Here is a 60,948-nt window from a genome sequence, read left to right on the forward strand (position 1 = left end):
ACACTGGTATTAGGTTTGTGCTATTTAAGGAAGAAGGCAGCTGAGGATATGTCAGGTGTCCATTTCTGAAACTATGGAGTCTGATGTACTTATCTCCTTGTACAGTTGCACATCTGAATCTTCCACTTCTTTTTTGTCCTGGTTAGATCCAGTTTGCCTTCCTCTCAAGACAGTAGTGAACACCTTTGTATGAAATCTTCAGGTTCTTGGCAATCGGATCCATTAAAGAGTAATAGCCTTTTGCAACGATGCGCTCACTATATTCACATTTATTCATTTAGTTGACACTTTTCTACAAAGCAACTTAAAGTGTTAAGGTACTAACCCTTATTTACCCATTTAAGATTCAAACCTCCAACCTTTCTGTTCAAAGGCAGCAGCACCAACCACTATACTAGCATCCCCATTTATTTTAAACTAATTTAATTGAACATTTCTGGGTGATGACTGGGGGGGGTGTTGCAGTGGCACAGTGGATTTGTGGGTCCAGTGGCACAGTGGGTCCTGCGCTCCGGTGGGTCTGGGGTTTGAATCCCGCTTGGGGTGCTTTGTAACGGACTGATGTCCCTTCGGCCTTGTGCCCTGTGTTGCCGAGTTAGGCTCTGGTTCACTGTGACCCTAGATGGAATGAGTGGTTTCAAACAATGTGTGGGTGTTTCCTAAGTTATATGCATTATATAACTAGAATAGTCATTAACTAGGAAAACATTTTTAAATCCAGCTTACCATGTCCCTGTTTCTTTTTTACCCAAGGTGTGCAAAATGAAGTTCCAGCAGGGAGATTTCTATATTTTGTTGCCTTTGGGAACGACCAGGCCAATGCCTCCTCAGCTGCAAGTGGTACTGTCTTAACGTTGTTTATGCAAAGGGGCCATGAAGGCTACTGAAAAAGCATTGCACTGGGTAGAGACACATATGAAATAAGGGATGTGGTAAAGAGGACTGACAGGGGAAGATCACTTCTAGGTACCACAAACAAGGAATGTGAAGCAGGTCCCTCCCTAGATCTGGGACTAACAACCTTGATGGCACAAATTAATTTCCTTCTTTCACCTTTGTGCACCCTGCTGCCTTGTCTGTTGCCCTATTGTTGCTTGTTCTTCAAAACTCCAGGTATTCTGGGAGCCCCAGACCTGAGCAAATACAGTCACATGGTATATGATTTATTTCACACACACATTTTCTGAACCGCTTGTCCCATACGGGGTTGCGGGGAACCGGAGCCTACCCGGTGACACAGGGCATAAGGGGAGGGGACACACCCAGGACGGGACGCCAGTCCATCACAAGGCACCCCAAGCAGGACTCGAACCCCAGACCCACTGGAGAGCAGGACCCGGTCCAACCCACTGTGCCACTATGCCCCCTCCTGATTTATTTCATTTACACACATATATATATATAATGGGGGGGCGCGGTGGCGCAGTGGGTTGGGCCACAGTCCTGCTCTCCGGTGGGTCTGGGGTTCGAGTCCCGCTTGGGGTGCCTTGCAGCGGACTGGCGTCCCGTCCTGGGTGTGTACCCCTCCCCCTCCGGCCTTATGCCCTGTGTTACCAGGTAGGCTCCGGTTCCCTGCGACCCTGTATGGGACAAGCGGTTCTGAAAATGTGTGTGTGTATATATATATATATACACACACACACACACACACACACACACACACACACACACACACACACACACCTTTCTCTGTACCCATGTATAGACATATGGGTAACTGGCATAACACACGCACGCTTTCTGAACCGTTTGTCCCATACAGGGTCACGGAGCCTAACCCAGCAACTCAGGGCATAAGGCTGGAGGGGGAAAGGACACACCCAGGATGGGACGTCGTCTCTTCCGTTTTTTTTCATTCAATTTTGAACCCACTACACTCTCTGCATATTTTTTTTTCATGTCCCATGTTATCTACTCTATTTAATTTGTTCAATAAGTATGGTCATGACAGTAGGAACAGCATGGATGACTGAGCATAGGGCAGTGGTGAGGGGTGTGAAGTGTGCACCAAGCTGGGATATACCACAGTGACTTCACTTTCTCTCTCCACGGTCTGTATGATGGCTGACCGAGGGAGTCATAAGCAAGTACTTCCTTCAGCCTTCCAATCCTTTGAGATCTCCTTACATTCCCTTCCGTTTCAATCTCATCCATTCCTTACTTTACATTCTCTGCCTCTTTTCTTTCATCCATCCTTTCTGTCTCTAACTCATTCTTTACAAAATATTTGATAGGGCGACATCTTGTGGTCGGAAACGTGTACAACATCTTCACAGTATCAGTTGAGTTCAGCCCCCAGATGTGTGTTAATACCTTGGAAGATCCAGTATGGGTCAAAAATTATCCTTTTTTGGGTTATGTTATAGTTATAATTACTAATATATTATAATAATAATTAGCAACCTCTCTGGTTCTACTGTTTAGCAGGCCACAGAACAGTAAACCATATAAAACAGATAGTATGGTAGCACAGCGAGTAGCACTGCAGTCGTACAGTACCTAGGTGGTGTGCGAGGACTTGGGTTTGATCCCTGCTCAGTCTGTGTGGAGTCTGTATTTTCTACCCCTGCCTGAGTGAGTTTCCTCTGGGTGCTCTGGTTTCCTCCCACAGTCAAAAGACATGCTGTTCAGGTTCACTCATAGTGTGTGAGTGACAGAGAGAGAGAGTGTGTATATTCCACTGAGGTATGGATGAGTGACCCAGTGTAAGTAGTGTATCTAGCAGTGTAAGTCACCGCGGTGAATAAGGTGTGGGCTAGTAACACTTCATAGTATCTACTGTAAGTTGCTTTGGAGAAAAGCGTCTGCTAAGTGAATTAATGTAAAATGTGTTGTTTTACAAAGAGCACATAATTTTACGTTTTTCAGAAGAATCAACACTCTATAATGCAGAGCATGGGTTAAAAATGGTCCCATATTAGTAGTGATTTTGTAACAAGACTATCAACGCAACATTACAACCTCAGAAATAATATAGACAGTTTTTCTTTTTATCCAAATTAGAATAATTACCTTTTAGAATGCAGAACATGGGTCAAAATGAGCCAAACAAGCTATATATTTCTGTATGGCAAAACATGACATTTCACATTATGACTGGTTTGAGGCTCAGCGAACAAATGAATATTCTAGTTAGCATATCACATCAAATATGGGTAATTTTAATCCATCGTCTGCATTGTAGGAAGGCTAAAAACGCAGAAATTGTGCATTTCTGTGTTGCAAAGCTGAACCTTTTACAGTTTGTGACACACGATTTTTCTTAAAGCATGGAATCTCTGTATTTCTATGTTACAAAACATAACATTTTGCATTTTGTGACTCATTCTTCCATAAAGCACGGTTCTATTTCCTGCGGTTCCTCTGTTGTGGAGCAAAAATGTCTTACATTTCAGAGTCTGCCCCTGGTCGTAAACTGCATTTCGTCATGTGGATTTCCCAGAACAATTTTATAAAATGATATTTGTTATATCTGAAAATTTTAGAGAAACTGTACAGCAGTCAAACAGAACTACACGTATTGTTATTTGTAGTGGTGTCAAAAATGAAAGTGACGAAGTGTGTGATGAATCAGTCCCTTCCTTGTGGCCAATAAAATACAGTTGGAATTCTAAGGCAAAACACTTTTTAATACTTTCCCAGCTGCTTCTTCACATCAGTGTTTCATTCTCCTGTCACACTTGAAGTGCAGAATCAATGTAGCACCATCTTCTATTTCCATTAATTTATTTAGCAGACGCTTTTCTCCAAAGCAACTTCCAGTGAACTCTGTGTAGTGTTATGAGCCCACACACCTTATTCACCGCGGTGACTTACACTGCTAGATACACTACTTACACTGGGTCACTCATCCATACATCAGTGGAACACACACACACACACACTCTCTCTCTGTCACTCACACACTGTGAGAGAACCTGAACAGTGTGTCTTTGGACTGTGGGAGGAAACCAGAGCACCCAGAGGAAACTCACACAGACACAGGGCGAACATGCAAACTCCACACAGACTGAGTGGGGATTGAACCCATATTTTCTCACACCACCCAGCTGCTGTGAGAGAGCAGCGCTGCTCGCTGTAAAACCCCACCACCCCATGTAGGTCACGTGTGAAACAGAACAAGACACTAAATGGGAGGCTGTATTCCTCAGTGTAAACTTAACTTTAATGTTCCTTCATGTTAACGAAAAATAAATAAATAAACCAGTGTCCTGTGGACGTTGCTCTCAGTTTCAAAGCTGATGTTTCCAGCAGACAGGAACACTGTACTGTAAGAGCTGTTTATGGAAATTAAATAAATTAATAACAGTCTTTGACATTTTACTTTGTTGTAGTTTAATCATATGTTTTTAAGAGAATGGAAGTAGTCAATAAATCAAGGGGTTATAGTGAAGAACAATATAATAATAATAATAATAATAATAATAATAATAGGGGGGCATGGTGGCACAGTGGGTTGGACCAGGTCCTGCTCTCCGGTGGGTCTGGGGTTCAAGTCCCCCTTGGGCTGCCTTGTGATGGACTGGCATCTTGTCCTGGGTGTGTCCCCTCCTCCTCCAGCCTTTCGCCCTGTGTTGCCGCGTTAGGCTCCGGCTCCCTGTGACCCCGTATGGGACAAGCGGTTTCAGAGGATATGTGTGTATTATAATAATAATAATAAGTAGCAGACTTGCAAAAAGCTCTGAGTTACAAACAGATTTCTGGACCCCATTTTGTTTGTACGCTGAGGTACAAGTGTTCATTGTTATTTTGTATTTTTATCCACTTTTTAACCATGTTACACAAATATCGGCAGATTTTGCACATGTGGCAGGTTTGGTTTTCTCACAGGCGAATGGCATCCTGGGAGCAGAAGTGTTTGTTTAAGCATGTGCCGATTAGATGTTTCCATGGGGAGTTGGTGGGGGGTTGGGGGGGCGTATCGCTCGGCCCGAAACACGACTCGTGTTGAGCGCGCAGAGCCTGGGAGCGGCTCTCCGTGCCCCGCGGACCCCTCTTCAGTTCAACCACGTTCAACACGGCGCACGATAATAAAGGCCGGACACGGTCGAGCTGCAAGCCACCCCTAAGGGATATAGTTCTCATACCTTTTCTTGTATATTCGTCTGTGATATTTATTCATGACGTTTGCCATAACGATAAGTTTCCATTTTATATGTCGTTCACTTTCAAATAAGCATTTAAACATATTGCTCTGTATCTGTACAATATTTCTGTCTGTTTTCTACTCTTCACATATTTAATATCTCTATTTCTTCCAATAAAGGGTAATACACTTAACTTTGCAGTGGATTACCATAATAATAATAATAATAATAATAATAATAATAATAATATCAACAGCATAGAAAAGTTTAGTTGTTTAGTTTTTTGTGTGTTAAAAAAAATCCATTCACCAGAACAACGTCCTTGGCCTTGCACCTCCATAATCTCATTGCAACACGTTGCAGGTAAATTATTTGCTGTGCACAAATTGGGTGTCAATCAGTCTGATTATAAGTGACATATTACCACCTAACACCTAAAAATAAAAGGTGCCGTGATACGGTGGCTGGGGACATTCCCATTGGTCAAGCGGAGGAATGTTAGGGTTTTAAAAAAGGGTCACAGGACGGAGGAGCTCTAACACAGGAAAAATGAAGGTCCTTCTGCTTCTTGGACTTGTGGCCGTCGCCCTTGCTGAAATAACAAGATTCGATGGGTAAATTTGTGCTTTTTTCCTATAGAAGACATGTCTGTGACCCTCTTGCTTCCATCCACACCGGGAAAAAAACGTGCCCTTGTTTCTGTCCGTCTCTCTAAGAGGGAAAGTGTACCGTCTACAGCTGAAAACGGAGGAGCAGGTGTCCATCGTAAAGGAGCTGGGAGACACCCTACAGGTACAGTGACCCCACAAAACCGTTCAACCCAGCCAGGTAATGCTGCTCGCTCTTTATCAACAGCTCATGAGTCGTCGGTACATGCGCAACACATAATAAGAGCTGATAAAATATTCCAGCGCCACCCTTTCCTGATGACGTGGCTTCTACAGCTTATTGAAAAATAAAATTAACGAATATTTCCATTAGCATTACTAATGCAAGAGACAGAAATCTCACATGTTGTGCTTTCCAGCTTTTGAAATGTACTGTATTTCTTGCAGGATTCATTTTTTAACTATGTTATTAACATATGCAGTATATACTGCATTTTGGGGCCTTGTGAAATATATTATTTTCTGTATGGGTTATAAAACGACTACAAACTTTGGGTGTAAATGTAATATATCCTGATAGGGATAGATCTCCATAAGGATATGACGCCGAAATCCAGCGAATAACCTTCTGCCTTGTGTCTCCTCATCTTCGTCGCCTTCACCAGCTCGACTTCTGGAACACCGAAAACGAGTTTTTGAGGGTCGACACGGACGTTGACGTCCGCGTGAATGCGGAGCACGTCGACCTGTTCGGCACTGCGCTGGAGCAAGGCGAGATTCAGCATGAGTACGTCAACTTGGCCCATAGGAGACAAAAAAAAAAAAAAATAAACATTTTAAAAAGATAAAAATGTTCTTAAATTTAAAATAATTGAATTGCATAGCTGATATTTTAATGCAATCAGTCGCAGTGATTTAAATGAGACCAGAAAGTAAGCATGACTATCTGAAATATTTTTTCATCATCATCATCGGCATTATTATTATTATTATTATTATTATTATTATTATTAAAATGTTAAGTTGATTTCTGCAGGACATGTGTCACATTGCACTCAATGAACCTGTTTCAGTAATTGCTGTCACGTCTCTGTCCCACTGAAAGGGTTCTGATAAACAACCTGCAGGCGGCGATCGACAACCAGATGGACAAGGACGTCTCCACCAAGTCTCACGCCTACGACAAGTACAACTCATGGGACAAAGTAGGCGCTCCGTGTTTGCTTTTCTTCAAAACGTGCAGATCACTAACAAATGGGATGTGTGTTTACCATCATGATGGGTCTCGACAAACGGTGTCAGCCGGCGCCCGTCACACACCTTTGCGTGACTGTGTTTCAGATCCAGGAATGGGTCACCTCCGTCACATCGGGGAACCCCAACCTCATCAGCAGGGAGGTGATCGGCAACACCTATGAGGGGCGACCTATGCACCTGCTCAAGGTAAACCCACTGCTAGCGCTAGACTTTGAAAAAACTAACAATTAATGTACTTAAAGATGCATTTTAATTCACCGGTGCTGATAAATAATAGACTTTACTACAGGCTGTTATGTATTTCCATTTATTCATTTAACGACACATTTATCCAAAGTGACTCACACTGATTTTTAACTAGTATTTCTCTGGCCCCTGTTTGTAAGGTGACTTGCAGTGTTAGATACATTACAGTAAACTCCACAAAGTCATTCACACATCTATACAGTACAGCCGTGTAACACACACACACACACACACACACATTACAGGCAACTTTGAGTCACCAGTCCACCTGAAACACACCCTGTGCCGGATTCAAACCCGGCTCCAAATGCACAGCCCAGGCATTGCGAGGCACAAGTGCTACCCGCTGAGCCACCGTGCTGCCCCGTTTATGGGCAAGTGGTTTTTCATCTCTCCTCAACGTAAACGTCTCACAGATCGGCAAGCAGTCCGGCTCTCCGAAGCCAGCGATCTTCATGGACTGCGGTATCCATGCACGGGAGTGGATCACACCAGCCTTCTGCCAGTGGTTTGTCAAAGAGGTACAACGACATGCAGCATGTGCATAACTCATATGCTTATTTAACTGCCTATATTGTTCAACTTTTATGATTGATCACCTTTCTGAATGATGTGCCCCATCTCAGGCTGTGTCCACCTACGGAAGTGACCCTCAGATGACCGACCTGCTGAACCAAATGGATATCTTTGTCCTGCCTGTGTTCAACATTGACGGTTATGTGTACAGCTGGACAAATGTGTGTGACAGAGCCTGACTTTCAGAACATATCTGTGTGAATTGTGTAAAAGACCCTGTTGAAGCAGGCAGCAGCATACAGGTGGACTTTAACGGGGCGGCTGGGAGCGTAGTTGTTAGAGCTGCTGCCTTTGGGTCCATGGGTCATAGGTTTGTTCCCACCTTTGGCTGTAGTACCCTTGAGCAAGGTACTTACCCTAAATGTTCCAGTAAAATTACCCAGCTGGATAAATGGGATGGGGTGGCGCAGTGGGTTGGACTGGGTCCTGCTCTCCGGTGGGTCTGGGGTTCAAGTCCTGCTTGGGGTGCCTTACAATGGACTGGTGTCCCATCCTGGGTGTGTCCTCTCCCCCTCCAGCCTTATGCCCTGAGTTGCTGGGTTAGGCTCCAGTTCCCTATGACCCCATATGGGACAAGTGGTTCAGAAAGTGTGTGTGTAAATGGGTAAATAACTGTACACAGATTAACATTGCAAGTCACTTTGGAGAAAAGTGTCAGATAAATTATGAATGTAATACATGCTACTTTCGATGGCCTGGTTTTACGTCGATCGTCGCATTAACCTTAGTACATGTACATTTACGTTTATTTATTGAGCAGACACTTTCCTCCAAAGTGACTTCCAATGAACTCTGTGTAGTGTTATAAGCCCACACACCTTATTCACCGCGGTGACTTACACTGCTAGATACACTACTTACATTGGGTCACTCATCCATACATCAGTGGAACACACTCTCTATCACTCACACACTATGGGGGAACCTGAACAGCATGTCTTTGGACTGTGGGGGGAAACCAGAGCACCCAGAGGAAACCTACACAGACATGTGGATAACATGCAAACTCCATACAGACTGAGCGAGGAACGAACCCATGTCCTCTTGCACCACCCAGGCGCTGTGAGACAGCAGCGCTCCTTGCTGCAACAGCGCAATAGAATCGGTCGACTGTGCTGCCGCAAGGCTCCGTATTTCTTATTTACAGCACGTTGCTTTCTTGATTCCATTTATATTTAAAATGGCTAAAAAGAGAAAATGTAAAAGAGTGTTCTGATAGTACCGAAAAGAAAACGCAAAAAAAAGGATATTTAGAAATGAGGGTAAAAATAATAGTGCAGAATGGGAATATAGTTATAATACTGCACGGTATTTATTATTGTTCTGAATAAGTATTATTTCAACATCAAATGTAAGAAAGCCGTACTATACAGTGCGACATTCATCCGATTTAATTTTCCATATGTCCTTATGGGTTGTATAATACAGGGCTTATAATAATATGAGGGGATTTGCGACTTACGATGAGGATATTAAAACAGAGCCCTATTGCAAGCTGAGGACCCCCTGTCTATATGTGTTAAAAATGTATTTTAGTGCTTATGACCATGTGATTGTTCTGCCACTGGGATGTGTAGAACAGAATGTGGAGGAAGACGCGCTCCACGAACTCCGGCAGCTCCTGCCTCGGCACAGATCCCAACAGGAACTTCGACGCCGGCTGGTGCAGTGAGTAGGGACGCTGACTACGGCCGTGTTATGATAAGCAATATCCTGCCATGACAGATATCCCAGTTTGGCCTCCATATCATTTTAAAATTTTTTTTAAAAATTTTTTTGCAGTTTCATCTACCCTCAATTAAGAATGCATATCCTTTTCTCCTCTTCTAGAGTGGAATGTATGCTGTGCAAACACCACTAGGAGGATGTTAACCTGAGACGTGATCAAATTATTCCTTTGCCCACAGCAATCGGAGCCTCCAGTAACCCCTGCAGCGAAACCTACTGCGGCTCCAGACCCGAGTCAGAGGCGGAGGTCAAAGTTGTGGCTGACTTCATCCGGAAGAACAAGCCTATTATCAAGGCCTATCTGACCATACACTCCTACTCCCAGCTCCTGCTCTTCCCTTACTCTTACACCACACAGCTGGCACCTGACCATAAAGAGCTGGTAAGGGTTCCAACTAATGAGGGCGCATGGATTGAAAAGGGTTGAAAGTGGCTGTGCTGTTCACCATTAGCAGGACTAGTTTACTGTACTCCAGTAGTTGAACTGGTTTAACGGAGACCAGTAGTAGGACTGAATTATTGTACGCCCGTGGTGGGACTGGATTACTATACATCAACAGCAAGACTGATTTATTGTACACCGGCAGTTGGGCCTTTTTCTGTGTAATCCTTCAGTTTTCCCACACAATAGTTTAACCCCTGTTTTGTCATGTTACCGCACGTGAAATTTCTTAAACTGTGAGATAAAGATGTATGACTGAATTTAGTGGAAAGTTCAGAAAAAGTGGTGAGGAATTGAAATGCTGAATCACACATTTGGAACAGAGACAACGAGCAGGGCAGAGAAACGCTACGAAGGGTTGAAAAAAGCTATGGCCACTGCAAGAAGGGTATTTTGAGAAGGAAAGGATCCTGCAGCTACAGAATGACAGGTATCCAGCTTACGAATTTTCAAAAAAGGGTTTTGCATTGACATGATATTTCCACTAATATTTATTTTTGATTACATTTTAGTTTTTGTCTATTTTCTAAAGTATATTGCAAAGCAAAAATGGCCTGCAGTTCTACATTCTGCCATTGGGGGCAGCAAAATGTGCTCAGATACAGATATACATCCTCCCATCAGCAGAAAGCTATATAAATAATAAATAGAAATGAAGTAAATAGAAACTCAAGATGTGGAGGGAATGGGAGAGAGGAGGTCTAGAAAGGATTGTGTTGTTTCCCCAACCTATTTAGCAAGTTTTTTTTTTTTTTTAATTATCATTGCTTTATGCAGAATCTATCCAGAAAATAGAGGTTCATTTTTATAATTACACTATTTTGGCTGCAGACTTAAGTAATAAACCTGATGCTGACAGGCTTACTGCATGTGATACATCAGCCTTTTTCCTTTGGCCAGTTTTGTTCAGTTTTACCATGAGGCATTCACATGGTATTTAAGGTGAAACACTCGTTAATGCATTCTCCCCACACAAATCTCCATCACACTGCAGCTCACTCTCCACTGTTTCATTCTTCAGTGGCACCTGATGCTCTGAAGCGACATGACATTATATTGCATGTATAACACAACACACTGATAGGAGGCTCTGGATATGCATTTATGTATTTTTTATTTCCAGTCATTTTAAAGTAGACTTTAATGTTGCTTCATGTTAAGAAAAGGTGATGAATTGCAATTCACGTCTCACACCCTGTGCTATAGTTTTACAGCGAATTTAAGCTTTATCTGATGTTTTTATAAATACCTAACCTGTGAATAAATCAAATGATTAAGCTGTTTTATTATGATACTATTGATTGTGATGTCCTGGTACGACTTTGAAACAGTTCTGAGTTACACACCGACTCCCCATCCCGATGGCATTTGTAAGCTGATGTGTAAGTGTATAGCCTCTAAACTTTTCAGTCAAACGCATGCTGAAAGTGTAACATTTACATGGTCGAAGAAAACTTTCACATCAGAACAAATCACAGAATAAAACCCTGAAGGTGCCACAAGAGAGGTATAACCTGTGGCCAGGTTTCAGAGACTCGTGTGGCTTGGAAATTTAACACAGCGCTACAGTATCTGAGTAAATATAAAATTAGCACCTGTGTTTTCAACCGTCTTAGCACTTGCAGCTCCGACCCCCACGCGCCTCCGCTTTTAAAACATTTTTTTTCTCTGTTTCTTACAGCTTTCTCAAGTCCTCCATCGTTCTGCTTCACACTATCGTTCAGCACTGCTATCACCTCCGCTCTATCGCAAGGACTCGTCATGTCTTTCCAACCCTTCTTCCTTGTGCTCCACCTACCTCTTCCGCCTCCCCTCAGCCACACCGATGTACTTGTCACACTTTTTTCATTTTGTTTATGTGAGACTTCTAGTCTGTTTGTTCATTTTTTTAACTACTTCAATTAATTTTTGTTTTATTGATTAGAATTCTATTTATTTTGGGGGCACAGTGGTGCAGCGGGTTTGGTCGGGGTCCTGCTCTCCGGTGGGTCTGGGGTTCGAGTCCCGCTTGGGGTGCCTTGCGATGGACTGGCGTCCCATCCTGGGCGTGTCCCCTCCACCTCCGGTCTTGCGCCCTGTGTTGCCGGATTAGGTTCTGGTTCGCTGCAACCCTGCTTGGGACAAGCGGTTTCAGACAGTGTGCGTGTGCATGTGTATTTATTTTACTGAATGTACTTTTTTCACCGCCAGGCCAGTCGGGCTGCATCCTGTATATGACATGTATGCTTCCATGACCCCTGTCCCAACTCTCTCTCTACAGCTCAGTGTCGCCGAGGGAGCTGCCGATGCGCTGCGCTCGCTGTACGGCACCAAGTACACCAGCGGCCCTGGAGCCGTGACCATCTGTGAGTATCGTCCCGGGCTTTAACTAACAGCTAGTGTAGTGAGAGGCACCTGGGATCGAGACCAGTAGACTTCCGGGATAAGCATCAAATTCTTGGGGTCTCTCGGTAACACACTGGAGAAAAGTGCATGACCCTGAATAAAAATAAAAAGCATAAAAGAGCTGAAATCAAAGGTGATTTTGAGTAATTAAGTAAACCCCTGTGGAGCCATTTGATAAAATCTTAAAATCGGTTAATATCAATTAAGTAATTTCAGCATTTTAACTTTTTTAACACTTTTTTTTATCTTGATCGCTAGATGAGATACTGTTTATGGCATTTTCATTCACATTATTAGGCACACTTATATAAAAAAAAATGCTTCATTCCTGCTTAATTACTCTTGTTTTCCTCTCTCAAAAATCTATCTTCCTAGAGCATTTTTTTAAACAAAATGACTGCTAACTTATTTTGCATATTCATATCTAGTGTTATACAGTGCCCAGTATACCTCGTGCTACAATATCCTTGATCAGGCTATTTACCCTGAAATGATGCAGTAAAAATTAGAGAAAACAGGTGGGAGAGCTCACAGCAGCTCAGTGAAATGAACACTAAACTGTACCTCATGGATGTTTCATAGTACGGTAAAAATTACCCAGCTTTATAAATGGGTAAATCAGTGTGAGTAGCTCAATGTTTTAAGTTACTTAAGATAAAAATGTCAGCTAAATAAATATTTATCTACTTAAATCTATATTTTTGTATTTAAATCCACTTGTTTCTGGGGAGATGCAAACGTGTGGATTGTGCGTTCCAGACCCGGCTGCCGGAGGCTCTGACGACTGGGCCTACGACCTGGGGGTGAAGTACGCCTACACGTTCGAGCTGCGGGACACTGGGCGCTATGGCTTCCTCTTGCCCGAGTCGCAGATCAAGCCCACGTGCGAGGAGACCATGCTTGCCGTCAAGTACATCGCCGCCCATGTGATCAACAGCCTCTAGAGAGTCTAGAGGCTTTGATGCCCTCAATAAAATACCTGCAGCTGCACAGCGGCCACTTTGCTGACCCTCATTCTAAGTGGATCCACTTGTGGAAACGATGCATTACGCACTCTCTGACAGTTTTCAGCGGATTCACTGACAAGCACATGGATAACACTGATTGCAGGCCAGTTTCAGAACAGTTTTAACATTAATATTTAAAGAATCTTCAAAGCAATCGAGGGGCATTTCAGTATCAAAAAACATTTTTTCTGCACTCTTATCCAAAGTCCATAATACTGTTTGACCAGTTTTTTTTTACAGCTGGTTTACATTTATTTATTTAGCAGACACTTTTCTCCGAAGCGACTTCCAATGAACTTTATTCAGTGTTATCAACTCACACACCTTATTCACCGCGGTGACTTACACTGCTAGATACACTACTTATACTAGGCCACTCATCCATACATCAGTGAAACACACACTCTTTCTGTTACTCACACACTATGGGGAACCTGAACAGCATGTCTTTGGAGTGTGGGAGGAAACCAGAGCACCCAGAGGAAACCCATTCAGACTGAGTGGGGATCAAACCCACGTCCTCTCGCACCACCCAGGTGCTGTGAAACAGCAACACTACTCACTGTGACACCCCACATTACCGGTTGTTTCTGTTGCAGTAATTCTATGCTCTAGGGTATGATGGAAGGAGCGGGACTTGAACCATCAACTTTCACATTACAAGGCCTTGTGCTTAGCTGCTATACTCCCAACTTCCTACATGAATAAAGACAAAAATCTGCTGCCAATTGCTGTCAAAATTCAATGAAGGACTTAATCAACAGCCATACACCGATAACGGTGCCCAGTTTTCTGGGACTGGGAATAGAGCCATAAAGCAACCAGGTGAAATGAAAATTATTCATTAATACACTCACACCCCATAATACTCCAGGAGTCTATATTATAAATCACAGTTGACCTTAGATAATCCTAAAGCAATGGTGTGGTGGTCCAGTGTCTATCCTTGATGCACAGGTGAGGCAGTGTAGACCCTGGACAGGACAGCAGTCACAGGGTAACCACACACACACACACACACACACACTCAGAGCCATAAATCCACCTGAAAGAGGCAGCTTTGGAGCAGCGGAGGGAAACCCATGAAAACACACCGTGGAGACATCGACCCCACGTCTGAATGCCCTGCCCAGGTGTTTTTGGGCCACCTGCGCAACCCGCAGCGCCACTGTGCAGGAAGTGGATTTATTGCAGCGGCACGTGCTCGCCAGTAGGGGGCGGAAACGGGAAAACATTGAAACGACTACGAAGCGGTGACGAGTCGGTGGCGCCGCGTCTCTTCTGCAGTCCGCGAAATTTGGCGCAGTACGGGAGCAAACACGACTGAGACACATAGTCCTTCGTTACATATTGATCGGAATATTATGTCGTGAACTGTGATAAGTTCACCCGCTTTTTAAGTACTGTGGCTTATTTGTTATTGATTGATTGATTTGTCAGTTGTCGCGTAATGTGGGCGAGAAGGAGCGGCTCTGTCGCACAGGGGACGCAGACGGCGGGACGCCGCGTGCAAGGAAGGGGGCGTGTTCGCCGCGGGACGCGCGCCGACATGTGACTCGTGGGTATTTAAAGTGGTTCCGGGCCCCGTTATAAATGCGCCACTTGTGGGCTGCCGCTTTCTTCTCCGTGGCCTCTGGTCGCCGTCGTTTGTTCACCGGGAGGCGCGCGCTTTCACGCACACCATGGCAGGTACGTGCATCTCCCTCGGAGTCATTTGCCTTTTTTTTTTTTTTTTCTTTTTTTTTTCCCCCTGCTCTCTTCCCTTTTCGTGCTTGTACGCGGACGCACCGCGTCGGTCGCGCTCCGCTTCCTGCGTGTTAACTTTTGCGCGCCAGAGATAGTGGTGTGTGGGTGTGGGTGTGGGTGTGAGTGGGATGGAGTGTGTACGGGTGGATGCGCGGGTGATGCCGCTTCTCCGCTCCGTTCGTCCATCCCGGAAAAAAGCGAAGCAGGGGGGGGGGGCGCGCTTGGCGGAACCTGCCGTTGGACCGTCGTTATGCAGCAGCATCTCTTATTAATGGGGCGACGAGCTGCGAGAGGACTCTGCTCCTCCTCCTCCCCGTGTTCTGCGTCAGCTGTAATTGTCAAGTTTGTTTTTTCACCCGCCTCCCACCTTCAACTCGATTCAACTCGCCTCCACGGTGTTTATACACCTGTCCGGTGTCCCTCGCGGTGGGTCGGTGGGTCGGTTGGGGGGGTTAAACTGGTGGCGCCTTGTTACTTTGGTGACCAAACTTCAAGTGAACGAAGCTTGTTGTAACTTTTTTTTGGAACGCTGGGAGAAGCACCTTATTTTTATTTATTTATTTTTTTCTTTTAAATTAAAATCATCATGATTCCGCACTACGGACAGTAACGGGTTATGCCAGAAATTATGGTGTCCCGAGCAGCTCGGAATCATGTGCTTATAATAGGCGGCTGTCATCCCTACATCTCTATGGTGACCCAATGCTTGATAAGCATTTGTAGTGATTCACATAATAATAATAATAATAATAATAATAATAATAATAATAATAATAATAATTAAAAATATATATTTTATGTGTGTGTTCCTACTGGAGCAGTGTACAAATACCTCTCGTATAAACGGGTGACTCGAACCCCAGACCTTCGGACTGTAATAGTCCAGCCATTACTAGTGCTGTGTCCACTCCAGTTGTGTTAAATGTGTGCTTGGTTTATATATCCAAGTTAAAAAAAAAAAAAAATCTTCCCCAGATGACAAACTTCTTCCAGCTGCATCCGTGTTCTTTCCACCGAGTCATAATCGACACCACTTTGACTTTTCAATCTCCCCTTTATAATTTCTTGTTTATATTTATGTACTAATTTATTTGAGCTGTGGAGGCGAATTTGACTTCATCTCCTGTTTCCAAGCTTAAAGGGTGGGATCTGTGTGGCTTTTTTTTTTTTTTTTTGCCTACGTCTGATTATATGCTGTCGGGACTCCTTTAGGAAAGTAAAGGTGCTGTGGATGAACGCCCTCATTTATGTGCCCACAGCTGATGCGTTTATGATTAATAGTGACGGAGCCCTTTGTGCAAAGAATGTGTTCCTGCTAATGAGCGGCCGTCACCGCTGCTTCGTTTGCTTCCCTTCGCAGGGCTTCTGGCCTCCTGTCTTGCCAAAACCCAGGGTGCAGTTGGCAATAAACCGCCTAAACTTCTGTTTTCGTATCCAAACGCACCCGCGAATGTTAAATGTTGAAATCTAGTGGCTGTTACAAGTGACATTATCAGAATCCTGATCTGTAGGTAGATTCATGCCGGAAACATTAATTTGTTTTGCTGATGCTTTTCTCCAAAACAGCTTCCGCTGTTAAACTGCTTAAAATTATTTACCCATTTATACAGCTGGGTAACTTTACTGGAGCAATTTAGCGTAAGTACCTTGTTTTTAAGGTATTACAGCAGTAGGAACTGTTCACATTTTGGGCCCTAAGGTGGTGGCACCTATAACCACTGCACTGCCAGCTGTCCCCAACATATTAAAATTATAAACATATAGGCAACATATGTGGTTTTTGTCAAAAGGAAAATGTCCTACAATAAAGTCACCTCTTAAGGACTTCTTCCGTTGGCTTCTAAAAGTTTGGGTTTCTCCGTCTGTGTGTTTTTAACACGAGTTTTTTTTTTTTTTTTTTTTTCCCGGGGACACTTGGGAATAATGGTTTATTTACGGGTGGTGCAGTTGTTGACCGCTCTTGTGGAGGGATTATGTGTTTGACCAGCTGCCTGCGTTGTGTAACAGACCAAGCGTTTGTGACGCTGGCCACAAATGACAGCTACGCAAAAGGAGCGATGGTGCTGGGAAGATCCCTGCGGAGCCACAAGACGTCCAGGAAACTTGCGGTGCTCATCGGTCCCCACGTGTCTGAGCCATTCAGGTATGTGTGCTGCACTTCGAATGGTTGAGAGAGAGAGAGAGCCTTTTGATTTACATTAGTTTAATTTTTTTAAATGTGTTCCTGAGCCTCCAAATGGTAACATTGATGCTGAAATATCGCTAGTAGTTTAGTGATCACAGCTGCTGCCTTTGGACCCAAAGATCACAGGTTCAAATCCCACCTCCAGCTGTAGTACCGCTGAGCAAGGTCCTTACCTTAAGTTACGCCACTAAAATGACCCGATTGCAGAAATGGGTGAACAATCATATCTTAACACTTAAGTTTCTTTGGAGAAAAGCATCAGCAAAATGAATAAATGTCAGTTGTGACCCCAAGTCAACATCCATTAATGTTAAAATCACTCAATTCTGTTAACTTAGCCACTGTAATTGTCCCCTTTACCATAACATAACAGTGCAGTTTCCTTCATTTATTACTATAATACTGTATGACTGTCCACCTGCACCCGTTCAGCTCTTTTGTACCCATTATCTACTGCACACTTAAATAATCACAAACAAAACATACATACTTGTGATACTGTGTTTATCTAATTGATCAGAAAAGAGATCAATGAATTTGGCGTGAATGAAGTGACACTCAGTGGACATGGTTTGGACAGTCCAAATGGGGACATGATCACTGACATAAGAGGTGAAACTAGTGAACAAGGGCTGATGGAGGGTGAGAACGTAACGCGGCACGAGACAAACTATAACTGAGAAGAGCTCGTGGTGGGGCTGGTTTCAAGTTCTCAGGAGGCACAAAGTCTAAGTTCAAACATCATAAATATGAGGAAGACTTTTTTGTAAATTAAAGTCAGGGTACTAAATGAAACCATTATGTTCCCATGGAGGGGGGGTGACCCTACCGCACAATGCATTTCCATTGGCCTGGAGGTGCTCTGCCTCCCATATGGCTTCTGTCGAAGCGGTATCATTGTATTCAGCAACACTCCGATACTTCCTCAGGGTACCGTGCTACAGGTGGGCGTGAAGATGTCACCCTTCCTGTTTGGATCTGAGCTTTCCTTTCCTACCAGGGCAGTGCTTGACAAGATCTTCGATGAAGTCAGGCTGGTGGACGTGCTGGACAGCGAGGACACGGCCCACCTGACCATGATGGAGAGACCCGACCTGGGTGTTACTTTGACCAAGCTCCACTGCTGGACCCTCACACACTACTCAAAATGTGTCTTCATGGATGCAGATACTATGGTTAGAGATATAAAGTATGTGGTGCAGTCAGTAAGTTCTAAGACCGGCCACCGTATGACGCTACTTGACTGGCTCAAAATCATAGCGGAGACACTGTGGTCTGTCTTGGAACTTATGGGCTACTGTACAATACGTTGATTTTTGAGCAAGTTTCTGTGAACTGTGCACCATCTGGCCTCTGGATCCTTTGGTTGTTCATTCTAAAGGCTCTATAGTTCCTGGGGGCAACAGGGGGCACATTAGTTTGAATCCTACTTTCTGTTGTAGTACCCTTGAGGAAGGTATTTTACCCTGAACTGGTAGTGAAACCTACCCAGCTATAAAAGTTTCACGTCAAAAAGCATCTAAATTGCAAATGTAGTTTATAGCTTGGTTGTCCTTAATAGTTAAGAATATTAACAGGCAGTGCATGTTTGAACCCCCCTCCAACCCCTTCCCAGGTCTTGACAAATGTGGACGAGTTGTTTGATAGAGAGGAGCTGTCGGCGGCGCCCGACCCCGGCTGGCCAGACTGCTTCAACTCTGGTGTGTTTGTGTTCCGGCCCTCCAACGAAACCTACGGCAAGCTCCTTCGGTACTGCTCGGAGCACGGCAGCTTTGATGGTAGGCGCTCTGTTCGTGATGGTATTTCGTTTTCCTCGACTTTTTTAAATGTCGGCGCACGTGTTAACGGTGCTGCTGCCACGGTTTTAATAAATATTAGCCACTGGTTATGACTTGTCGTCAATGTGCTGGGCAGTGTGGTGGTAATAGAGTCTATGGGTTAGGCTTCAATATTTCAAACGACAAATTACATTAAAGCAAACTGGCAGAAATATTTTTGATAAACTTGTATTGCACTAATGTAAACAAATTTGTTTATACACTTCATATAAATGCAGATAGTGAGGACAACTGATAAGTGTAGTGGCTGGAGCTGCTAGATCTGAAGGTTGCCAGTCCATATCTCACCTTGCTCAGGGGTTGTACGCCAGTAGGTTTTTACCATAAACCATTCCAGTAAAATTACCTAGCTGTATAATGGGTAAATAGTTGTAGATTGTGTAACACTAAGTTGGTTTGGATGAAGAAAAAAATCTGAGTATAATTTACCTCTACCAGCCCCTGGCTTGGCACCAATTCAGGGACTTGGAGGCATTCAGGGGATGTTTCTGCCCAGCAGTCAGTGGCAACTCTAAGGAAGCCTTGCTATGTCTGGCATGTGCGGTCTGAGAATTTAAGGCTTGGTTTTGCTCTTTGAAAGGCCTGTCCCCCCCCCCCCCCCCCCCCCCCCCCCCCCCTTTTTTTTTTTTTTTTCTCTCCTTTAAATATTTATATGGACCTTTTTGTATGCAAGTGCCAAATCTTGCTTCTCTTGTGTGCTTGACTTGTTGATGGCATTTATTGACTGGGCACAAGGGTGTTCTGTCTGAGTTATTTGTGAGAGCTGCCTTTTTTTTTTATTTTGGGGGAGTGAAGCACCAACACAAAAACTTAACATTGACACCCTCCTGGGAAGCAGGAGGGTCCCAGTAAATTGCACCTCTATTCTGCCCTGGCTTCCATCGGACAACTTGACACTGCACTAAATACCCCTCAAGACGGGTGTCTAGTTGCTTTGTTACCCACCTTAACCACACACACACCCGATGAGCCTGGCTGGTGTTGCGTAACCTGCCTGGCATCAACCGCGGCACCAAGTCCCCCAGTTATGTTGATGAACACAGAGGGTTTGGCACTCACCCGCTCCGACAACAAAAAACCCTTTCATTGCACTTTCTTGTTTATGGTGCAGCGGTTTTGGAGGGAACTCTACTGCTGGGTGACTCTGGACATAAGTTTGTGTTGCACGAACTTGCGTGTGTAGAGATGTCTCACTTAAGAACACACAATCAAAGATGATCTGAGGTGTCTGAAAAGCTTATTCATAGCAATATAGTAGTTATGAAACATTTCTTAGAAGGGATGGTTATTCCTGCTGTGTGCGATGGCATGTCCTACTCTCAGTCTGGCACGTATGACCCATACGCACGTCAGGCACGTAAGCAGATTCTCACGACCTAAGAATTTGCCAACGCGCTTTGTCCTGGAGCGCTTTGCGGAGTGAGCCGCACCTCTTCCCAACCTCCCCCCTTCCCAGTCACCCGCTCTTCTCCTTTGGATGGCATGTTAACAGTTGTCTGGAATGTAAATTGGCAGAGGAGGCGTATTTTTAGCAGTGGACAGCTTTGTGTCCACATTAGTGTGGTCTGGTAATTCCTGACCTGAACACCACCCCCACCTCTGCGTTGGGTTACGATTTATTATTTTTCATGCAAAGGGACATGAAATTTTGAACACTTAAAATGTGTTGGGCAAGAGCACCATGCAGCCTCTTGTATGGACTGGCAGCATTGACCACTATGCCTCCTAGTTGCTCAAGAATGCAAACATTTGTGGTAATCTGTACAACATGGTACAGCAATGGCAAAAATGCAACTTAATCTCTCTATGGCTTTACTGGTGTGGCTCCATCCAAGGGGTGATCTGCAGGACCCACAAGCGTCACCTACGTCCAAGATAAACTTGCAGTGGACGAAGCACATTCTTGCCGTTGACGGATCATCGTATAAATGAGGAGGCGCTCCATATAAAGCTGTAGACATGCTCACATGTAGGGGCCCCTGGGGGGGTATGTGTTTAGCAAAACAGTGAAGTCTATTTTAAACAGCAGGGCACTCTGGGGGGTCCTCAATGTGGGGCTCTACGCATGAGCACAGGGTTGGGTTTTACAAGGGCTTCCATGGGCAGGTCAGCTTCAAACAGATTATACATCTGTGTTGCAGATATTGAGCATAAGGTTTATTTTATTTTATTTTATTTATTTATTTTTTTTAACCACTCCCCCCTTCCCTTTGGAACTTTATTGCTTGTTTGTTCTCCAGTTTTTTTTTTTTTTTTTTTTGGGTATATGCTGCACTCCTTGTTAGAACTGATCTCTTTCCAATTCTTGGTTCTTCAGAGACTTGGTGAGGAGGCACAAAACTGAAATTTCTTCTCCAGATCTTAACGGCGAAGCAGCTGCAACACAACGCTGTTTGGGTGTGCAAAGTGTGCTGCGCTCTGCCACTCATCTCGTAAACCCTGAAATATAGTTTGTCTCAGATTGAGACAAAAGCCACTAGAGGCCTTTTACTTTCATATATCCACAGTTGGAGCGTCCTTTGTCCCAAAGCTTCTAGACCTTTCTACTGTAGTGTCTGTGCAACAGGTGAAATGGAGACTTTTCATTGAGTTTTGCTGACTTTCTGTAAAGCATCTTTTCCTGTTTCTTGGTGCTGGGTAACATTACTGGAGCAATTTAGGGTAAAATGCCTTGGAGCAGTGGAACAGCAGGTTTGGTGGGGGTCCTGCTCTGCGGTGGGTCTCGGGCTCGAGTTCTGCTTGGGGTGCCTTGCGGTGGACTGGTGTCCCGTCTGGGGTGTGTCCCTTCCCCCTCCAGCCCCCTGCCCTGCATTGCTGGGTTAGTCTGCGGATTGCCGCAACCCCACTGGGGGCGTGTGTGTGTGTGTGTGTGTGTGTGTGTGTGTGTGTGTGACAGATGAGCACATTGACGTGAATAGACATTCCCTGATAGTTTTGGGAGGATCTCTACTGTTCAGTGCAAAGGCCTGAAAGAATGTAGCTGCACCCTCTTGTCTTGAGCAAGATGCGTGAATCTGCACGCCCCAGTTAGCCAGCTATGCTAATTTGTCCGCAGGCCTGGGAATTCCCTGAACTGCTCATGTATTCTGTCAGACTGATGTGATGAGTGTATGTAGTATAGCTCCGGGGGGGTCTCAGAACCCAACGAAACCAGCAGTCTGCCGGCGGCGCCAAGTTAGCCAATTGGAACTGGAAACGGTTTTGATGCGCAGAGGTTGGCACAACTAGTGACAGAGTGCACAAATTTTGAGATGTGGATTGGATTTTAAGCAGTATGATTCAGCTTCATTGGGTGGGGGTTGATATGTGAACAGTTGGCTCTTGTCGCAACATGGTCCCTACAGCTGTGTCCTTTACTGCCAGCGGTTTCGTCGCTTGGGCTCGTGGATCGGACCTGGGCCCGAACGCTCCGCACGCTATTCTGGAAGCGGCACGGCCACCTGACGCTTCTGAACGGACGGCAACGGAGCAGAGCTGCCTGGTTTCGATGCGGGTTTTACTTCCTGTGTTCTCGGGACCTTTACTAGTGTCATGGCAGGTCATTGCAACAAAGTCAGGATTTACTGCTCAGTGTTTGGCACAACATGCTCACTACTGAGCAGGAAGGACGGTTAAGGGATTGCTGTGTCCTTGCAATTGTACTGCTCACACGAGCTTTGGTCAAACTGATGAAGCGGAACGACTTGAGTAATATGTGTCCCGTGTCATTACAATAGAATCCTGAACATTGGGGGGGAAAAAAAACTAAACCACTGTATTATAAATATTGTGTTGTGTGTACCCCCCCCAAGTATAATGGGCTTATTTCTTTTCCCAGCAAGGAAACTTTACAACAGCTACTTTATTTACTGCCTGCTATGTCACTCCTACAAAGCACATGGGCACTACACTTCCTCCAAAACCAACAGTATATACTTCCTGTTTCCTGTCACATGAGTCTTGACCAATCAGTGCTGAGCACTGTAAAGACCACAATTTAAAATTGAAGTAAATACAAGTTTCCAGATTAACTACATGTGAACTTCTATAACATGAACATGTACATGATTGTAAATGTTTCCACTGGAAGGTGATGCTGACAGTCACTCACTCCTGCACAATTTTGAGGTGCCAGCTACTAATATGGATAAGGTAGTACAATTTAGTAACTTTCTACAAATGCTGTAAAATTTGATTTAATTTTCATGTGCCATTGTTTCACTGTAGGTGATGTTGTCCAGGAACATGGTACTTTTACCCCCCCCCACTACATTACATTTTAAGAAAAAAAAAGGCAGTTCATCTGTCACAATGGGAATTAGCCCAACAGGGATTTTGCAAAGAATTGACCTTGTTGGGTGGGGGTTTGATGTAAATTTGGCTCCTTGGATGGAAGCGGTGCGTGATAAAGAGGGTGTGAAAGGCTTACAGCAAGAGCAGCCTCTTGGAAAACACACTGCTGATGGGACTCGCCTACCTGTGGAATACCTTCATTACTGTGATTTTCAACAGCTGAGTGAGTGTTTGGGGGAGGAACGGCAAAACCATCCGATACGTTTGAGGAACTAAAGCTGCGTTGCATCAGCTTCCTGCCTTGCCGCAAGTTTTGTTCTGTTCTTCTATTTGCTCAATTTCCTGTCGATTTCAAGGTGTTCGGTAAAGCGTGGCTCTGGGATCAGGGTGGAGTAAATCCCTCCGGGCTCTAGTATGCTGACGTGCGGAGGAGCGCAGAACTACTGTGCGCTTCCTGCCTTCGAGGCCTCGACTGAGCAAGGTCACCAACACCTCAAACCGCATGTAGCGATGCGTGTTGGTGGGCTGAGTTATGCAACCATCTGGAGGTGTCTTATCCTGTACCCGTGGAACCTTCATTCCGATTCCTAGTGAATGTATTTTAGCAATGGGGTTCAGCTTTATTTGGTGCCTTTCACATTTTTTTTTTTATTTTCACATCAGCACATTCATGTACATGTGACAGGATGCAGCATTTAGTCTATCACCTTTGCATCAGTTCATTCTTTTCGCTTCCCTCAAATTGACCGATCGGTATTGTAGAAGTCCGATCAGTTTCCAAGTCTTATGTGCAAAATCATTTCTAGTGATACTGCTTTTAAGGGTTTAAATGTTTCATGGGTGAAATCGGATCTTGATGTGGTGTTTGCACAATACTATAGTAAAAACAAATAATCTTCTACATCACCATCCTTTCTGCTCCATAGGTGGGGACCAGGGTGTCTTGAATGGCTTCTTCAGTAACTGGGCCACTGCGGACATATCGAAACACCTCCCTTTCCTTTACAACCTCAGCAGCATAGCGATCTACTCCTATCTTCCGGCCTTTAAGCAGTAAGTACCACACCAGGAGCAATGCAATTCCTCACTCTTCAGTATGCTTAGCTTACCACAGCAGTTGAAGCAATGGCTCATAGTCCTACTGGGAAAGTAAGCAGATCTGTGGTCACATGAGAACCGTGTCCCTGCCGTGATGTCTGGGTAGTGGAGATGAGAAAAAGGGGCGGTCTCTAAGCCACCTTTTGATCTTGGATGTCCATCAGGGGCTCAAGTGGGACTAGCAACCCAAAATAGAACTGGGGTAAGTCTGGATGTTGGGCCAGAGCCATTGGTACTTCTCTAGCAGGACTGTGGTGGTCTCCAATTGGTACTGGTTCACATTTGTGAATGCTGTCCATCTTTCATTCCCATTGCAACCATATTGGGAAAGTTTCCCAGCAGATTGTCACTTGTCCCAATATTAGACTCACTTGCATCAGGTGACGAATGTTGAGATCCTGATAAATCACTGCGGGTTAATGTTCAAATCCCAGAAACTCATTTTTAGCTTTGTGGATCAGCCCAGCACTGCACCAGCTGGGTTTCAAGGAGCCACAGCTTGACCCAACATTTTTACACATGAAAGGTCATTCTAATATTTGCTTCCGTAGATCAGGTGGCATCTGAAATGACTAGATTATTGGAAACTTGTTTTTAATTTTTTGAGATGAGGTCTTTAGTGCATTGAGCCTGTGGGTCACAACTGGCTCCTCTGATCACGTCCTTCCTGCTCGGTTCTAGGTATGGTGCCAATGCCAAGGTGGTCCACTTTCTGGGGAAGATGAAGCCGTGGAGCTACACGTATGACACGCGAGCAAAGCAGGTGAAGGGAGACACCCAGGAGGCGGCCACTCACCCAGGCTACCTGCTCAGATGGTGGGAGATCTTCTCCACGGCAGTGGTGCCCATGCTGGCAGAGCAGCACGGCGACCGCCACTTCCACTCGGGATGTGTGGTGGTAAGTTGGCGAAAGTGTCGTGGCGGCCGATCTTTGTGGGCTCGCTGGAGCCACTGGCTTTTGAACTTTTTGGTGTGTAAATACTTTCTATCTCCTCTCTCACACACACTACTGAAAAGGTTCAGTTCAAAGTGGTTTGAATAGGTTAAACATCCTGGTGAAGGCTGAAATTGTAGTGCAGGTTGAACCAAAAACCATGATTTCTTTTAGCACTAAACATGCAGTGTTGGTGAAAACACACCCAGCCCCAATGCAAACTGGGATATGTGATTGACTCCCATCCTCCACCCACATCATCTGTATAGTCCAGGGGTTTTATAATTGGGGGAACTAAGGCCATCTTGTAGGGGCATAAAAATTTAGGGGTCCCAGAGTGAGACATATTCTTATAGTAATTTTATGAAATTTTGAGAACTGCTACCTTATATAAATGTAAATCACTGCCACATGGTTCTGGAAATGAAGCAGTTTCATAAATGTTGGCTACAGATAGCCACTCGGCAGTGAATATTACATCTGTTCAACTTATTTTTCGTCTCCCTATATTTTGTGCAGATGTAATTGTCTAAGATCACTGATACATAAAGATCAATTTTATCCATATTAAATATAACTTATTGAGATGCCCAGCGAGGAGGCTGTACAGAAACCTTATGGCAATCGACGAATATAGTGGGGCAGCTGGTAATGTAGTTGGCACTGCTGCCTTTGGACCAGAGGTTGCAGGTTTAAATTCCACCTTCTGCTGTAGTACTCCTGAGCAAGGTACTTACCCTAAATTACTCCAGTAAAATTACCCAGCTGTATAAATGGTTAAATAAGTATCGTAATATCGTCACTTTTAGTTGACGCTTCTCCAGTGGATAAAAGGAAATGGAGCACATTTGACCAAAACTGCAGCCAGTCATAGGTGATCATCACCTTGCTGTGGGATTAATGGCTCCTCCTCCTCCAGGGTGAGCTTGAAGTCGGGATGTCGCAGCTCCAGGCGTCGGACCCGGAGCCACCGGCCCTGTCTTCGGAGGAGCGCAAGCAGAGGTGGGAGCAGGGCCAGGCCGATTACATGGGAATGGACTCTTTTGAGAATATCCAGAAGAAGCTGGACACTTTCCTCAAGTAAATGTGGACGGAGGTGGGGCTCGGGGAGGGGGGAACTGTCGCATGAATTCCACGAGTGTAAAGTGGTACACGTGCCCAGTGTCCACTTGCTGCCTCGCCTCGGTTTGACCTTCCCGCACAACTCTTCGCATCTCGAGTCTAGTTAGTATCGGCAGTGAAATTCTACACTAAACGTAGCAGAGCAATAAACCCAACCCGCTGCAGTCGATATCGACACAACTGGTGTTGCGTAGCATGGACTGGTCACCAGTTCATATGGAAGGAGGCACTTTAGGCACTTCCTGCAACCCCAACTCATTATGGTCAACCTAAGGCGCTCAAGCCCACTTTGGACGTCTTGGATTCCGACAACCAGATTGTTCCGTTGACTTGCCGTCTCATCCCTGCTGTTGAACCATTGAGGATGCGATTAAAACAGCCCCACACACCACCTGTCACAGGGCTTCCTGGAACACTTCTCCCCCACCAGACATGCCTAGCAGTCCTCCCTGGTGCTGCAGCTCCTTGGAGGCTCTTGTTGGATGTGTTTGCCGGTAGATGTGAACCCAGAGACGTACAGTCATGGTCAGGTGTGTGTGTGTGTGTGTGTGTGTGTGTGTGTGTGTGAGAGAGAGACTTGCAGTAGTTGGGTTCTTTCACCATTAGTTTCCTGCAGGATTATTATGTGGAATTGGCCAAAGCTTTAAGCTACAAAATAAAAGCTGCTGGTATTAAACTGGTCTCCTTGAATTTGTGGAATGGGCTTTAATTTTTATTTTAAATTCCATGTTTTTAGACTTTTTTTTTTTTTTTTTTTTTTTTTTTTTCCTTCTTCCCCCACTTAATTTCCTGAGAATGTGCAGTGTTGTGCAGTAATCTTCCAATATCCTCTAAATTGTACATCACCTATTTCTACACAGCCAATTTGAATATTCAAATTGTATCTAGTAGTTGGGACTTTTCAGAGCTTTGTCACCTTCTGGGTTTAATATTTTTGTACAATATGAATTTTGTCTTTGCTGTTATGAGAGTCATTTATTCACAAGTGGGTGATCAGTTAAATCTGGAGGTTCTACATACAATTTATTTTATGTTCAGACCATCTGTGGTGGGAAGTCTTGCAAGGAGGATGTATAGAATATTTACGTGTGTGTGTGTGTGTGTGTGTGTGTGTGTGTGTGTGTGTGTGTGTGTGTGTGTGTGTGTGTGTGGTGACCTGGTAGAAGGGGGATTAAAATTAAGCTTTACTGCTGGAGCAAAGCTTGCTAACATGTTCTACACCTCTAGTGCCCTTAAGGGTGTTTCATGAGGAAATGTGATTTGTGTACAGTGTTTGAGGGGTTGTGCAGCCCCATTTTGGCCCCTTGACCCATGATCCATCCAGATGCCTCCAGGACAATACTGGTGCTTTAGAAGGGGGGGGGTGAGCGAAGAGAACAGCTGATCCGAACAATATCCGGTGCCACGGATGCAGAATGAAATCAGCCCACTGCATTCCTGCCAGTTTCCCCGAAGGCTCTGCTGAGCAAAGCCCACATGTTTGTGACACAAGGCATCAAAAAACCTGTGTATAGTTTCATACCATAGTGAAACAGGCTGTTTACTCTAACCAGCTGCAGTAAGATGATTGAATGCACTAAATTGAAGGACAGTGGAATGTTGGTCCTTGTCTGGTTTCCATGGCGACATCAATCCAGCACATCCTTTAAAGGAAATGCTACTTTATCTACAGGGTGCTGAGACATTTCAGGTATAAACATGGTAAAAACAAGGGCATCCTTGTGAGTCTTTGTTGTTGGTTTGAATTCTCTGCTGGCTTTGAGGGAATTCATCTAAAAACATCTGTGAGAGATACTGCTGAGTACATGCAAAACCCTGACTCCTCACCATCCTGCCATGTTTGCATGGGTTTCTTCCAGGTGCTCTGGTTTCCACCTGCAGTCCAGAGATATGTTAGATGGATTGGTGACCAAATTATGCGTCGGTTACGATGCTCTGCTATATATATATACAAATATTTCCAGGTTGCTTCCGTAAAGCCCGTGCTACGAACTGGCTGAAGGAGGTACTGGTTTGTACATTTCATTTGGCTCTGAACTGAATGTCGGAGAATGAAAGCTGGCAATTGGGGGCTTGATAGGACCCTCTTCCTGCTCCTTTTTGCACTTAATGATCCTTGCTGCACACCATGTTTTACCAGGGAGATTAAAGCAAGACAGCGGTGGGATGAACAAACTGTGAAACTAGTTGTCTATTAACACCTAACCACAAGTATTAGTTTTGCCAACTTAGGCCTGCTTCGGGGGGGGGGGTTACCTATGCATCAATTAGTGTTAATTCCTATAGGAGGGCAGGTGTCAGATCACTACCTGCATAGATTGATTATGCTGCTATGCTCATTTTGTCAATCATACTTTGGGCCAATTAGGGGATAGTTCACATTTGTGTTTCAAAACTATGCAGCACATAGCGTTTCAAAAAAAATTTATAGTTTCAGTTCAAAGTCTAATACACATGTAAAAAGGGATATATAATAAGGTAAAGGCCCCTTGTCCAAGCAAAGGATATCTTTTCATTTTGCAGCACCAGGGCCTGGTCTGTAGGGAGCTGCTTTTATCCACAATAGATCTTTCCCTGTGAAATCTCTTAATGCCTTATGGTGGTCATGGAAAGATCACAGGTGAAGGGTTTTGCATCAGAGGGAGTTGAGAGAGAAGAGGGGAAAAAAAAAAAAAAAAAAAAAAGACTTCTGATGTGATGAACAAAATAGACAAGGCTTTATTCTTGGAGAAAGTGTTTCCAACGCCATGGCTTCATAGGAAACGTTTGGCGCCACCATATGGACAAACTGAGTAAAAACCTGGTGACATCTTTCTCCATACACTGTAAATCAGACTGAATATGGTGAAGTGGGGTCAGCTGATAAGGCTACACTGTAAAAATGATTCCATTTTGCTTCTTTTCAATTCTTCAAAGTATAATCGTCTGTCCTGCTGAGACCCCCTATTCTGCCATGGAGTGAGCCGGTGTTGGTGCACTGCCCCCTAGTGGTGAAAGCACATCACCGCCTGTCTGTTAAACGGGGCAAACGGGCGGAGCCGCATCTCGGGACCTGAAAACGACTATGTGAGCAAGAGGTCTTGTCTCACTGCTGGTAGCTGATCATGTATCTTACCATTCTTCCCTCTGCTGGCTCTTAAAGTCATGGTATTTGAAGAGAGATACATGTAATGGGAGCCAGTTTTTATTTCAAACGAATAATTCCCAGGTGACAAAATGTACTTCTCAACCCTGCCACCAAAGGGCGCACTTTACCAAATTGTTTATACACACATTCAACTATAGCTGTAAAACAAACAGAAGGCGGGGGGCAGGTCGCCACTATTTCTCAACTTCCAGGAGTATTATTACTATATACTAATGTATTATTGCTTAATTGTGTTGTATTGCTGCTGTAGTACAAATACGAATTATTGTTCCTTCATGGCCAGCCTGTGATTTAAAGTCCAGAAATTCAGGTGCCGCTTTGTAGGAATGGATATTGAAAGTTGTATTTGAATGTGTTTGTGTGGTACTTTCCTGGGTTGGGTAGATTTGGGGGGTGATTTCAAAATGCACAGTGGAAATGACTAGGAAATATTCCTGTAGCATCGGCAACAAACGTGGTTTATTTATAGGGTTTCGATTGTCACGCCGTCCTAGTGGTAGTGTAATTTGTCATTTGTAGAAACAACTTGGGTGTGTAAGGGACCTTAAGGCAACAAAAATGTACTTACCCTGAACTGATACCGTAAAAGTTACCCAGCTGTTTGGGGGAGGGGGGGGAGGGAAAAATCACAGTAAGCAGCTTAATCCAAAACTGTCAACATCTCTACAAGCCCCTGATGAAGGTGCTGGGAAATCACGCTTGAACAAGCAGGTTGCTTCATTTTTTTTTTCCCCCCCATTTAAAAAACATTACAAAAGACAGTACGTAAGGAAAAATGATTTCTCTTAAATTTCTTGTTAGGAAATTACAACAGTCCTGTGTGCAAAAGACCCAGATTTCTGCTTTAACCACATAACTCGTTACATTACTTGGAACAGCTGTAGACTAACAGTCTGTTCCAGTAACAAGTGTGGGAAGCAGAAACGATGAAATGTACTTTCATCAATACAAGTGGACTTCACACCAAAGGGTGACTTAAAAAGAAACACTGGATGTTGAGACACACAACTGACAAGTACACACAAGGAAGTGATGCAATGCACTGAAGGAGTAAACGGGTAAATTCATCAACACTGAAGACATAAAATCATCTTCATGGTTAAGATAAAGTGCATTCGGGGGGGGGGGGTGTTGGTGGGCAACAACTATTGCTGCATCTACTTTTTAGCATCTGCTCATCAAACCAGTGACTGCAAGGGTTTATCCTCTTTAGATACTAGCAGCTTACAAAGGATTCTCATTTATACAGGTGGGTCATTTTACCGGAGCAATACAGGGTGAATTCCTTGCTCAAGGCCACTTTTCAGCAAAAAGGGTTTGAACACAACCTTTGTGGTGTAAGGCAGCATCTCTAACTACTACACCACCTGCTGCCCCCAGTCAGATTTCCTTCCACACTCTGCAGTCTCTCTGCCCTTTTTCCTACTGATGGTGTAGGAGTGCTTTTGAAAAGGAAGACGATTTCCCATTTACTCCACCCAGCCAAGCCAGCGCTCATGTTCACACAGCGCGTATGAGAGAGTCTGGAAAAAAAAAAGTCATCAGTTCACGGCCGGGGCGTTGGTCCACCACACGAAAAAGAATAGCTTTGGCAAGGAACGGCATTACAACAAAATTTGGTATTAGCCGATACCTTTAGCCAAGCTAATGGAAAGCGCTAGCTGTACTACAGTGAACTCAAGCAGTAACACACGTTAATGGCAATTTGGATACGAACAGGCCATATGCACACCATGCACTGGAAGTGTGAACAGCAGTCTGTGTCCAAAGGGAAGAGTGCACGTTCTAGCACTGGCAGTGTGAACCCCAATCCCACTGAAACACTGTTGACCACCTCCACCTGCACTGTGGATGGACGCAACCCGGAATGGCTTCCTTCACAGATCTAGGCCCACGAGCAGGATCTGTCCAGGAAGTTCAACAACTGAGAATAACCTTAGTGTGTAAACATCCTGCTTGTGTTGGAACAGTGAGTTTATTTAAAAAAAAAAAAATTAAAAAACCCACACGTACTATTTTAATATCCGTTAAGTGTGCAACGACAGCTAAGAGTCCCTCACGCCCATAAAAGGAAGATTTGGCAACAACCCCAGAGACATTTGCAGTGTAACAAAGTGACACCGTGCAGCTTTCTGCCCTTTCCCCTCCAATGGGTCACTTATGGTTTGTGCACTTTGTTATGGAGGACTAACTGCCTTGTCCTGCATGCTGAAATGCTTCTGTCTGGTCCTCCTCTCCATCGTCCATCTCCTCCTCTTCTGGTAATCAGTAGCTATGATTCCAGGTTTTGTCAAAGTGCCTCATCAGTAAATATACTCCATTTATTTGTATTCATATTTTATTTCATTTTTCACAATTCTGAGAACAACATGTCCTGCAGAAATAGTTGCATGTGTGGTCGGTTATGTTGTGGTAACACTGTAGCATAAGGGTAAATGGGTCTGGTGAAACTTCAGTCTCCTTCCCCTCATCTACTCTCACAGACACTTGGCACAGCTTATGAAAAGACTTCAAGTCACTTTTCGATGTTGCAGGACATTTAAAAAAAAAAAAAAAAAAAAAAAAAAAAAAAGTCACATTAAAAAAAAGGTTTAAAAAGAATATATATTAACAAAACTAAGCAGAGCTAATAATACATAGAAGTAAATATAAATTGAAATATCTAAACATGAACTGGAAAGTCTTTTTGGGTTCTTTCCCTTCCATCAAGTCCACTGTCGTGTTCAGTCCCACTTTGGAAACAATACCTTCCGCAGCTCACAACTGTAGTTATGACATGGTCACAAAGAGCACAGGGCCTTGACCAGGTACAGTTTTTCTCCCTGCTCACTTGTGAAGATGGGTGCCTTTTTGTAGTGTTCCACCAGCTCCTCCATGGAGTTGAACTTGCGCTGGCCAATGCAGTAGAGACCCTCCTTCAGTTGCACCTTGAAGTGCTTGTTCTTGCTCTGTGCCTTCAAGGAAATGGAGAAGTCGTTGGGCTGTGGGGCATAAGGAGGCAAAGCGAGGTTTACAATATATTGGCATTAAGATAATCATCATCACGATCAAGACGAGACACAGTTATAGACATGTACAAGGGTGGGAAAGTACTCCCCAAATGAGGATTAGCAAAATGCTAAAAGCATTTAAGTGAGCTAAACCTTTAATGAGCTGAACTCCAGACAGACACTTGTCTAAAGAGTTCCCTAAATTTGCACTACATCATCTGTCAGGATAATCATTTCCTATCATTTCAACTGCGTAAATTGTTCCAGAAAAAACAGGGCTGTTGGACAGAGTGCTCTGACAATCATGTGTCTGGTGCACTTTGTTTACTCAGTTGTAAGGAGAAAAAGAAATATAAATGCAAGAATGTATAACCCTTTAGTGGTTATAATTTAAATACAATCTTGTTTGTAAAAATAAAATTTACATTGTTCCCATTATGAAAGACCTGTAATTTGTCACCTAAGGACTCATATGGTTGGAACAAGAATTTTTCAGAGCAGTACATCCGGTAGTGAATTATTATAAATGCATGTGTGTTTTGCAAAACTAACAAGCAAGGCACTTACCGAAGACTCGCTGTCCCTGATGAGGAAGTCGCCGTCTTCGCCCCTCTGATTCAAGGCCACTTCGGCTTGGTGCCGGGTCACTTTGCCGTAGTACCACTGCCGCCCAGCAAACTTCCCATTTACAGCGGGTTCAATGTAGTCGCAGTCAGGTGGGGGTGGGCCTACATTGCCCTGGCAACTGCGCAAGTCCCCTTGTAGCACCGCCACGTAGTTCTTAGGCACGAGGCCCAGTTGGCCATCGGCCTTACGGCACCTCCACCATTCTGGGTCATTTTCCGGCTTCTCCACCACGTCCATGACCTCTCCCTTCTCGAAGCTCAGTTCCTCCTCGTTGCCCGAGCTGAAGGGGTAGAGTGCCTGCACCACATCCAACATGCGGTCTGCGCTGCGCATTGCAGCTGCCAGCTTCTCTGTAAGTGAGCCAGCAGGCTCGCTGGCTGCTGTGGCATCAGGGTCCTCAGTTACGTAGTTGGAGGGAAACCAGCCGGAGCGGCCGCCATAGCTGCCCCGCCACCATCCGTCACTGCACTTCTCCATGACAATGACCTGCGTGCCTTTCACCAGCGACAGTTCATCCTCGCGTTCCGCTGTGTAGCTGAATTTGACCAAAGCTGGCAGGCTGAGCTGATAGGCTCGCTCACCATTGTCCGTGTAGAAGTCGGCATCTGCGCCTGTGGCCGTGCTGCTGCTTGTCTTCCGCTTCACCTTCCCAATTCCTGCAATCACATGTAGAAGCCAATAGTATGGGATTTGGTGGATTAAGAGAAGCTGTGAGGCAACCAAAGAAGTTTCTCTTTTACTAGAAGATGAAGCAAATCACAGAATGAGCATGAAAAGACACTGATACACATAAAAAGGCTGGAAGTTGCTCCCCCAAATTCAGATGAGCCACCTACTCATAACAAGAGTAATGAGTGAAATGTCAGTCTGACACATCAGATACATATGCAAGGAAAGGTCCTATTCTCTGTCAAAGCCAAACAGATGGTCCACAATACTCCAGGAAAGTGCTGAAGCCTTAATTCCTAACAGCTCTCTGCAGAAAAACCCTGATGGACAGAGCAGGCACTGAGCTTGAGAGGAGTGGCTGCTCACACATTTGCACAGCTCCTACACTGTCCCAGGCATCTTCTCCCATTTCAGGTTGTAGGGGCATATCATGCACCCAGGCAAATTTGATCAATTTCTTCCAAAGACACCCCACCCTTCACCATAATATAAACAAACATGTAGGCTACAAATGCAACATGCCCAAATGAGAGCAATACAGACAGGAGTATGTGTAGGGACTGGACTCTAGAGGAGGTGAGGCTCCTGGCAGAATGGTGCCAGGACAACAACCTGTCTCTCAATGTCAGTAAAACTAAGGACCTGGTGATTGATTTCAGGAAACAGCATACAGTTCGTGCACCCATCTGCATAGGAGGGGACGTTGTAGAGAGGGTCAACAGCTTCAGATTCCTAGGGGTCACCCTTACTGCCAAACTCACATGTTCTGAGCACATAGCATCAACCATGAAAAAAGGCCCATCAGCATCTCCACTTCCTCAGGTGTCTAAAAGCCAGGATGCCCACTACAGTCCTCACTACTTTCTACAGGTGTGCTGTGGAGTCCGTCCTCACAGAGTGCATTACATCCTGGTGTGGCAGCTGCTCCATACAGGACAAGAAAGCCCTACAGAGGGTGATCAAAAAAGCTCAGAAATCAGCACACAGCTACCAGCAGTCAGGACACCCACACCACATGCTGCCTCAAAGATGACGCGCATCATGAAAGATCACAGTCACCGCACACAGGCACTTTTCTTTTTTCTGCCGTCTGGAAAGCGGCTCACGTCTATTCAAACCCACGCTGCTAGGTACAGGAACAGCTTTTACCCCACTGCTGTAAGAGTATAACACTCACCAATGTGTCACCTTTTGGAAACAGAGTTGGACTGCTCCTTCCAAGCACATTACACTGTCACTTTAAGCATTCTCATGTTTTGAGTTCTCTGGCTGTGTACTGTTATTATCAGCATTACTCATTGTTATGTGCACTATTATCTATTGTTTTTGTTCATAGTCTGGAAAAGCATTCAAGAAGAATTTCATGATACTTGTACACAGTACTTGTACCTATGACGATAAACTTGAAACTTAATTGTAAGACTGGGTAACACCGTTTTCCCCCCACCACTTTTTTTTTTTTAACTGCCATATTTCTCACAGCAGTAGGAATTAGTATCGCTGTACTGGCTCAAGCAGGCAGACATCACGTCAGTTGAAGGCTGGTCCAGACACACCTCTCTTTGTGTCATGAGTATGCATAAAAATCAGCTACAGTAATGTGTCTGCACATTTTACAGCTCCCAGTCACTATACATCTCTTCACCAAACCCTTCAAATAGGCAAAGTTTATATTACCTCTGCAGCAAATGGCATCATCCCCATGTACATGGATAGTCATCCGACAAAAAGATTAAATCACAACAGCATGTAGGGGAAGACAGCGTTGATAAAACTTTACTCAAAAGAGCTAGAATAGATGAAGCACCCTCCAATACACAAATGTTTCATTATCGCAGTATTCCTACCTGTGGAATGAGCAGACAGCTGTTGGCACATGATATAAATGAAAACAATCTGGATAACGTGCATCTTCACAAAATTATGCAACTGTAAAAGAGTGAAAAACCAGGAAGTGCTTTTCCAGCTACAGGATACCATTCATTGCTCCAGATGTGTGTATCTGTGTAATCCTGCCCCAGCTCAAGTTCAGAACAGACTAACAAACAGCACAGCCTGGTCCCTCATCTTCCCATCATTCTATTTGCCCCTCTAGAGGAAAGATGAGAGGTTAAGAGCAGAGTCCAGCCACCACAGCCAAGGACTCGTCAACACTGCCCAGATCCTGATGCACTTGCAGGGATAACTGGAATATATTGAACCCCTGTTGTCAGGTCTCCTGGGTGCATGGCTTGGCAGCAGGGCAGGAATCATGCTGGCATCGGGTTTGTGCCATTTAGTTTTTGAGGGGCAGGAGGGTATGAGCTTACTCTCCTGTGAGAAAGACCATTCAAACAAAGACCATGTCCTTTGCAGAACAGGCCTCTGGTGATTGTGGGGAAACTGGGTGCTCCCTATACATTGGACACATCCTACAGATGGCACACAAGGGTCATAAGGGTAGCAAGTGGCTTGAAACTACAAGTAACTGAAGAAAAGCATCAGCTAAATAAATTGTAAAGATGGGAGCCCAGTGCTATGAGGTGCACTTGCATAGGTCACATAACTGTTGAGTCAAATTCAACATGACGGTGTGGTTTTCAGGTTAAGAGAAGGTGCTGAAGTGGCTTACCAGTGCATTCTTCCACATTTTTGGACTATGAACATGGATAAAACATGCAAATGCTACACATCCAAAGCTGGATTCCAACCTACACGCAACATGCAGCTTAATGTTTACATTTACTTATTTACCATACACTTTCCTCCAAAGCAACTTCCAATGAATACTATGTAGTGTTACCAGCCCACACATCTTATTCACCAAGGTGACTTACACTGCTGGATACACTACTTATAATAGGTCACTCATTCACACATCAGTGGAACACACACTTATCACTCGCACACTATGGGTGAACCTGAACAGCATGGCTTTGGAGCATGGGGGGAAACTGGAGCACCCGGAGGAAACCCAGATAGACATGGGGAGAACATGCAAAATCCACACAGACTGAGTGGGGATCGAATCCACATCCTCTTGCATCACCCAGGTGCTTTGAGACAGCAGTGCTACTCACTGTGCCACCATGCCACCTGTTATGTTACAGGAAGAACACACTTATGTCCAGAAGGAGGTGGTGATGGATTTCTCCTAAGTGACGTACAATGAGTAATGTAAAGTTGCCTTGGATAAAGGTGCGAGTCAAGTACTGCACAACACTAGACACGCTACACTGAACTCCCTATAACCTTTCAGCCATGTATACACCAGAACAATGTGGAAAGAAAGGAGGAGGGGGGTTTCAGTCACCAGTTCACCTGAAAAGCAAGCCATTGGACTGAGGGCAGAAACCTGTGTGAACATGGGACATATATACATACTTTACACAAAGAAGGAATCACAGACTAACTGAAGGGCCAGGCATCACTTACAGAATTTATGAAAGTTACATTCATACAACAACATGAAGAGATGAAGATAACACCTCATTCATTTATACTGTTCTAATCTGGACTCTGAAAATACAGGTTTCAGCCCTACAGTGTAAAAAGCATCTTACAAATAAAATGTATTCAGCAGTAGAGAAGAAATGCTGTAGACATGGAACCCTCCTTCTGACTTTTTCCAAGACCAGCTTTTGCAGATGTCATTTAAAGAGCAAAAGTTGAACTTAAGCTTTAAAATATTAGCATTCCTGTTCTAGTCCGATAATTCTCCAGTCCTGAAGCATTCTCAATGTGAGCTCACTTGACAGAGCTTATTTACAATTTAAAATGCCAACTTTAGAGACTTGCAGTATGAAGCTCTTTGTAGTTGCAAGTGAAGAGGAAGAACATGAGCAAAAGAAAGCCAGTACAGAATCTCTAAACCACAAAGACTCTTCATAGAAAGCACAACTGTCAATCAAGCAACCACAGCCAATTTAATGTCTTTTTCAGTTCCCACACTTGTGACTCCAGCACTATGTCACACAAAGTCAATCCATCAGTTGCCAGATCGTTTGATGTGTTTAGTTTCCACAGTGTTTTACTTAAGTTTGAGGGGGGAGAGGGGGGGAGAAAAAAAAAAAAAAAAAAAAATCACATCTTTATATTTGCATATTCTAACAAAAATGAAATGTCATCTCACGGAAATGTCATCAGGTCGGTGTTGACAGGGGAAAGGTCCCCCCCCCCTTCAAAAAACTATAAAAAGACAGATACAGATGTTACAATTTCAACATCACTTCAAATGGACAAATGAGGCTGTGGAAAAGCACTGTCCTATTTCTGCAGTGTACTGCAGTTAAAGCCATAACAGTGGTATGATTAGACAAACCTCATGAACCAGCAAACAATGGAACAGGTTGCGAAACCCCAAGGGCTGCTACAACTAGAAGCATACTTGCAATGAAGAATTTTTTTTAATTTTTAGGGTATACATTACAAAATTTCCCATAAAAATGTATGTGAGGAAATTGTGACATAATAGTCCATAAAACATTAACATTCTTTAAATATTTTATGAAATGTACATCGCTTTGGCGAAAAGCATTTGCTAAATAAATGTAAATGATATGTATTGGATGAACAGTAGAGGGTAATGTTCAAATAAGGGAAATATGTATTTTATGACATGATTATGGCCAATTTAAAGAAAAATATTGTTAAAAATACATTTCACAATTTCTCTTGCAACACTCTCTCAGAAGTTTATTTGGGTGTTTGGCTTTGTTCCACCCAGGTTTGTTTAGCCCATTTTGGCTTTTCATTTCAATGGAAATCCAAGTGGCGTTTATCTGTCCTGTCCAGACAGAAATCAGATTTAAAGAGAGAAGGGCGGGGAATCTGCATGTTTAATAATTAATGTCGCACCAGCTAACAATTCCTTCGGTTCGAAACCCTATGAAACAAACAATACCGAGAAGCAGCGTGAACCTCGCAAACTAAACAGGGAAAGTTTAGCCATGTCTACGCTACAGTGAAACCATCAAACAGGAGCACGAGGTCCAAGGCCACAGAAAAAAAAAAAAAAAAATGACAAGGCTGGATATGACTGCATGACTCCTTGATAACATGGAGTTAGTAAAATATGCATACAGGCAGGCATCAGGGTCATGTGGATGGAACATACACATAGTTCTAATGGTTTCTGTATTTATGATGAGCATGAGACTTGGGCAGTAGGTACTGTTGTGGTTAAGGGCACTGATATTTCTAGTAAACTAAGTGATTATTAACTAGTATTTACAGAAAGAATGTGTTCCACTGATGTATGGATGAGTGACCCATTGTACGGTAGTGTATCTAGCAGTGTAAGTCACCTTGGTAAATAAGGTGTGTTAGCTCACACTACATAGTATCCATTGGAAGTCGCTTTGGAGAAAAGCATCTGCTAAATAAATAAATGTAGATTCATAACTGTAAATACATCTTGGTCAAAGAAAACTTATTAGAAACAAATCCTACAATTATTCAACCATATACAGTATACAGCAGAACACTCACTCTCATGCGCACGCGCACACATACCAGGCAATTCAGAGCCACCAATGTATGTGAAACACCTTTGGAATATGGCAGGAAACTCATAAAGCATGGAAGACCATGCAGACTACACACAGACCGAGTTGGAATTGAGCACATCATGCAGCCCAGGAGCTGAGCGGTATCTGCAATACCTGCTGCACCACCATTCCACCCACCTGAATTTGACTTCCAGACTAACAGCCAGTATGTAAATCACTGAAATGTGGTTCCACAGCTTCTGAAAAAATCATGAGGAAAGCAGTACAGGGCATCACCTTTCTGCAGCTGAGGTTTTTCAGTCAGGTAGAAATCCCATCAAGTATGTTAGACATGACTCCACTGCATAATCAGCCCAGTGTCAGCAGAGAGACTGACCACAGGACAAAAGTGGCTTGGCTGACAAAAGTTGTCTTTTGGTTACTTACAACACTATGTAATTCAATAGTTCTCAAGTACAGGGTTGGCAATGAGTCATGCAAGCATGGGAGACAAACTGCCTATTTGCATGGAGGTCTGAACATAAACATTGATAAAATATCACTGAATCACCACCAATCCAGAGGCCAACACCTATGAACCTGCTTTGAGATTTTTTTTTTGGGGGGTGGGGGACTCAACCATCAAATCTATATTATATATATTACACACACACACACACACACACACACACACACACACACACACACACACACACACACACACACACACACAGTATATATGTGTGCGTCTCAAACCCCCATGGGTCAGCAGTCCATACAAAAGGTATTGAGTGCGATCTTTTCATTCAGTTTACTAGAGATTAGTTCTCATGTCTACACTGGCTGACGGAAAAATGCAATATTACAGCATGTTGCTAGAAGACAGATTAAATCTATATATCGGGGGGGGACCACTTCAAATGAAAATGGCTGTATTGCACAAGGGCTGTTCATTCACCATATTTTCCCTATATATGATCTGTAATGTGGGTGTTCAGGAAGGAAGCAATGTTGCCTCATTGTGAGGAGGAAAGAAGAAGAAAGAAGTCATTAAGTTCTCCATTTTTACTGCTCTACTTACAAAAATGATCCTGGCTGTTTGAAAGCAGGCCTAATGGTCAAACACGGGCATAACATGCCCAGTCAAGAAGTGCAGGGCAATTTCCAGTACTAAAGAAAATAAATACTAGCTGAATAGTTTTGCTACCTTTTGTGGAGAGCTCATTGTCTTGCAGAGACATGCCCTCCGCTTCCTTATCAAGCTTTTCCTTTACAACAATATGCGAGTAAGGCAGCCAGAGATTAGCCACTTCCTAAATACTAGAACATCCTACTGTTACAGAGCTGAAAAAAACAATTCAGAATTGCTAAAAATGTAACAGGAACAGAAGGCACATGCCACAGTGTACAACAAGAATCTAACAGATTGTACCATTTCAAACTGGAATATTAACATGAGTATCAGAATACTGTTCTTGACTTCAAAAATAAACAAATTGCAGATTTGATTTAACAAGAAAAATCAAAGATGAGAGCTTTTTTTTTTTTTTTTTAAAAAAAGTTGCTTAAGGAATGACCTTAAGTATACAAACTGCATATTAGTCTCATAAGTTTCTTTCAAATGAGGAATGGCCTGAAATATGCTAAAAATGCCAGTCTTGCTATACTGTATTCCAATTATAACTCTGGTGTAACATCTAACAAGCCTTTCCTTCAGTACAAGTAGAAAGGCACAGATTACTGCAGCAACAAAACATTGCCAGATCATGTACGCAGAAGATGGGGTGAAAAAACCCTTGAGGAATATGACAGGTGGTTAATGTCTAATAGCAGCAGCATCCTCCAGAAGCCTTACCCACAGCAGCCCATGGCACCACAGATGATACACAGTACTCACCCAAAATGACTAACACTACAAAATAAATACATTTTAAAGAGGTGCCTGCTTATAGTTAATTGTTTTCACATATAGTTTCTTATATACACAAGTGACTCAATATTTGCAAAGTGATCCAATACAAAACTGCTGGTAGCGTAGTGGTTAAAGTGACTGCCTTTGGACCCAGAGGTTGCAGGTTTAAATTCCACCTTCTACTGCAATACTCCTTAGCAAGGTACTTACCCTAAATTACTGCAGTAAAATTACCCAGATGTCTAAATGGGTAAATAATTGTAACCTTAAAATTGTAAGCCGTTTTGCAGAAAAGCATCAGCTAAATGAATAAATGTAAAACTTCCAGCTGTATACAAATACACACTGCTGACAAGTGAGCAGACCATTCAAAAGAGCTGAAGCCTAAACAGTGAACCGTAACCCTGAGACAGCAATGACATTGATAGTATCCCAGTTGGTGGAGGAGCCCATCGTAAGCCCTGTTGTTTATCCTCCATTCGTCAGAAATTCTGGACAATCTAGTGGGGGTAAGTGGCCTTTTCTGCTGAAAATTAAAGTTTACACTAAACTAATGAATCAAAATATGAGGTCTCACTGATCCAATACTGTATTCATGTATTTTTAGTCTACTCAAAATATTTTGAGGCTACAGAATATTGTAATGAGCCATCTGCACTCCTTTTTATCTACATACTTGTCTAAATGTGACATTTACTCTTACCTTTATCACTACAGTGCTATGTATACTGCTGTAGCCTCATGCAGTTTTTGACATTAATGAAGTTCTTATCTTCAACAATATCACCGCAGTGTTTCCACAAGGATTTGAGCCTGCAACATTTACAGCAAGTACACTTGTCACTGTTGGCAGAACCTGAAACGTGTTAACACTAAAAATAGTTGGAAATGCTATCAAACACTTGAATGACATTTTGATCCAAGTCGAATGACTGACCCCTTGCTCAATAACTATGACAGATTGTTTCAAACATTAGGCCTACTGCATTGCACAAGTTGAGTTTGCCTGAGTTTAAAGTGATCATTTCAAGTCTAGGAGGAATAGACAAATTAAAAGAATAACCATTGTGCCCTCTGTAGGCAGAATTAACATACAATATTCACAGTTGAATTCCAGGTCATATTGAGACTGGGTGTGTGAGCCTTTAAAAAAGGGGGGTCTGAGTCCTTCTCCAGAATGAAGATGCAAGAGGCAGTTGGCAGTACGTCAAAGCACAGCCATTATTTCCTCTTGCACAATAACCTGGCTTGTGTGTTTTCCAGTCAAGTGTTTGGGCAAGAAAAAGGGAACAATCTGCCATAAAACAAAACAGCAGAAGACATCCAGATACTTAGTACTGCAAGGAAAACATCTTCCAGGTCTGCTTCAGACATCATGATTCCCCAACCGTCACTTTGTGCCAAACCAAAAAAAGGCTGCTGCCTTTCCAGTATTCTGTGATAAACCAGCTCAGAGGGAAAAGGGAAAGGTGGTCAGCGTCAGGGGACACATGATTCAACAATCATGGTAGCAATTCTCCTTTTCCAGGCTCTTTTGGCAGGACAGGAAAATCTGGCTTTAATTAGAAACTTCCTCACCAAGGGCAAAACATGCCCAAGAAGAGAAGGCCAATTACTCTCGTCATTCACACACAGCAAAGATCTTTTGACAACAAAGTCCATGCATTCTACACCTTCCTGCTTACCCAAGACGGAGCAGCCACGTAACCAGACAGGTAGACCAAAACCATGCCGCACATCCCTTAAACTGAAGAAAATGGCTCCAGTTTCTCAAATCTTACACAAACAGTTGAAACACTTAGCCTCCCCAGAGTCTGCCCAACAGCTGAAATAACCTTGTATCTCACTAAACACCATTTAAAAAAAAATTCTAAAAAAACCCAAACAACTCCATTTTAAACACAGTTTTCATGAAATCTGGTCCTTCAGACCTGAAGTCTAAATAAAATTAAAAAAACATGCATCTAAAATGTCAGTTACTATTGGTACAGGACCAGTGTTCAAGTACACAGCAATTTCATTAAATACTTCATACCATCAGTATAAAGTAATTATATGATTAGGTACTTTTGAAACTTTTCCCATTCTTCAACAGTACTGGCTGAAAGTTACAAAAACTTCAGTAGTGTATGAAGTATATCTATATGCAACAAGGCTTTAACATAAGGATTTATTAGCTCCACAACAACAGGAATTAAAGCCTTCATAACATTTAACTTTCAGTAACCAATCAAAATATCAGACATACTTGCAAACCATAGCCATAATCAAATCTTTCTTCCATAAAATTTGTGAAATAGTATTTACAGTAATGAAAGTCTTAAACACCTCAAGAATATAGAATAGAGAAAGAAGAGGCAGCCTGAAAACTCACGAAAGAAGTGCTTGAAGAGGTTTGTCATGTCCATTGTGGATTCTCCGGCTGCAGCTGCACAGCTGTCCCATGTGAATTTGAGAGTGCACAGCTATAAGTGGTGTGCTCCAATCATGTGACCGGCAGCCAGCCAATCGGGGAACAGAGGGGCTGGCTTTAACAGCTAGCTGCCGACTAACACTCCTGACCCAAGTGGAGAAGGAAACGTCTCTCAATGACGCTTCACAAAACAGCGTCCTTTCATCACCCATTTGAACAATGCTGAATTACACTGTCACTGCATGTGCTTTCATTCCAGCTGTATAAACTTAAAACTGTTGCTTATATGTAATAAGTGAAAAAGCCAACAAAAGAAATCATTTCAGCAAACACGAATTGTCTTTGAAGATGACAACTGTTTATAGCGTCACAATTTTTACTTTGTGTAACATGTTCCAATTTTCTAACACGCTATTAAAACATCATAAACTAATGCAGTTACCTACCTCTAGAAAATCAGTTATGTAACCAGCATTGCAATTCAAATTTCATACAGTAATCCTTTACTTAAATAACTGTTTGATGAATAGCAGTCTAGTCCTTTAGATGATTGTAGACAATGGGGGGCTCTCAAAACAATATCTTGTCAATTCTCAATTCTGTGTTTACTAATGACCAGCATTAATAAAGTAAACCATAATGTGGATTTTTACTGTGGAGCACAGAAAACTGACAGTTCAATGTAAATCTCTCTCTAAAGCAACTTAAAATGCCAGTCTATTTAATGATTTATACTGTGGGGATTTTTTTTTTTTTTTTTTTTTTTTTTTTTAAAAATTGCAGCAATTCAGGGTAAATACCTTGCTCATGGTCCTAATGCAAGAGGTGGGATCACCTCCATTAATAAAAGAAGCTACCTGCTCCCCCATTTTTTTATCCAAAGAGAGTGAAGTTTGTAATTCCTTCCATTTTAAAATGTTCAAAACTGCTGGAAACTGAAATCAATGCTGAATAATTAACATCTACATCTTGAACAAAAATTAGTTTACCCCACAAGATCACACACCAGAACGCAGAAGGAAGCGATATCCGGAGGATTATGGAAAGCCAAGAGGAAATGAATCAGTCTGCTCCAATTTACCACTCAAGGAACCTGTTCCCAGAAAGATACCAGTCAAAACACTAAAATATGACAGAGGTCCTCAACTTAACAGGGCAATGTACAATAGGAAGAAAAAGAAAAGCTACAATGCCTTACAAAACTGTATACCTTTCCTTCCCGTAGAACAGACTTAAGTACAATGTTACATGGTTATTTTCTCAGAGCAGTTATTTTATTCACTGCCTCATATGTCCTTCAATCTACAAAGTATGCAGCTGTCATGATTCCTACATTAAAAAACTTACCCACTAAGAATCTCAACTAACCACAGTTGGAAGCAACATAAGTACATTTAAAAAAAAAAAAAAAAAAAAATTATATAAAAATCAATGGCAGTCGATTATTTCCTATACTATAAAAAATTCAAAATATTAAGACTAAACATGAAAATCTTTAAGCGATAAGTTACTGTGGGTCTCGGCATTTCGCTGGAACAAAAACGGCCATCCTTACCCAATGTGTCCTTGAGATTCTTGACAATGGATGCTTTCCTAGCACTGTTCTTCCTCTCCACATAATTGGAGGGCACGAAGCCCATCTGGTTGGCAGCATTGCGTACGCGCCACCATGACTTTGAGTCATCTAGTAGCCACAGACGCTCGTTCTTCTTAATGTCCAGCTCCTGGTCCTGTTGGGCTGTGTAGTCAAACTTGGCAACAACAATCACCTCTTCCGCCATGTTTGGCCGCATGGAAAACTGGAGAATGACAGAAGGGCAAGGCTTTGAGACCTGTGCTCTTTGGGAGACAGGGAAAAAAAAAAAAAAAAAAACCCCCACACACTACAGTATTAATAAAAGAATTCCCACAGAAATCTTGGTTGCTGAGCTGGTAACCACATCTTGTTTGCAAGTGAACCAGGAGTATCTTACTTAGTCATTGTCTGTAATTTCGTTTATTTTATATTTTTCCTACCTTCATTAATGCCTACCACAAACTTATGAGAGGGGGAGACTTGTTTGCCTGGAATACCATCAGGTCTATACCCAAATACAGTTTGAAACCTTGTAACATTACTATGCGTTTGACTTGTATACCAAGAGATGTTCATGTATATTAATATCTTACAACTTACTAGGTATTTAAAGAGAGAAAAAGCATGCATGTTAAAATATTTCAAGTCATCCATTTCATATTCATAGCATTCATACGAAAATGCCCTCCCGACAAAAAAAAAAATCTTTGTAGCGTTTTAAGCAAATTGACATTAAAATTACAATGTCAACACTATAGTGGTATTTCAAAGCTATCCATTTCACATATACTGATATTGGCAATCAGAACATGCAATTCTCCGATTTGACTCCAAAATACGTTATAGTACATTGTTAAAAAGGGATTTCATTTTTACTCCTACATTCACAGCACTGCTGAAAAGCCAACTAAAATATGAATGAACTTCCTCTACCCCCTCTATTTCTGGGAAACACTTCAGTCATGTCCAAAGATCTGGAAATCCAGCTAGCAGAAAGATAATAAAAACAGGAACATTTTTTGTAATAAGCTGAACAGCAGCAATAAGCTCTTAAATTCCCAAACTCTGACTCTACCCAAAATCCAGCTGCCTAGGAGATGTCAGAATCTCCATTTCCCAGAGGGTAATTCTCACAGAAACTGACCAAGCTCTGGACAGCTGTCACAACCCTAACTGTTTCTCATCCATCTGCTTTCTGAATATTTTAACTAGTGCTGCAAGGTAACAGACGCTACACCATATTGACCACAGGACAAACATTAAGAGCTCTGAATGAAGATGATTTCTGCAAAGTTAAAACATTTCTGCACCTTTAGGTGTGATCTCCACTGATCTTAAAGACCTTAAACCTGATGGAAACATTGGGTCTGTTTACTATGACCCCACCAACCTATAAAAACTGTAAACGAATAGCCAAAAATGTGTTCTAAGCTAATTTAAAATGAAAGGGGAAATGGCAAGTCAATTATACTGTACAAATAAACAAGATTTGGATTTTGAATGAGGCATTTTTATTCCCAAAACACTTTTCTTACCTTGCCACATCAAAGCTGTTCCACTTTGAAGTTGTGAAGTTCAGTGCTGATCTGTAAAATTAAATGTGTAAATAATGTACAAAATGCATGGCAGAAACAATAAAGTACTTATGAAATATGCAAATACTCTACTACTTATGAAATACATGCTCCTAAACAATAAAATTGTTAATTACAATAATTTACTGTGAGACTTATGGAATAAAATGGCAGGGCAGTAATACAACCAACATGTAAAAATAGCTTCAAAAACACTTAACTACGTATTGCAACATTTCCTATTCTTCCACACTACACATCAATACAAACAGACCTGGCTTCCTCTGAAATAGCACAGAAGTACCAAAATAGCATTTAAAAAAAAAAAAAAAAAAAAAAAATCTGGAAGATAGCTGCACAGTGCAGTGGCATTCTGGGGTGATGTGTGCTGCCAAAAGGCAATATGGGTGGTGAAAAAAGTAAAACGGGATAAGGACTTCTGAAAGATAAGAAACTAAGGGCCAATGACAAATGAAAATTGAACTGGTATGAAAACAGAGCAAAACGTAATACAGAAAAATTGATCTCCCTTTATAAACACCATAGGTAACATATAACTAGAGGGGGGTACTTCGCAGCACGTCACTGTCCTTTCATCGGTCAAACCGACTCTTCACCCCAAATGAAGGTTGCTTCATTAGCTTAATAAGAGCCAGTCTGTTTTAACCATTTTGTTGTCTGGTACATGAGTGAATTATTGGGGGGGGGGATGACACCCAACACCATACAGTCCTACCCACCAGAAAACCACAGTTAAATACACGTGGTACAAGGTGTCAGTGATTTAATGATACCCTACAGGTTGGCAGCTCTGTTCTGAAGATGCATGATCTCAACATGCACTTGTGTGCAGACTGATAATTAGATCCCTTCTGCAATTAAAACATTGCACCTACAGGCTTGAGCATTTGGAACTTTTATGACAAATGAAAAAAACCATAGGAGGGCAAAAAAAAAAAAAAAAAAAAAAAAAAAAAGCAGCAGCTATTACACATCTAATGGTGCCATGTGAAAGAACGCAAACCTCCATTGTATTGCTATAAATTTTCCATTAAATCCCCGGAGTGTATGGGGGAACTGATGCATGATAGAGAAGATTAATAAGAATTAGTGCATGTGCCAAAACACATCAACTGTTACATTAGCTTTATCAACATAAATTAGGTTTAATCACACAAACCTTGTGTTTAAGAAGTCCTGGTTTTTTGGCCTTCACTGGACAGATGAGTAAAATACTGTGCCTTGGTGCAAAAGACTTCAGGGAGACAGCTATATAGTGATCAGTCAGGAGGTAACAACTGGCACCAGCACTGTCCACATACAAGCTGTAAAAAGTAGTCAATTTCTTTGGGTCCTCCTTTGTGGTTCTTCTGATGGATATTTTAGAAGGACATATTTTTATATTATATATATTTCCCACAAGTAGATTTTTTTCTTTTAAATCCCATTTGTACATTGTCTTACAGTGGGTTGTTCTCCTGTTAGTAAAGTATATAAATCTCAAGAGTGTTGAGGAACTACAACTCCAGATATCCTCTAGGGTCTCTAATAATAAAAATAAATAAAATAATAAAAAAAAAAATCCATAATCAGTTTCACTCATGCATAGTGTAACAGACTATACCATGTGCTACCATTATATAAAAAGCTGCCCAGGTTGTCCTGGAAATTGCTCCAATTCACTTACTACACAATTGTTATCCAAAAGATTAACTGAGTGAACAAAGTAATCAATACCCAGGGGGTCACTGCATATGTATGTGCGCGAGCACGCACGCATGCACGCACGCACCGATCTGCCGCACAGGCCAAACCCACCGTGCCCTTGCACATATATACTGTGTATTATCAACTCCAGGACACACACAATTGCTTTTATAAGTGTTTCTAAGACCTCTTATAGAGCAAAAATGGGACATTTACAGATTTACACTAGGGGTTCAAATACTTTCAAGACATACTGCAAATCTACACATGAACACTGACAGAAATATGCCTTCTTTCAGTGTACTGTGCTTATATTTCTCAAAAGGCTAAGAGAAAAACAGCAAGACATGGTAGCTGCTGAAGAAAAAAAGAGGAGGAATTTAATAAGAATCATAGGAAAAGGGTCCAACAAATCACAGCATGGAAAATGGCATCTATGCAGGGAAAACACACAGCAGCTGGTGGCACTGTTATTGTTCCACTGTTTAACAGCACTTTCACAACTCATTGAGGAATACTGAGAGGAGACCAAGGGGGGGGGGGACCCTGTACTAAAACAAATATGGGCCTGAACTGTCAAACTGTCCAACCTGAGTAAATAATTTTAAAAAAAAGAAGCCTGCTCATACTTAGGGCAGCTCTAAAATAACTTCAGTTCATACTCTACTCCAGCACTAGTACAGTATATTCATTGTATGTACTTCCCCTAGATTTACAAACAGTGATGCATCACTATACTGTCCTAGAGAACTAAAACTAACTAGTGAGGAGAAGCAGGAAGGTGTATCCTTTCAGCCAGCTTTGGAAATGTTTAGATATTTAATGATAAATAGTGGTTACTTTAGGCTGAACACATAAGTATTATGAAGTAACTGGAGAGCAATTTAGGCCAAGGTGGGCTGAGCTGACAACAGACCACCAAATCCACCAATGAAAACTAACACTAACCTGTTGGTTGCTGTTCAAAAATTTAAATAAATAAAGGCCAAAGTGTAACATAGCATTTTAAAAGTGTATTAGCAAAGGAAATGATTCCTTTTGCAGCTTTGGTTGTCCAGAAAGGTTTGAGAAGCAGAAACCACCTGCACATACACAAAAGTATGTAACTGTCCTCTGCACCCTAAAAACCTATCAAAAGAAAACTAACGGATGCTCTGAATTCTGCTTTGTAACTCCTCTCAGGACAAAGATGCCATAAGTCAAAACAAAAATAAGTCATGTGTACTAACCTCTAAACTTATTTGGGACAAATCATTTTGTTCACAAAAAGATCTCAAACAATTAATACATAACATCAATCTATTTGATAGTTATTATGCAACACTTTTACAGAATCCATCCACATTATCTCCATGGTAACAATTTTTCTCTTCTTACTGGCTCTCAGCATCTCTGGCACTCAACACCAGACATGAGCTGTGAACACTTTGAATGCCAGCTGAATTAGGCAGTCCCACACACCTCTTCTATTTAAGTGTACCATCCATCAATTTGGTAGGTAAACATATCACATTCAACACCCTCCAGACAGATTTTCAAAGCAGATGATTTTTCTTCTCCCCAATAAATAAAGCATAAAAATGTATCCATCACTGAAATTCGTAACACTGCTGTTCATAACTGAGGAAGAAGTGTCTATATATTGGCCATTATCTTCTGGCAAATATTAAAAGTTGACCCAGATAAATACACTTGACATTGAAAGATTGTGAAATTACAATTCATATACTTCTACTTATGAAACACATGCAGATACTACCATCATGCAGTATCTGTCATCTTGGAAAGCAACTTCTGCATCTGCTGCACTGGCAGATGTGTCAAAGTTCCAGGAACTCCCAGAGGCATCTCAGCATCTTCTGTGGGTAAACAGCCAAAACTGACACACCAGTATCATTTCACAATGGCATACTACACCAACATGACTTGCATCATATATAAAGAACAGAGGTAGTGCAGTGCTATTAATGTTATTTTTAAAAAAATAAATTATGCAATATTCTGGTAACAATATTGCCAGTTCATTTGAAAGCTGACCAGATTCATAGCTGATCCTTTTTGACAGAAGCAACTTATAATATCAATACAATTACTTGCATATTTAATCATTTTTCCTGGAAGATAAGCATCTCTCAAGGGTACAACAGCAGGAGGTGGGTATGAAGCCAGGTCTTCCTTATAAGGCAACAGCTCTGAACACGACACCTGTTGCCTCCTGGTAAAACCAGCTGAACATCTGATCAAATAAACCCACGCTGAATTCTCCAAGTCTTCAAGAAGCACCCATATAGAAATACTGAAACCAAAGAACCCAGTCTGGATCTAGCATGCAAGCATTCAGAAATATCAAGGAAACCGTAAAGATGTACAGTAAGGTTTATGAACATTCACATCCTACCATCTTCTTCCAGATAGAACAAACCTACTCACAGGCAGACTACATGGGGGGAGGGTTGTGGTTTAGACACCCAGGAGAGTTGGGCACAAAACACTGAACAGGTGTTTCTATAAAACCGTTGAGTCCTGTACTGGAAAAGTAGTTCAACATTACTGCATTCATTTTGAATAAGGAAAAAAAAAAAATGCAACCATAGTAGTGTCGATTTTGGTACTAGATAAAAGAAGCAACCACGGAATGAGTGAAGGTGTCATTTGGCATCTGTCTCGCACACAAACACCTCCATCCCACACAGAGCACGCGCCATATAAAACCCACAGCCACCGGCTCCCTCTTTCTGTCCATGCTATTATTACAAACTCCCCTGCAGACACAGAAGTTGGAACTCCGGAGGAGTAGAATCTTGATTCAGTTCTCAGCACCTTTATTCATACATGGACACAGGGTCAAAAAAGCCTCTTTTTTTGGAAGCAAACTTTTCTGTTCTAGTATTTTCCACAGAAGAAAGAAAATCTGTGGTTTCCAGTATGTTGTGTTAACAACGCAACTGAAGTTATCTTATGGTTTGCCGAGTTATGCTTCCTCTTCGCACCTTGTCTGTAGCAAATGGGGCATCTGCTGAAAGAGCTACAGGAAGCAGTTTACCACTTCCTCAGGTGCCACTGAACCTATTAGGCCTTCTGTGTTGTCATTACATCTGGAAAAAACACTGACACATAAATTGTACTGAAGATAAGGTGCTGAAGTGGCTTTGTTCATTTAACTAAACACAGCGACTGAAACCAAGTTTCAGATTAAATCTTGTGGTTAACTATAATGTAGATAAAAATATGACAATGACGCTTCAAAGATTAATTGTAACTTAATGAGCTTTAAGTAATGCACACTGCCAACAGTTCTCACACCAAAAGGAAGTTGCACTGGCATGAATTTGCCTGCATCATAATACTTGCGAAAGTATGAAGAGGGGGGAAGTGAAGTATCTCCCTGGCTCCCCCAACCTCAACACTGCTTTTCTCCTCCCTACAACTAAGCCCACTCCACTGGCAGTATCAGGCCAGCCATTCAATTGTCACATTATACTGGGCTCTGCTGTCATTCCCACAATTGTTAGGTTAGCAAGAGAGGGATTTCAGGGAATGCTGTCAGGGCAGGTGACAGATCATCATCATAAATAAATCTGAAAAGCCTAACATGAAATACTATTTTGGCACTGGGCTAAAAATGTCACAGCACTGTAGAATATAAAGGCAAACCTTGACTACAGCACCACCACAGCAGCAGCCAAGAACAGCAACATTTCACCAGCTAAGTACAAACAGAATCCTGGGAAAACCCTAAACACTGCAGGGCACTGAACAGGACCTTAAAGGTACCCTTGGCAGGAAACCAAAGGCCAGTCAATTCTTGCTACATGAACAATGTCCACCCGATTAAAACACAGGTATGAGTGCATTTTTAACTGGGGGGAAAGAGTATAAAGAGCACAAATAATAAACATAGTACTGATAGCGCAATACATCTCGAGCAGTAAGAGTTCAGTACCACACCTACAACAAGAGGGCTCATTATAGAGCTAAATGTCTTTTGGCAGAAATAACCTCTAGTAGCACTTGTTGGGGCAGCCCAACTAGAACACTTGCTGAATGTGCTCCTCTGTTTAACCAGAGTGGCATTCAAAAAGTGAAGACAGAAGTTTGTTTGGGGTCCTCTGTATTACTTTCTCCAAGTAATTATATTTACATTCATTCATTTAGGTGACGCTTCTCTCCAAATCGATTGACAATGTTAATCTGCCGACAATTATTTACCCATTTGTACAGCTGGAAAATTTTTACTGGAGCAATTTTAGGATAAATACCTTGCTCAAAAGGTACTGCAGCCAGAAGTGAAATTCAAACCTGTAACCTTTGAATCCAAAGGCAGCAGCGCTAACCACTATACTACCAGTTATCCCAGGTAATTAAAAACAGAGAGACCCCCTCCTTCCTACTTTGTCTCCGTACATCACATCTGCATTACAAAAGCACGACTGTCCACAGCATCTCACCATGATTATACCACTTGCCCAGCCTCCTATGGGTCACTGCAATCATGTCACATGCATTAAAGCTAGCTGAAAAGTATCTTTAGTTTTAAATGAAATATCAGCTTTCTGCTTTCACCCATTGGCCTTCAATATAGGGTGAACTCTGCATGATGCTTTCTGCTTCCAGTGGGATAGGCTCCAACCCACTGTAACCATGCACTGGACACATGTTATAATGAATGGATGTATGCTTTTAGTCACTATCTGCCATGAAGAAAAAAGTAGTTGCACATACCATAACCTTGCAAAGAGAAAAAAGGAGGAGAAAAAAAAAGAGTAACACAAAGTACAAGAATAAACATATGCTAAGGGAGCGTTGCTGTCTAATCAGTATCAGTGTTCCATCTCAAACATGTGGTACCAGAAAGAGATGTCCTCATGTTTGCTGCAGATGGAGAAACTAACATTAGGCCAGTGAAACTGTTTATTGAACATCTGATAACTAATACCTGAACTCCACCACACAAACACACACTGCAAAATGTGTCTTATTTATTCTTCAGTGTTTGCACCATTTGGTCAAACTGCCCAGGCCTTATAAATAAAAGCATTTAGTTTAATAATGTAAGCTGACAATGCACCCAACTCCACCTCTGTCCCACAGCACTAGAACTCACTGCCAAGATAGAAGTACAGAAAAACTATTCCTAACAAGATAGGAAGCTGTGGTTTTAATCTTTTTTACACTTGTTATTAATGAAACTTAGCAACTTCAATAAGCAAAACAGTCAAAACACTGATGTGTAATGAGTAGCAAGCCATCCAATGAGCCCAAGGTACTACGAGCAATAACAGAGGTAAATTATTTTAAAAGGGAACATCCTTAAACAGCCGAAGCTTCAAGCTGACATCCACGTAGGATAGGTTAAAAGTCAGAGTTCCTGTGAATGGAGTACTGACTGAAGTCACTTAAGTGGTTTCCAATCCCACGGAAGTTCACATGTCCAAACAACCAGAATGACACACAGACACACAACTTGAACCTGCAATGGTTTCAGAGCTTTATAACAATTTCAATCCAGGCCAACATCTTTGATCTCTCATCTTGCAAACCCTGATTCCTAATACGAAGTGTGTAGGCAAGAATGGTGCAGCCAAGGTCTGTGTTCTACAGGTTGTCCACTCCAGTCACATTCTATTCCAAAAACACTCGGGCTCAAAGCAATACAATGATAATAATACCCTTTCAAGAGCACTTCTGCACCCCATTTCCAAATGAGAGGCTGTGCATGTAAACATGCTTATAAATAATAGGCTGCAATCACTAAATTCACTGACGCAGACAGAAAATTATATATAGACACAGAAACTTGGCCTATACTTGCAAAACAGCAGTCCCATCCGTCTTTCATTTTTAATTTCTGATGCAAGAAATGGAATTCCAATCAGAAATAAATTAAACAGTGCCATCTGGATGGTTTTGGAGAACATCTGACTTGCAACCAAGATGATTAGCAATCAAGCCGAGTTCACAAACCTGCATAAAAGAAAATGCAAAAAGTACTGAAAAAGAGCTCTAGGAATAGCTTAGATGTTTCATGTTCACTGATCACTGTGCCCAGTTGCCAAGTGTCATCCATTCAGACCAAACTGTTAAAGAATATAATCAAGTCTTAACCCTGACTCAAAACTGAAATACACATTATAAAGAATAAAGCCATTCTCAAGTTTCCAAACTTATCATGAGCATACTTTAATTCATCTTCATATTTTTCTGTCAAATGCCCTTACTGTAACACATTCTACAACTATAAAGATTCCAATGAATATGTGGAAAGTATTCTTGTTCTAAAGACCTTGGCCCCCCACCTAAATAAACAGCTAATGCTACTGAGCACACTGAGCTGAATGACATGCTATGACCTGTAAGATCATGGAGAGCAAAGATGCAGTCCAATAACATCATGCCTGGAAAAAGACAACATGCAGGGTATCAAATTCACGAAAAAAAAGCTGACATTCCTCTGTACAGACCATCAACAGCTATGTACTGCACAAGTAAGCTTATTATTCTAAACTGGACTGAAACTACATTTTTGTGTGATTTCCTGTGGCGAATAAACAGAACCCCAGTGAAAATTAAGATAACTTGTTTTTATGATACCGTAAAAGTGAAACAACTCACTTTTACAAAGAGAGGAAACAAAAAAGTAATTGTTTTTTCCAGCTGTTATTGATTTGTTGTTTTTCAATCTAAATTAGGCTAAATTTCTTTTAAAATTACACAGTACTGCGCAAAAGTCTTAGGCACTTAGATGTTTCACAAAAATACGTGTTTTAGATAGGTAATGTCTTCTGTATTAGTGTCAATGGGAAAGAGCATAGATTTCCAAGCATTCCTTTTGCAAAAAGGAACAGTATTACAGTAAAGGTTCTTTGTGTTTTTAAAGTACACACACACACACACACACACACACACACACACACACACACACACACAGTCTGAAACCACTGATCCCAAGCGGGGTCATGGTGAACCAGAGCCTAACCCAGCAACACAGGACACAAGGCTGGAGGGGGTGGGGACACACCCAGGACAGGACGCCAATCCACTGCAAGGCACCCCAAGCAAGACTCGAACCCCAGACCCGCCAGAGAGCGGGACCCAGCCAAGCAGTTGACGACAATAGATGGTTACTAAGCTTTGTAGGAAGTTCATTAAGCGCATTATTTTTGGAAGCATTCTCACTTTTTTTTTTTTTTTTTTTTTTAAAAATGTATAACAGCGCAGTCTGGATGACTTGAGAAAAATCAATGCTTCAGGCATCAGCCAACTGCTTTGCAAATGCACTTCTCCAAAGAAATTTGCATGCAGCATTAAATTGTCTTTACACTTGTATTTTGTGTTGTTAAATACAGTGCCAGAACTATTTAAGGCTTAATGAAGCTGTATGAAAAATAGATGAGAATGAGAACCATTGAGTAATCTGAAGATATGTGTTACAACAGCAACACATCTTATTTTTAAAATTTCCAAGTTGAATTGCTGTGCTTGAGTAAACAGCAATAAATGAGGACGTGAAAGGGACAGCGACACCAATGAAGACACTAAGACTGGAAATAAGGTTAAATGTTACTGAAAATAGCACACAGAGTTAACATTAGGAATAAATGGGACAGTAGGATGTCAACAGTTATGTGGATCAACATGTAGACAGGCTTAAGTATGAAAATGGTTAGGTTCCAACAGTCAAAACTCATAAGCTGGATGTTTCCTGTTTTATCTTAGATACTAATGAAAGGACAGATTCAAGAAATTAAACATTAATGGGCTCCCAGTACCATATCTAAAAGGAGAGAACACTACAGCAGACTGACTCATGAAGCTGCCTCTACTATTCTCACTCCTTTGCTAGAACAATCTTTTATTTGTATCAGCTTTGAATGCATATTACAGTACAAGCACGCCTGTATGGCACATATCTTTATTCATACCATTAAAACAAGTAAGTGCGTGTATAACCCGTAGGCATGGAATAGCTAAAGTTCTTGGTTTTATTTTTATTCTTCTGCAGAGACATTCCAAAATGAGAAGACAAGGGATGGCTATACTATCAAAACAGCATTATCAAACACAAATTAAGCACTTACTACCGCTAAATGAACATACAGAAAGAAGCACAGTTTGACTAATAACTGGTTATATTGGGATGGAGACTACTGGAATAAATCTTAGAACAATGAATTTCCCCCTGCAAACATGCTCACCAGACTGGAATAAAAATAAATTCATCCCAATTTATTCAATGAAGTGACAGGTATTGATGTAACTTTGGATCACATTCAGACTTTGATATAACAGGCTGCTTGTGATCAATATGATCTGATAGACAGACTTGTGCCAGATCAGGCCAAGCTGACATAAATTTAAGGCTATGAAGATGAAATAAATGTTTACAACATTTTCATTGAAGTTTGTATGAAATCCTGACTTACACAGTTGCTGTTCAAAATGAGCAGAAATACAGTCAAACATTACCAAACTTTGTTGGTTGTAGGTCACACAATATCAAGATTAAACTCCAGGGTGGTTCCACATCTGGGTCAGAATAGGGGAATGGGTCCAACCTGGACACTAGGCAGGTGTGCAGTTTAATCCCCTACCACACAGCAGCAGACTGACTGACTGACTGCATACTGGGAATATGTAGATCACTAAGAAAAACAGGATGTTAAACAACCAAAGTAGTAAAATATCCTTCTTTGACTAGCTACAGTTAAAGCAAGAGGCTTCATCGCTAGGCGGAATCTCTGACATGCTCCCACAAGAACACGACATCACAGAGGGAGGCCCTCCTCTTTGTACTTCTGTGTAATTGGAACGAAGCCCCAGCAATGTCTGCAAATCCAGGCCTGCGCAGTCTCCAGGGTTATGCACATATCCCTTAAATGTCAGCACACAAATAGTTCTGCGACAGTCTGACATTTTCAGCCATTTGAGAGAAGATCCATCACTCTGTGACCCTGAAGTATGCTTCTACCAAAAAAAAATAAAAAAAAGTCAGATTTAATATTTGAGTGTGAGCAAACACCTTACGTTCACCGTTTCTATTGATCAATGATTCTAGTGTTACTCTTTTAGGAAATATATATACACACACACACACACACACACACACACACACACACACACACAAATATCATTAGTATTATAAATGCCTTAAATACTGTAATTTTTTTCCATTGGAATGGACAGGTTTCAGGATTACTGGACCAGTTCAATATGTTACCCTTTTAAAACTTCCAGTACTGTTTGCAATAAATGTTACTGGTAACCACCTCATGCATCTAATGTGCTCTCCACTGTAGAGCAAACAATTTCCAAGTTCATCTTTAATCATATCTCAGTCACAGAATCAAGGGAGAAACTGTGGGCAAGAAAAAAGGCTACATACCTATACTTTATCAAGCAGAGTTATTTTTAGGCAGCTGACTTGTTGCTGTGGCATTTGCACACCTGGGCCCACAAGAACAGGTGCACCAGAAAGGAAATGTCACAGAGAGCAATTTTAAAAAATCTGGAACTCGGTGTCTTTTGCAAACTGTTCACTTAGTTCTGACAGCACAACATGTCCTGCCAACAGACTGAAATGGCACAAGGGTAACTCGTCGTTTATACCATGAAGTAAAATTGCCTGTTAAACATCAGTCATAGAATAAGGGGAAATTAAGGCAAAATCACAATGCTTATATAACAGATCACATGTAAAAGGCAAAAAATTTCTATTTATTCATTTAGTTGACAGTTTTCTCCAAAGTGACTTACAATGTTAAGCTACATACAATTATTTACAGAGCTGGGTAATTTTGCAGGAACAATTTAAGTTAAGCACCTTGCTCACAGGTACTACAGCCAGAGGTGAAATTCAAACCTGCAAGCTTTGGGTTGAAAGGCAGCAGCTCTAACCACTATGCTACCAGCTGTCCCCTATTACTTCCCAATTTGCACACACCATGAAAAGACTGGATTCTCTCAAAACAGCAGTAATGACTGTACCAAGTTTTTTTTTTTTAAAAAACAAATACAGACAACCTTACTCCAAAACACCTTTATACAAAACTCAGAAAAAACATCCCCACTGTGGTAAGCAAAGCCCCTGCAAAACATTGTCATTTATTTTATTGGAATGGACAGGTTTCAGGATTACCGGAGCAACATTCATTCATCTGCTCAAAAAACCTTTTACATAAAGCAGTTTTCTGTCCATCTTGGCCCACTCCAGATATCCTGATAAATATATGGTCTGAGTGAGATAAAAAAGTCAATTCTAAACCTGTAATATAATCTGAGATCTTGTTTCTTGGATCTTCTTCAGCTGCTTAACTAACCATTGCCTTTGAGATTATGAAATTCTATGTGCATATTGATTATATCTGTGTTGCCGTGACCCACTTCTGTTCTCTTGGGAAACAAACAGCAAGTTGGGAGAGAAATAAGTGGATGACCAGCAACCAGACAGATGGACTCAAACACAGCTGTGGACACACCCATGACAAGGCAAAGGACAAGATGAGGGCTGAAAAATTCTTCAGAATCTCCATCTTTGTGATGGCATTTTTTGGCCTTTTACATCATCAGCATTGTAATTTTGCCTTAATGTCCCCTTTTTCTATGACTGATGTTTAACGAGCAACTCAACTGTGTGATGTGTGAATGTAATGACCCAACACACTGCAAGTCGCTTTAGAAATTAATAATAGGAAAAGAATAAGTGAGAATATACACTAATTTGATGAAAAGAGAAGAACCGCCGTGAGGAACTCTGGGAATAAGGAGTGGGGAAAAACTGCTATGGAAATATGAAAAACATTTCATGCCCTCATCATGTAGGAAACTGCTCTATGTTGGAATGAGCTCGAGTCGTGCCACCCAACACTTGGACTCATTCTTTAATCACACTCCGGCGCGCGCGCGTGTAAGAGTGTATGTGTGTGTGCGCGCGCGCGCGCTGCTGCGGTTAGGCATAAGCACTGCGGTTTGTGGTTTTTGTGTTTTTGGTCAAATATCTGAATATAGCTCAAAGAAACTATATAAGAATAATCTGCGGACTGTTTTCTTTTTTAATCTTAGTTTCTGCTCCACTCCCCTCCCCTCCGCCGGCTCTTCGCGCTGCTCTGCTGCCGTTTTCTCTCCTCACACACAATTTTTACTTCACGGCGGGTAAACGACGAGTTACATACGAATCTCACACGGGTTTCAAAACGTGGGCTGTAAGAACGTTATTCTAAGGAAACGTAACTACTTACACGGAGGGACGCTCCCCGGACGTTGTTATTAATACTATTTTCCGCACGTGAAGTGAACAGCTTTAAAACACGGAGCGCCAACTGTTAGCTTCCCCTGCTCGCTCGCGTTCGCCCATAATGTCGCGCGCGCGCCAAGCGCGAGGTCGCCGAAACGATAGTTCAGCACTCACACAAAAAGGGGGGGGGGGTAGCGCCCTCGAAAAGCACTCATCTGCACCTTTACGTTGATAATTATAATAAAAAGATCACAGGGATCGCGCGGAAAACCATCGATAAATGCATGTACTTTTCATTTGATATTATAATATAAAACAACAAGTCCACGAGGGGTGGGGGTGGGGACTCTGAAAACAGAAAGAACTGCACTGAAAAAACACAACGTCGGTTGGCTTCACAATTCCGGCTGATCGCTATCCAACACGTAATCAGATTTCCATAACCTCATCTCGCAAAGGAAGAGACAAAAAAGAAAGAAAAAAAAATATCAACAAGTTCATAGAAGGTTTACTCGGTGCACTTGCATGCCTTAGTTACTTAACCAGCCAGGGGGGTCCGGACCGTCCATAGCACACATGAAGAAATAAAAATCTCTACTGAATCTGTCATGTCCTTACCCGAAAAACAGCCGCGAGTCTGTTCGTCGGAGGTCAGATTGTTGCAAGGAAAACAATTCGGGAATTTTTTTTTTTTTTTTTTTTTTAAAGAAAGAAAAAAAAAAGTGCATTCGATAAATGAAAGGCGCTCTCCCCTCTTTAAAACGCGTTTTCAGCATGAACTGCAGCTACCCTTCAATCTAACTTGTTGGGGACTCCGCCCATGTTGGTTTTGATTGGTTGCAGCCAAGCACGCTTTCTCCTTTCATTGGTCAGTGTAACTGCCAATTAATGGCACACAGTCTAACCACTGGTTCCGATGAGTGGAGAACATTGATTCCGAATGGAGATGTTGGACGTTTCCACTTTTGTGCTGTGTGAAAAAGGTTGTCTAAATGTTCTTCTCAAAGTACTTTTGCTGAGATGTAGATCGCTTTGGACAAAAGCGTCTGGCAAATTAATAAATGTAAATGTAAATAGACATAAGTTACTGAAATAACTTTATA

At 42.3% G+C, this 60,948-nt stretch overlaps 3 protein-coding genes across 6 annotated transcripts; 2 read left to right on the plus strand and 1 right to left on the minus strand.

Annotated features, from left to right (window-relative positions):
* Positions 1–5,626: 5,626 nt before the first annotated feature.
* cpb1 (carboxypeptidase B1 (tissue)) lies at positions 5,627–13,273 on the plus strand. Its single transcript, XM_018741091.2, has 11 exons — positions 5,627–5,701; positions 5,804–5,879; positions 6,361–6,482; positions 6,801–6,900; positions 7,037–7,138; positions 7,615–7,719; positions 7,825–7,935; positions 9,352–9,442; positions 9,682–9,884; positions 12,205–12,289; positions 13,089–13,273. The coding sequence occupies exons 1-11, from the start codon at positions 5,637–5,639 to the stop codon at positions 13,271–13,273; spliced, it is 1,245 nt and encodes a 414-aa protein (XP_018596607.1). The 5' UTR covers positions 5,627–5,636.
* A 1,316-nt stretch (positions 13,274–14,589) lies between these two features.
* gyg1b (glycogenin 1b) lies at positions 14,590–27,189 on the plus strand. The gene is made up of 7 exons (XM_018741372.2): positions 14,590–15,025; positions 17,090–17,225; positions 18,268–18,442; positions 18,883–19,045; positions 24,304–24,430; positions 25,157–25,373; positions 26,329–27,189. Exons 1-7 carry the CDS (start codon positions 15,019–15,021, stop codon positions 26,491–26,493), a joined length of 990 nt encoding a protein of 329 aa, XP_018596888.1. The 5' UTR covers positions 14,590–15,018; the 3' UTR covers positions 26,494–27,189.
* Positions 27,190–31,999: 4,810 nt separating this feature from the next.
* Positions 32,000–60,542, minus strand: nck1b (NCK adaptor protein 1b). Of its 4 annotated transcripts, none has more exons than XM_018740917.2 (5): positions 60,464–60,542; positions 46,870–46,920; positions 45,314–45,557; positions 33,237–33,952; positions 32,000–32,660 (listed from the first exon to the last, which is right to left on the minus strand). In XM_018740917.2, the coding sequence occupies exons 3-5, from the start codon at positions 45,549–45,551 to the stop codon at positions 32,460–32,462; spliced, it is 1,155 nt and encodes a 384-aa protein (XP_018596433.1). In that variant the 5' UTR covers positions 45,552–45,557; positions 46,870–46,920; positions 60,464–60,542; the 3' UTR covers positions 32,000–32,459. The 4 variants fall into 4 exon arrangements, with proteins under 4 accessions (XP_018596433.1, XP_018596434.1, XP_018596435.1 ...); XM_018740918.2 differs by lacking the exon at positions 60,464–60,542 and adding an exon at positions 59,850–59,950; XM_018740919.2 differs by lacking the exon at positions 60,464–60,542 and adding an exon at positions 48,089–48,459.
* Positions 60,543–60,948: the final 406 nt, after the last annotated feature.

The sequence above is a fragment of the Scleropages formosus genome, chromosome 19, assembly GCF_900964775.1.
Source record: "Scleropages formosus chromosome 19, fSclFor1.1, whole genome shotgun sequence".
Lineage (NCBI taxonomy): Eukaryota > Metazoa > Chordata > Actinopteri > Osteoglossiformes > Osteoglossidae > Scleropages > Scleropages formosus.

Bases quoted from the DNA above. Each gene is read 5' to 3' on its own strand.
- cpb1 (XM_018741091.2), top strand. From the start codon at position 5,637: ATGAAGGTCCTTCTGCTTCTTGGACTTGTGGCCGTCGCCCTTGCTGAA. The intron at 5,702-5,803 runs GTAAATTTGTGC...CGTCTCTCTAAG, and splicing joins GAAATAACAAGATTCGATGG to AGGGAAAGTGTACCGTCTAC. The intron at 6,483-6,800 runs GTACGTCAACTT...TCCCACTGAAAG, and splicing joins CAAGGCGAGATTCAGCATGA to GGTTCTGATAAACAACCTGC.
- gyg1b (XM_018741372.2), top strand. The intron at 24,431-25,156 runs GTAAGTACCACA...GCTCGGTTCTAG, and splicing joins TATCTTCCGGCCTTTAAGCA to GTATGGTGCCAATGCCAAGG. The intron at 25,374-26,328 runs GTAAGTTGGCGA...CTCCTCCTCCAG, and splicing joins TCCACTCGGGATGTGTGGTG to GGTGAGCTTGAAGTCGGGAT.
- nck1b (XM_018740917.2), bottom strand. From the start codon at position 45,551: ATGCGGCCAAACATGGCGGAAGAGGTGATTGTTGTTGCCAAGTTTGAC. The intron at 33,953-45,313 runs GTAAGGATGGCC...ATGTGATTGCAG, and splicing joins GAATCTCAAGGACACATTGG to GAATTGGGAAGGTGAAGCGG. The intron at 32,661-33,236 runs GTAAGTGCCTTG...TATGCCCCACAG, and splicing joins TCAGGGACAGCGAGTCTTCG to CCCAACGACTTCTCCATTTC.